The 59265-nt window shown below is 40.3% G+C and overlaps 1 protein-coding gene and 1 pseudogene across 14 annotated transcripts; one reads left to right on the top strand and one right to left on the bottom strand.

The window, feature by feature from the left end:
• The first annotated feature begins 5310 nt into the window (after nucleotides 1–5310).
• On the top strand, nucleotides 5311–37078 carry PON3 (paraoxonase 3). Of its 14 annotated transcripts, none has more exons than XM_005550175.5 (9): nucleotides 5311–5404; nucleotides 6941–7033; nucleotides 13949–14004; nucleotides 23105–23270; nucleotides 28009–28135; nucleotides 31434–31634; nucleotides 32658–32739; nucleotides 33009–33137; nucleotides 35348–37078. In XM_005550175.5, exons 2-9 carry the CDS (start codon nucleotides 6970–6972, stop codon nucleotides 35504–35506), a joined length of 984 nt encoding a protein of 327 aa, XP_005550232.2. In that variant the 5' UTR covers nucleotides 5311–5404; nucleotides 6941–6969; the 3' UTR covers nucleotides 35507–37078. The 14 variants fall into 14 exon arrangements, with proteins under 14 accessions (XP_005550232.2, XP_073891589.1, XP_005550231.2 ...); XM_074035488.1 differs by having other exon boundaries at nucleotides 33061–33137; XM_005550174.5 differs by having other exon boundaries at nucleotides 6963–7033.
• Nucleotides 37079–46088: 9010 nt separating this feature from the next.
• On the bottom strand, nucleotides 46089–46974 carry LOC102129699 (putative zinc finger protein 66; annotated as a pseudogene).
• Between the last annotated feature and the right edge of the window lie 12291 nt (nucleotides 46975–59265).

The following is a 59265-nucleotide window of genomic DNA, read 5'->3' on the forward strand; positions in this document are numbered from 1 at the left end:
TATGAGTCAGGTACACTTTGAGATATTTAAGGAGATCTGTATTTATTTTTTTGTGAACTTTTTTTTTTTCCTTCAAGGATGTTGGCCTTGTTCTATGAATTTCTAGGAGTTCTTCATGTGTAAAGGAGGAAATTATTTTTCCAGTTCATAACTAAATCATCCATTATGCAATTCTTGATAGGGATTGAAAACACCAGGAAAGGATGTTTTCCATTAGAAGAGAAAGCAGTACAGATATTTTCAAACTTTTAAAATCATGGAACCTGGTTCTCCCATCACAGGTAGTATTGAGTGCAGATGACATTATTCAGACCTTTCTTAAGAAAGGGCTAATGTAAAAAATACATTTATTACATGAATTGATTCAAGGCCTGAAAATGATGATTAGAATAAACATGACTTTTGTCACTCCACTTTAGAAAACTCTCCCGAGTTCTCCTATAATATAAAATGGAAACCACAACTTTAAATGGACTCTCTGAAGCTGGGCACAGTGGATCACACTTGTAATCCCAGCATTTTGGGAGACTGAGGCAAGAGGGTCACTTGAACCCAGGAGTTCATGACCAGCCCAGGCAACACAGCAAGACCCCTGTCTTCATGTAAAAAAAAACAAAAAACAAAAAACAAAAAAAAAACTTAAAAAAAATTACTACAGCGTTATATATAAGATATATGGTGATACTTGCTGTAGTCCCAGCTACATGAGAGGCTGAGGTGGGAGGATCACATGAGCCTGGGAAGTAGAGGCTGCAGTGAGCCATGATCACACCACTGCACTCAAGCCTGGGTGGCAGAATGAGGCTATTTCTCTAAATTTTGTTTTTAAAATGAACTCCCTGATTTTCTATTAATATTGCTTCTGTTTCTTGGCCCCCATATCCATATAAACAGCCCTCTTTAAGAGATTCTCCAAGCCTAGACACCTTTCTTCATTTCTCCCTCTCCCTCACCACCTCTTTGCTCATATCCAACCAACTGCCAGTCCCTCCACCTAAGCATTTCTCAAAACTATACAATTATAAGAACTTTGAGAAACAATCTCCTCACCTTCTCCAGTCACCCTCACATATCTCACCCAGAAAGGCCTCCAATTATCTCCCAGCCTCCAGGAAAGGTAAGTGCTCCACCTGCTCCATAATCCACTCTCATCATTGTGGAGCAATGTTTCTAAAACACCTGCCAAAACATGTTACTTCCAGTGGCTTCCCAATGCCCCTTAGAATATAATTCAAGTTTCTTAACTTGGCCTACAATCTCCCTTCCTCTCCAGATTCAATTCTCACCATCTTCCTCCCAATCATTTAAGCTCAGTGATTCTGAAAGCATGGTCCCTGGGCCAGCAGCATCAGCATCACCTGCAAACTTGTTAGACATGCAAATTCTCAAGCCCCACCCCAAATCTAACAAATCTGATACTCTGGGTCTAGGACTCAGCAATCTCTCTTCTCAGGAGCCCTCCAGGTGATTCTTAGGCCTGCTGACGTTTGAGAACCGCTGCTCTATCTGTACTGGACTATTTCTGTTCCAATTCCCCTACTTGCCGATGCCCTGACCTCTTTCTGTGAACCTCACCACCCTGTCTCCACTTAATTAACTCTTCCTGGTCATACAATCTGACAAGTTCATGTTCAATCAAGTAATGTAATATGCTGAATCTACCTTGAGGTGTGTTCCAAACTAGAGTTACTGAGGGACTACCAGATATTGATGAAAAATCCTCTGAAGACACTTAAAGTGGAAGATAAATCTGGAAAGAACCTTCCTGGCAAAGTGTGCCCCTCAAGGATTCCCCCATTCACTTGGTGCTTATATAGTGAAATGTGAGCCTGCTGGTACCCTGGTGCTCCTCCTGCTAAATACACTCAGCTCAGATGACTCCTAGCACACCACAGGCTGCACCTGAAGTCCTGATTGGGGGCACCTTCCCCATGGTGGGTTGCAGGAAGTCACCAAACAAGGTATCAGACTTTCACTACCTGACTTCATTATCAAGTGCATCTTCAGAATGAAATTAAGAATTTTATTTAAATTCAGAGATACCTAAATATTTAATAAATAAGTACAAATTTTAAATAATAAAATTTCTAAATAATAGAAGTCACTTCTTAATACAAATCTCTGGTCCTCTAGCTTTTCTCTCTCCTGAGCAGCACAAGACACATTAATGACATGTAGTTGTACCCAGGTTTTAAACAGTGGTTTCTATGGCTTAGGACAATGTTTTCTAGTGTTCTAAAATCCATATCCTCTTTTTAAAAAACAGCTTTATTGCGATATAATCGTAATCTCTTTTGATTTGTTGCTCTTCTTCTCTATCACCACCACTTTTTCTCGGCAAGATTCACTGATACAAACAATCTTTTTAAATTAAAAATGTAGCGATTGTAAACATGATCAAGATATAAAGTTTGAAAATTTTAAACATCACAGAGGGTCATACAGTAAAAGCAAAGTCTCCTTCCATACTCACTGACCTCCCCACTCTCCATGACCCCAATCTTCTGCTCTCAAAGTAACTACTCTTCAGTTTATGTCTAGATTGTTTACATATATATACACACACACACACACATATATGTGTATAATATGTAATTTCCCTAATTTTATACCTTAGGATTATACCACATGTATATTCTGCATCCCCCTTAATGGCATTTTGATTATCAGTGGTGTTGGGCTCCCTAGATCTACATACAGTATTGTGTTACTTACTGTTTAAACATATAGCATTGAATTTGGTCTACATTAGCTCTTTGAAAGCCCCACTATACATGTAAGGAAAGAAGGGTCCAGAGGTGGTGATGGGTGATTTCAAAAGATTAAAGAGCAACTACAAATGGAATTGGATCTTGAATTGAGGCCTTTTGAATTTATCTGTCCTGCTCTTTGAAAGTCAACAAACCTCTTTTACAATACTGATGTACCTGTGGCCTCTTGACCAAGTCAATTTGCTAATTGGCCTATTGCTAAGAGCAGATTTAGATGGTGATACTTGATACAGTGGCCTCCAAAGTTTGGAATTCTTTAATGCTAATTTACCATGCTGGGGATTTGAATTACTGATTATGGTATTCAAATAAAAACTAACCACCTCTAGGGTTTAAAGTTAATGTACACACACACACACACACCACACACACACACACACACACACACACACACACACTCCTCTGCTTAAAGTGAAGAATTTTTAAACAACTTACATCTAACACAGAACTTCAATCAATTGCCCAAGAATATGCTTCTTTCTTTAGCCCTGTCTTCATGCTATGCTGCAAACACAGTGATAAGAAACATGAGCTCTAGAGTCACCTGATCTGAGTCCACATGGAGGCACTGACACTTCTTAGTTATGTAACCTTAAGTGAATTATTACTTTACCTCTCTAAGCCTCACTTTCCTTCTTTTTAGTCCCATCAAACTTGCAGCAAGCAATTCACTTTACTTCTTTGAAGGTAAGGTTAATAAGAAGTAATGTGACAAGGCATGCATGTGCTGAGTGAAATAATAATGTGACTATTATTATTTCATTATCCACTCCATTTATTTTTTATTCTTCTAATTTTTCTTTCTCCCAAGTCCATATTTTACATCCATCCATCTAATCATATCTGTTGAGCCATTATTAAGCACAAAGTTCTATGGATGGCACAGGAAAACCCAGCTATCAATGGGATGGAGTCCTTCCCACAGGAGCCTACAATCTCAAGCAAAGTTCAGAATTAATTAGTGGTTAATCTTTACTGACTTCATAAAACGTATCAAGCACAGTGCAGAGCACTTGACACTCATTATCACATTTAATTTTAAGCTACCTGTGAGGTGGACGCTCTTTTACAGAAGAGGAATCTGTAGCTTAATAAAGCTGAGTACCTTATCTAAGCTGGATCCAAACTCAGGCAGCCTGACTCCCAAACCCTGCATGCACGTCTACACCACAGCCCAGGCCCCTCAGCTCTGTGTGCCTTCCTAACTTCGATTCCTCCTCTGCTTGCACTCTTTTAACATTAGTCATCTTAACAAGAACTCTTATCTATACAATTCAAGACGTTACACTGTGCTTTTAATACAACCCTTCTTCCATAGCTTTTCTAGAGGCAGCATGGTAGAGGCAGCTCAGTTAAGGGCCCAGATTTTGGAGTCTGCTGCTTGATAGCTGTGTGACCTACAGCAAGCCACATAAGCACTCTGTGCTGCAGGTCTCACCTGTAAAATTGGGTTAAGGCTACCCACACCCCAGAGATTGTGTTGATAATTAAATGTGTTAACACAGGTAAAGGTGTCAGCACAGGCAAAGCACACAGTCAGTACTGCACAAGTGGTGGGCTTCATTATTCATCCTGTAATTATGTATTCACAGTAGAATCATGTATCCCGTAGGTCAGGGACCACCTTTTCTTTTTTTAATACCCCCAGGATGGGCAAATCTTGCTCTCTCAACAAATAGTGTACTCAGTGGAACCCAACGGAACTAATGTTTCTTTCTGTCCGTAAATAAAAATAGATCATGCTTGAAGATGCTACTTTGCCCGAAATGCTTCTTGTCTTCCCCCATCTTCAGTTCCTCCTCCTCCAACCTGGTCTTCATCAGGAGAGGGGAAAGAGCATTTCTTGCCTGGCAGGAACTCAAGACCTAGAAGAAAGAGGTCCTACCCTGCCAAGGAAACCACCTTCCCCTTCATCGCCTCTGCTCCTCTTCCCGTTTCCTGTGTCTTTTCCTTCTTTTCTCCTGGTGTTTCCTTCTCCGGTTAACTCTGGGGGCAGACACAGATATTCACAAGTCCGTCTGGGCAGCACACTCCGAGGTAGGGCACGAAGGTCAGGAGACAGGTTCCCGTGCCCCAAATCTTGGAGAAGATGAGTTAAAGCTCTTCGCTTCGATTACCTTCGCCCTTCCCGTGTCTCGGGAGCAATTCAGCACCACCTCACGTCTTGCCTTGCAGAAGTCCGGAATTCCAGTCCTGAACTGGAGCTCCCCCTTCCCGGCCCCTCCGGTTTCCCTCTCAGGCCATCTGAGGAACTGAGGTAGGATTTAGCGGGTTTTAGGAGCAAACCCCCTCCACAACTTGGTCCTGGGCTTCCTCTCCGTTGAGCCTTGACCTTCGCCCAAAAAACAAGGACTCGTGCACGTGAAGCTGGCCTTGAACCCCGGCTGCGGGGCTGGACGGGACTCGTCGGCGCCCTGCTGCCGCACCTGGGCCGCTTACCAGAGTGGGAGGCGCGGGCGGGAGGGGCCGAGCCGGCCCCAATCCGTAGGCGAGGCGGAACCGCCCGCCGCGCCTCCGGAAGCTCTCGGCGCTGCGCGTCGCCTCTGAGCACCCGAGACCATGGGGAAGCTGGTGGCGCTGGTCCTGCTGGGGGTCGGCCTGTCCTTAGTCGGGGAGATGTTCCTGGCGTTTAGGTGAGTGGCATCTTGACAGGGCGTCCTTGACTCTCTTTCTCTCCTCTTCCAAGTGAGGTCAGGGGCTGCCTGGCGCCCCCTTCCTAGCGAGTAGGAAAGAGCAGCTTTGGAACCTCACTCCTCCATCGCACCCAGCAAACTGCCCCTTGAGACTCGCTTATGGGGAAAGTGAGCTACTTGCGTTTTCAAAGACTGCCGAGCCGACTTACTCCCATTTATTTTTTGAAGGTTATGACCCCCCTTTACTTTCTGAAGATCATGACCCCGTTTTACTTTCTGAACGTCATGACCCTTTTCCCAGCTCACCCTCAACATTCCGCTTGGGAAAAAAGGATGTCCATTGGAAACGCTGGACTGGGGAGAGGATCAGGCTACCAGTTGGATGTTTATGGCTGACTGAGACATTGCCCGGGTCTAGCTAACCACACAGAAGTACTGAGTTATGGAACCTATCCTAGATTTAAAGAACTGGCCAGATAGCAGGGCAAACCAGCTGAAACCTGCAGTTGGTAACTGGCATTTTGTAGGCATTTGACTTTTTGAAGTGGAAGATACAATGGTGGTAGCCAGCCTAGAAATGTCTCAGGAAAAGTCAATACTGGGCTAGAAAGAAGAATCTTTAAGTGGTAATGTACATTCATGAGTGGATCGAAAGCCTCTGCTTGCTTTCAGTTGTCTTTGAGTGTTTATGTATTTCTCTTAGTAGAAGCTGGCCTTCTCAGAGGATTATGTCTAGAATCTGTTGAGGTGCCTGATGCCTATTAGTAATACTTCCAGTTTGAGAGTTTTATTGTTACATTTGTTCGCAGTGCAACCGCATGGAGAATCATAAAATAATAGTAATAATAATAAAGTAGATCTAAGGGGTATTTTTTAAATAAATGACTGTAAGGTAAGTATCAAGTCTTCCTGAATATACTTTAATACAAATTTTAAATTATCCCTGATATTAGAAGAATGTGGAAACATTCCATTTCACTCTGGAAACAAGAAAATTGTATTGAAAAATAAATTGGCCAATTGTTTAAATTGTGGTTGGTTTAATGAATTTACATACTTGAAAAGTAAGTCAGCATAAAATTTAAAAATTAAAGCAAAAGTGACAGAGTTTGACTATTAGCACACCCTGTTGAATTTTGGGAAAGCAGTTTGGAAGGAGAAGTTCAAAGGGCAAGACTGTAGGGGATTAAGTGCAGATTTATAACAGACGATACTTTAGAAAATTAAGTAGGACTATTTTGTGCATTTAAATTAGTGATATTGTTCAATTACTCATACTATTAAATAGTGTCTTTTATTTGGGCAGCAGAATGTTTTCCATGTAGAATCATATTATAGTTTTTCAGCAATAACTGAGTAAGGTTAGCTGATATAGGTAAAATACCCATATAATGTCTACATTATGTAAATAAACATAAAAGGGGGTACCTACTTGTTATATCATTCATAAATTATGATAAAGATAGTTAACCAACACGAAGATGATTGAAGTCCACATTTAAACGTACATTTTGAACGCTGTGCCTTGATTTCCAGGATTGGGTTTTATCTTCTACAGAGAAAGGATGAGTGCCTCTCGAGAAGTGCAGCCAGTAGAACCTGAAAACTGCCGCCTTATTGAGGAACTTGGTATGTATGTGACAGTACCAAGAGGAGCCAGCACAGCTTCTTTGTCTCCATCCACCTGACTGAGCCCCACTAGCTCATTTAATTACCTGTCACTACTTAAGCCCTCCCAGTGGGACATCTGCCCCATCCACTCTGCCTCATGCAAGGTCTTTAGGGGTGTCCTAAATGACATCCTTTGTGGCTTTTTCTCAGCACATTTCCTTACTGACATCTCTCCACATTACCTAAAGAATGTCATTGACCACACCCTGGTTTTCCCCTCACTGAATGCTTCTCCTTTCCTGTCTGTGATATTTCACTCTTCTCCTTGTCCTCTGTTACCTTCTTTTTTTTTCTTCCTTCCTTCTTTCCTTCCTCCCTCCCTTTCCTTGTTGTCATTCCTGGCTTCAAGTGTTATTTTTTTCAAAATTTATCTACAAGTACCAAGAGTAATATGACTTAGCCCCTCCCCTCAAGAACCTCAGACCCGGCTGGCACAGTGGCTCACACCTATAATCCCAGCACTTAGGAGTCCGAGGGGGGCGGATCATGAGGTCAGGAGATTGAGACCATCCTGGCCAACATGGTGAAACCCCATCTCTACTAAAAATACAATTAACCGGGCATGGTGGCGGCGGGTGCGTGTCGTCCCAGCTGCTCGGAAGGCTGAGGCAGGAGAATCACTTGAACCAGGGAGTCATCGGAGGTTGCAGTGAGCCGAGATCGCGCCACTGCACTCCAGCCTGGCGACAGAGCGAGACTTTGTCTTTAAAAAAAAAAAAAAGAAGGAACCTCACAGCCTACCTACCTTCTTTTAAAAAAATTCACCAAAATTCCACGGCCCAGTCCCTAACCTTACAAACTGCAGCCCTTCTTTTTTAGTCAGTTAAAGGGTAGCTCCATCTCAAACTCTCCCTAAGCTGAAATCTATTTTACATTTCTGTCCTTTTCTCTCTCATCCTCCCACCCACAACCAGCTCTGCCTCTAGACATTTTCTGTGTATGGTACCCTCATTCTCAAAAGATTCAGTTCAAAATCCAGGAACCATTGTTCCCCGCTTGTCCCTCATGCTTCTACGTGAGACATGGGCTAATCTCACCTACTAGCTAATGCCACAGCTGCTTATTTGGGCTCCACACCTCCAATTCTTCCTGACATTGCTAACAGAAAAATAAAATAAAACCAGGCTAGATTGTGTTCCCTGTTCTGAGAATATGTTCTTTCACTTTCTCACCTTTGCTTATGAAATTCTCTCCAAACTTACTTGTTCCTCCGTCTCTGCTTGCTGAAATCAGCTGCTGAATTCTCACTGCACTCTGAAGCTCCGATTCACTTATGACACCTGCCACATGCCTTATATTATAGCTGGCAGTGTTCTCTCTTTCACTATCAGATTGTAAACTCCCTAGGGCCAAGGACTGTGACTTATTTATTAGAATGTGATGGGATAGCTTATTTTGGGATATGATTTTCTATTTTATTGCTATATTAAAAAATACAGAAAAAGTGCCCTTTTAATTTGAGTTTTCTGCCTTTTTTGCCTCTCAATTTCTAAAAAATAAAGTAATCTGAACCTTGCACTCCCTAGTCTTAGAGGTGGTTTGTGCTAGCAGCTGGAAAGCAGAAGAAACCAAAGAAACTCCCTTTCCTGAATTGTTTTTAAGAACCTGAGCCCCTTCAAGGGATTCTGATGGAGAAGGGATATGAATATGTGGATATCTTTGAATAATAGGGACCCTTACCCCACTGGCTGACAGCATTCTGGGAGAGGAGCAGGACCTCAGAAGGAATGGTTGCAAGGTATCTTTAGGGATGCTGGACCCTGTGTTCCAGCTAAGGTAAAGACCTTGTGTCAATGTATGACATGGAAGTAGCAGAATTGTCTAAATAAAAGGGACCAGTAACTGGCAATGAATAATTTGATGATACATAGTATAGAATGAATGCCAGATGGCCTTTCCAAAACATTCTGCTTAGGTTTAGAACCTACCACCTAAAATGATTTCATAACCCTAACAGAGAAACCCAGTAATGACTCAGATTGGATTTTCCATCAACTTAGCGGAATGGGGTATCAGAGTGATTTATTTAATTTTAAAAATAAGAAAATGTGACGTTTACTCATTTGTTTACTGTTTTGTGGTGTAGTAGTATTCATATTCACTATACAAATAACTCTCAAAATATATAAGCCTGCAAATAATTAAGAGGTGTAATTAGATTAGATGATTGGTAAGGTCTAGTCTGACTCTTGAATTGTATCACTCAACTAGATTTGAGAAGGTAAAATTAGAGTTAATATTGTAGGTCTTAGGTCAATGTTCTGATTTTCCAAATATTTTGAAGAAAATGACTTAGTTGGAAGCAGGCTGGGAGCAGAAGAAAAAAATGCCATGTTACTTCTCATGTCTATTGGCATATGTTTGGTGAACTAAACAAGTTAGAATGATGATGGGTCATGCGTCAGTAGGACAATACTGGTATATATCTTTTGAAAAAGCTGCTTTATCAAAGGCTTGGTGACTATGAGCAGCCTGTTGAGTCCTTTACAAACATCTACATCATCCTCATAACCAATTTGTAAAGTGGGTGCTGCTATCTATGCTTTGCAGATTAGGAAATTGACATACAGAAGAATTAAGTTGTTGTTTGCTCAATGGTCTGGAACTAGGGGGTGATGGGCTTAGCTTATGAGCCAAGACCATTTCCTTCTATGCCTTTGTACTCTCTGTTGTGTAACACCACCTTTCTTATCTACTGACAACACATTTTTTATTATGGAAGCTTCAGGAAAGTATTACAACAGCAGGAAAACAGAAAATCTGAGATGCGAACAGCTGAAATATTACTAGGTATAGGTTAATCAAAACAAGGCGGGCTAGATATTTAAATTAAGATAACTGATAAGATAATACTTACAAGTCACAACTAGTTGAAGAGTAGAGGCTTTATAAAGCCATGAAAAGCTGCTGAAGGATTTTAGGTAGGGTATAGTAGGTTGTAACAGAGCTGGAGAAAAATTCTTATTTGTATTTTCAAGACCCAGATTTTTGAGGTTTATTTTATTGGCGGAAGAAACTCTTATTTTGTTTTTCTTCCCCAGTATTTTTTTCTGGGCAGAAAAGTTGAAAGATGAAATATCTTTCTCCAGAAATCATATCTCATAGATCTTTTTGTATTACGTTCATCTTTTTCTCCAAGGCTTTGAGGGTCAAGGATTGTTTTAACCAGGATGTTATCTGGCTGCCCTTGGCATCTAATCAAAGCTGCACTTGAAATATGAATACTTCAGTAGGGCTTTCACTGGGCAGGATTATTGAGTAGATGGCCTGTGTATTTAATACCTACCTGCCTTCCCTTCCACTCCTTTCCATTCTATAGCTTCCCATGTCTCCAAGATATGCTTCTACACCATAGTAGGTTCCATGTGTTTTCTTAACTGACTATCAGAAACTTCTCTCCAAGATGTGAAGTGACGATAATAAAATTAACTGATAGTAATGTTTTGATGTGACCCTTTATCAGAGTGCCTGTAGGGGATGACTGGAGAAATGAAGAAAAGAGTAAAGAAATGAAGTTATGCCAAGTAGTAGTAGGGTTGACAGGCTAAGAAGCAGTAGGCACCTATTCATAAGTCTGATTTTAGACTTAGCACTGGGGTTTTAATGATAGTTGTGCATAGACTAATAAGTGTGTGGGAAAGTCTCAGAGGAAGGTATCCTGGAGGCTTTTGCTCCCACAGGTGCCATTGTTGCTGAGATGCATGGGGCCTGTCATGCAGGCACAGTGTAGGTGGGAAGAAGAGGTGGTGACACTGTGCAATCTTGTGTGGTAATTCTTCTCCAGTGCTGAGTGCAAAGCACCAGCTTTCCCATGCTCTGGATGGAGCAAGTAAATTAAGACAGGCACAACACGTCTGAAAAATGCCCACTCTGTTTTAGGTGAGTTATTGAAGTAGGTTTATGCTGTCAGAGGAGACATGTAAAATTGTATTTGGAAGAGAAGAGGAGCCAAACACAATTCAGGATATCTTGGACTCAGAAATCATCACCCACTTTTCAATAGTTGAGCCTCAATACAAGACAAAGTTCAAAAAACAAAAAGTGTTTATTTCTTTTTTGAACCAGCCAGCTTTATTAAGAGCTTCTGCAGTGAAAAGGCAAGTATTATGTTGAGTATAAGGATACAACACTGAATAAAACCCAGTTCTTGCCTTCAGAAAGCAGACCATCTAGTAGGAAATTAACAAGTAAACAGAGGGGTGCAGCCTAGTATGAAAAAGATCATGGTAGACATAGTCACAGATGACCATATTAATACATAAAATGGATGCTGAAACCAGGAAAGTTTGCATAGGTTGAGAAGGTGGCCCCAAACCTCCAGGAGCCTGTGGCCTTGGCCAAGTAGAGGTAAGGTTAGGATGGGAAAGGTCTGAGTGTTGCAAGGAGAAAGCAACATATGCACAGACATGCTGGTGAATGAGTCTGGCCCATTTCACAAATTACTCACAGGACAGTAGTAAGTACCACAGCACAGCTGCAATGTAGAGTAGAGAGTGGGGCCACAGTAACTGAGACTGGAGCCAAGATGTTTGGGATCTAGACCAAAGAGCTTGGTATTTATACTGTCAGCCCTAGTGGGCCTCTGGGAGGTTTTAAGCAGGGGATAACAAGGTCAACTTTAAATTTTAAAATATGACTCTCAGCAGTGCAGAGAATGGGTTCAGGGAAGCAAAGCTGAGTTATTGGGAAACTATTGTAGAAATCCAAGAGGAAGTCCTGGAGCTTGAATGACTGGTGATCAGTTGGATTTGGAAATTAAGGAAAAGGAACGCATCAAAGGTAACTCCAAGCTTCCTGCTCTAGGTGTTTGTGGAATGGAGGCACCATTCATTGAAGTAGAAATATAGAAAATAGAGCAGATTCGAAGCAGAAACTTTCAGATCAGTTTGGGACCTGTGGAATATGAAAAATAAAAGACCCAGGTAGAAATGTCCAACATGCAGGTTCATACAAAGGTCTGGAACTTGGAAGAAAGCTTTGAGCTTGATTTAGAGATTGGGGATTAAAGAGCATCCGGGTGGAAACTGAAGCCATCTGCCACGACCCATGTGGGAGTAGAGTGCATCATGTGGGGAAAATGGATGCTTTGCCATGAGAAAGAGCCATGGTCAGACAGAGCCTGGAAAATATCCACCTATAGGACAGAGAGGGGAATGAGATTAAGGTACAGGGAAACCAATAGGGGAGTGCAGAGAAGAAGGAGAAACACTTGAAAATAACCAACAAATATTCAATGCAATTTTTTAAATGACTTTATTCAGTTTGCTGGATTCTTCTGATGTCTATGTCATTTTGTGTGGAAATAGCTATCAAGGTACCATATATAGGTAAATCTTGATTAACTGGAATACTTAGGAAATGGGAAGTTCTGGTTAATTTGATTTTCATATTTCTAGGTGGGGATTACTTTCAACCTTCAGTATACTGAATAAAATAAAATCTTTCTCAACTTCTAAGTGCCTATTGTTCACCATTTTATTGATTTCAGTTTGCATCTTCTTTGACTTTTCTGCAATTTTCTTTTTCATATTTTCCCCTATACTTCCCCCATTGCCTTTTGACACTCTAGTAACCCACTACTCTAGGTAACCATTTCCCTGCATGTTCCAATAACTATGACTGTGTAGCAAACCACCCCAAAACTTAGTGACTTAAAACAACCACCACTATTTTGCTCAATAATATGCAATGTTGACAGGGCACAGTGTAGGCAGTCCACTCTGTTTCATTTACATCAGCTAGAATGACTCAAAGGCTGGGAACTAGAGTCATTTCTAGCTCCTATGGCCTGAGCTAAAGATAATGCTGACTCTCTTTCCACTTTGGGTGATCCCTTTGTACTCTTTCCTCTGTAGTTTTACAATAGCCAGACTTTTTACATTTTGATCCAGAGTTGCCAAGGTGCATATCTTAAGAAATAGAGAGAGAGAGAGCCAGTGGCAGCTATGACTATGACTTAGCCTAGGATGTTATGTGGCATTGCGTTCATCTTATTCTATTTGTCAAGGCAGTTACAAAGTTCTACCCAGCTTCAACAGGAGAGAATATAGACTTTACCTCTTGCTGGAAGAGTCTGAACATCACATTTTAAGAACAAGTGGCGATGATACATATTGGTTCTGACATATTTGTAGACTATAGTTTGCCACACTAGATAATCTCACTTCTGTCTACTTGGAACCACATCATATGCAGATCTCTATTCCTACTAGAAGCCATGACAGCTCCTTTTTCATCTTGTTCTCAGTCAAAACTTACTTATTATATGTCTCTTTCCATAGAAAAAAATGCTGGAAACTAGCTCTTAATGAGAAAAAAGATCTGACTAAACTTTCATATTAATTCTCACTAATCTTTCATATTCATTTATACTCAATATTTTATTACTCAATAATTTCCCAATATAATTGTATAATGATAGTGTTTTAGGCTTCACGTTGGAAGAGAAGGAATGCTTGGCAGAGAGGCCTGTAATAAAAGACCTTCACGATTATGACTTTCTAGATTTTATTATTGAGTCTATAGACCAGCCTTCTATGGGGAATAAAGCTGAATCTCTCAGGACATGCCCTGGAAATTGTTACTTAAAGAGTAAATCTAGGATATGAGTTTATTTTCTAGATATTTGCCTTTTTCTCCTGAAAATGGGATTCTAAAAAATGATTTAGTATTTGAGGAGTCTGATTCAAGTTTTACTGTAGAGTAGCATGCCTGTGAGATTCCCAAAAGTTAATATAGTTTCCCAAGTAAATGGTTGAACAAGTCGACAGTTTCCAAAAGAAGTTTCCAAAAGATATTTGTAGTTTGGACTGTGAGATGTATTTTTTTGAGCATTCATATATGCATTTTTCTGATTCTACCCTTCTTTTGCAGAAAATGGCTCTGAAGATATTGATATACTTCCTAGTGGGCTGGCTTTTATCTCCAGTGTGAGTATTTTCCATGCTGCTCTGATGCTCACGTCAATAGCTGTATAGACAGTACATTAATGTTGTCCACTGGAGCTGCCAGATGGATCCCTACACTCTCATCCCACCTATGGGTAAACCAGTCAACTAAAAAAACCAAAACAGGATTCTGGAGGGCTAATTAGAACACCACAGGAATGCCCAGCTTTGACTGCCTCATGGTGGGCAACTCCCTGTGGGTAGTGGCATACTCAGTAGGGTCTTGATAAATGTGTATTGATTTCCATTCGATTCCTACACTGGTCTCCAGATGGGTCCTATTGCTATCCATTCTCATCATTGCCCTATTTGACTGGGCTTCCGCTTCTAATTGTGAATGGTAGTTCACTCATGATTGGCTCTCTGTTTGTTTGTTAATGGTGTATAGGAATGCTTGTGATTTTTGCACATTGATTTTGTATCCTGAGACTTTGCTGAAGTTGCTTATCAGTTTAAGGAGATTTTGGACCCGGATGATGGGGTTTTCTAAATATACAATCATGTCATATGCAAACAGAGACAATTTGACATCCTCTTTTCCTAATTGAATACACTTTATTTCTTTCTCTTGCCTGATTGCCCTGGCCAGAATTTCCAACACTATGTTGAATAGGAGTGCTGAGAGAAGGTATCCTTGTTTTGTGCCAATTTTCAAAGGGAATGCTTCCAGTTTTTGCCTATTTAGTATGATATTGGCTGTGGGTTTGTCATAAATAGCTCTTATTATTTTGAGCTATGTACTATCAATACCTAGTTTATTGAGAATTTTTAGCATGAAGGGCTGTTGAATTTTGTTGAAGGCCTTTTCTGCATCTATTGAGATAATCATGTGGTTTTTGTTGTTGGTTCTGTTTATGTGATGGATTACATTTATTGATTTGCGTATGTTGAACCAGCCTTGCATCCCAGGGATGAAGCTGACTTGATTGTGGTGGATAAGCTTTTCGATGTGTTGCTGGATTCGGTTTGCCAGTATTTTTTTGAGGATTTTCTCAGCGCTGTTCATCAGGGATATTGGCCTAAAATTATCTTTTTTTGGTGTGTCTCTGTCATGCTTTGGTATCAGGATGATGCTAGCCTTATAAAATGAATTAGGGAGGATTCCCTCTATTTCTATTGATTGGAATAGTTTCAGAAGGAATCGTACCAGCCCCTCTTTGTACCTCTGGTAGAATTCGGCTGTGAATCCATCTGGTCCTGGACTTTTTCTGGTTGGTAGGCTATTAATTATTGCCTCAATTTCAGAACCTGTTATTGGTCTATTCAGAGATTCAACTTTTTCCTGCTTTAATCTTGGGAGGGTGGATGTGTCCAGGAATTTATCCACTTCTTCTAGATTTTCTAGTTTATTTGTGTAGAGGTGGTTTTAGTATTCTCTGATGGTAGTTTGTATTTCTGTGGGATCAGTGGTGATATCCCCTTTATCATTTTTTACTGCATCTATTTGATTCATCTCTCGTTTCTTCTTTATTAGTCTTGCTAGTGGTCTATTTTGTTGATTTTTTTTTTTTTTTTTTCAAAAAAGCAGCTCTTGGATTCACTGATTTTTTGAAGGGTGGATTCATTGATTTTTTGAAGGGTTTTTCATGTCTCTATCTCCTTCAGTTCTACTCTAATCTTAGTTATTTCTTGCCTTCTGGTAGCTTTTGAATTTGTTTGCTCTTGCTTCTGTAGTTCTTTTAGTTGCGATGTTAGGGTGTCGATTTTAGATCTTTCCTGCTTCCTCTTGTGGGCATTTAGTGCTATACATTTCCCTCTACACACTGCTTTAAATGTGTTCCAGAGATTCTGGTACATTGTGTCTTTGTTGTCATTGGTGTCAAAGAAAATCTTTATTTCTGCCTTCATTTTGTTATTTAACCAATAGTCATTCAGGAACAGGTTGTTCAGTTTACATGTAGTTGTGTGGTTTTGACTGAGTTTCTTAATCTGGAGTTCTAATTTGGTTGCACTGTGGTCTGAGAGACAGTTCGTGATTTCTGTTATTTTGCGTTTGCTAAGGGATGTTTTACTTCCAATTATGAGGTCAATTTTAGAATAAGTGTGATATGGTGCTGAGAAGAATGTATATTCTGTTGATTTGGGGTGGAGAGTTCTATAGATATCTGTTAGGTCCACTTGGTCCTGAGCTGAGTTCAAGTCCTGGATATCCTTATTAACTTTCTGTCTCATTCATCTGTCTAATATTGACTGTGGGGTGTTAAAGTCTCCCATTATTATTGTATGGGAGTATAATTCTCTTGGCAGGTCTCTAAGGACTTGCTTTATGAATCTGGGTGCTCCTGTATTGGATGCATGTATATTTAGGATAGTTGGCTCTTCTTGTTGAATTGATCCCTTTACCATTATGTAATGGCCTTCTTTGTCTCTTTTGAGCTTTGTTAGTTTAAAGTCTGTTTTATCAGAGACTAGGATCACAACTCCTGTTTTTGTTTGTTTGTTTGTTTTGTTTTTGCTTTTTATTTCCTTGGTAGATCTTCCTCCATCCCTTTATTTTGAGCCTATATGTGTCTTTGCACATGAGATGGGTCTCCTGAATACAGCACACCGATGAGTCTTGACTCTATCCAATTTACCAGTCTATGTCTTTTAATTGGAGCATTCAGCCCATTTACATTTAAGGTTAATTTTGTTATGTGTGAATTTGGTCCTGTCATTATGATGTTAGCTGGTTATTTTGCTCATTAATTGATGCAGTTTCTTCATAGCATCAGTAATCTTTACAATTTGGTATATTTTTGCAGTGGCTGGTACCGGTTGTTCCTTTCCATGTTTAGTGCTTCCTTCAGGAGCTCTTGTAAGGCAGGACTGGTGGTGACAAAAATCTCTCAGCATTTGCTTGTCTGCAAAATATTTTATTTCTCCTTCACTTATGAAGCTTAGCTTGGCTGGATATGAAATTCTGGGTTGAAAATTCTTTTCTTTAAGAATGTTGAATATTGGCCCTCACTCAATTCTGGCTTGCAGGATTTCTGCCGAGAGATCTGCTGCTAGTCTGAATGGGTTTCCCTTTGTGGGTAACCCGACCTTTCTCTCTGGTTGCCCTTAACATTTTTTCCTTCATTTCAACCTTGGTGAATCTGACAATTATATGTCTTGGGGTTGCTCTTCTCGAGGAGTATCTTTGTGGTATTCTCTGTATTTCCTGAATTTGAATGTTGGCCTGACTTGCTAGATTGGGGAAGTTCTCCTGGATAATATCCTGAAGAGTGTTTTCTAACTTGGACCCATTCTCCCCGTCACTTTCAGGAATACCAATCAAATGTAGATTTGATCTTTTCACATAGTCCCATATTTCTTAGAGGCTTTGTTCTTTTCTTTTCACTCTTTCGTCTCTAATCTTGTCATCTTACTTTATTTCATTAATTTGATCTTCAATCACTGATATCCTTTCTTCCACTTGATCAAATTGGCTATTGAAGCTTGTGCATGCATCAGAAAGTTCTCATGCCATGGTTTTCAGCTCCATCAGGTCATTTAAGATCTTCCCTACACTGTTTATTCTAGTTATCCACTTGTCTAACCTTTTTCAAGGGTTTTAGCTTCCTTGCAATGGGTTAGAACATGCTCCTTTAGCTTGGAGAAGTTTGTTATTACTGACCTTCTGAAGCCTACTTCTGTTAACTCATCAAACTCATTCTTCATCCAGTTTTGTTCCTTTGCTGGCGAGGAGCTGTGATTCTTTGGAGGTGAAGAGGCACTCTGGGTTTTGGAATTTTCAGCTTTTTTGCTCTGGTTTCTCCCCATATTTGTGGTTTTATCTACCTTTGGTCTTTGATGTTGCTGACCTACAGATGGGGTTTTTGGTGTAGATGTGCTTTTTGTTGATGTTGATACTATTCCTTTCTGTTTGTTAGTTTTCCATCTAACAGTCGGGCCCCTCAGCTGCAGGTCTGTTGGAGTTTGCTGGATGTCCACTCCAGACCCTGTTTGCCTGGAAATCACCAGCGGAGGCTGCAGAACAGCAAATATTGATGCCTGGTTTTTCTTCTGGAAGCTTCGTCCCAGAGGGGCACCCACCTGTATGAGGTGTCTGTCAGTCCCTAGTGGAAGGTGTCTCCCAGTCAGGCTACACAGGTGTCAGGGACCCACTTGAGGAGGCAGTCTGTCTGTTCTCAGAGCTCAAATGCTGTGCTGGGAGAACCACTACTCTCTTCAGAGTTGTCAGTCAGGGACGTTTAGGTCTGCTGAAGCTGTCTGCTGCCTTTTGTTCTGATATGCCCTGCTCACAGAGGTGGAATCTATAGCAAGGCAGTAGGCCTTGTTGAGCTGTGGTGGAATCTGCCCAGTTCAAGCTTCCTGGCCTCTTTGTTTACACTGTGAGCACAGAACCACCTACTCAAGCCTCAGCAATGGTGGACGCCCCTCCCCTTGCCAAGCTGCAGCATCACAGCTTGATCTCAGACTGCTGCGCTAGCAGTGAGCAAGGCTCCGTGGGTGTAGGACCCACCAAGCCAGGCATGGGAGGGAAGTTCCAGGTCTGCTAGTTGCGAAGACTGTGGGAAAAGCACAGTATTTGGGAAGGAGCATACCGTTCCTCCAGGTACAGACTGTCACGGCTTCCCTTGGCTAGGAAAGGGAAATCTGCTGGCCCCTTGTGCTTCCCAGGTGAGGCGACGCCCTGCCCTGCTTTGGCTTGCCCTCCATGGGCTGCACCCACTGTCCAACCAGTCCCAATGAGATGGACCAGGTACCTCAGCTGGAAATGCAGAAATCACCCGTCTTCTATGTTGATCTTGCTGGGAGCTGCAGACCGGAGGTGTTCCTATTTAGCTATCTTGGGAGCCTCCTTCCAGTTTAAATTTTCAATGTTATGCTAAATACACCACTAAAAGTGATGATTCTATAGCTAGGAGATTTCTTTGCTGTTGTGAAATAATGTTTGTCCTTCGTACTGTATATTTTCTTCTTTTTTTTTTTTTAATTTTCACTGGAACTAAAAGTTCTGAATCATTACTATACAGGAAGTATATATTTTGATCACAAGTTTATGAGAAATGTTAACATGAAGTTTTTAATAATGAATCTCCTTTTGTAAATGAACAACTTATAGGATAAGGATTATGTTATTTGCTTGTTTCTAATCCTTCTGCACTATAATAAATTCGGGACCTTGTTCTTTTGGTTTCTCCTTTTACCCTTTCTTGCCATCCTAGAAGATGTTTGAAAGTTGCTGATTTGGACAATAATTCTGTGCAATAGATATTTCTAGTCTATTTAGGGATGGCAAACAGGGTATTTTTCTCCCCTGTCTTGGGACTTGACACGCTTATCTTTGACTCCAAGATTACTCCCTTCGTCACACTTTGCCAGCTAACTCCTACTTCTTTGTGAGGGTTCATTGCGGTGGCACTTTACTTCCTCAGCAGAGTCTTCCCTGGCACACTCTTGTGGAGTGAGGTGCCTCTTCAATGTTCCCTCTTGAATATTCGCCTGAGTTAAGCTGTTATAGACCACACCATACTTATGTACTTGCTCTAGATTTCAAGATCCTTGAACTCAAGACTTTGGAGCATGCATTGACATGCCCAACACCTAACATACTACCAGGCGTGTGCAAGTCCTCGAATATTTACTGAGTGCATGTGGTGATGGATGAGGATAGTGGAAGAGTTCATTGATTGTCCACATATACCTGTAGTTTGTTGGGAAAAATAAGATTCCTGCATGTCTCGATGATGATTTTCACCATTTTCACCAGTGAATGGTATGAAAAGAATTGCTTACAGTCATTAGCACATAGTTGGTTTGCTGCCACAAATTCCTACCTAACTGCTTTACACAGAAAACTAGGTGAATGTGAAGCCATTTATCAGAAGCGTTTCTTTGATCATCACACTTAATCCAGACCAAGCTTGTTTGCAGTGCCCCACCCTTATCTCTTTATCAGATTATTTTATTTCTGTAACATCCAGTCTTTGCATTAGCTGTCTATGCTCTACCTTCCCCCAAGCTACCAAGGTACTTGCCAGTGTGTTCTGTCTTGAGCTGCCTTCCTGAGCAATATTGTTTACTTCCAAACCTTTCTGTATGTGTGGGAGAGAAGCTGAACAATAAATGATCTGAGTGATTTAGGCAAATCACTCATCTAGGCCTCATTTCCCTCATGTGAAAGGGAAGATGTGAGATTAAATGCCCCTAATATATTTATATATATAATTATTATATATATTTGATTTTTAACGTATATATATAATTTTTTTCTCCAGTGCTACTATTATCTGAGCCATTGAGTTTGGTGACAAATTGGTTATGTGGGAAAGAGTGGATTGAAAATTGAATTTTATGGTCCAATGTTGGGGAGCATAGTGATGTCCTTAGCTGAGAAGAATAGATAGAAATGAGAGGATGGATTCGAGGGGAGAATGTTGATTTTGTTTTTGACTATTTGATTTTGAGCTGCCCTTTGGGAGGAAGTTGGGAGTGCAAGCTAGAGTTACAGAGTTACAAATAAATGTGCAGACTTGAAAGTCCTTGTTATAAAGGAAATACCTGAATCTTTATGTATAAGATCTGCAAGGAAAGAGTATAGAGTGAGAAGGGAGGAGGGATGGATTTAAAACAGAAAGAGGCAGAAATCTAAGAGTCAGGAAGAGGAGCAGGATTTCTATCTAGGAACTCTACTTTTGACTTTTTGATAAGAAAGAAGAAGGTATATTGTAGTGTCGAATGCCACAGAGAAACAGATAAGAAGTAGAAAAGTTATCAAAATAAAGTAATTTGGAGACCATTATGTGATCTTTATAATGGTAGTTCTACAAACTGGTGGGTGTAGAATGCTAACTTCAGGGAATTGAGAGTTGGAGCAGTTCACAATAGGCAACAAGATCAGGTGATGTTTCTAAGAAATTTGATGGTGAGGGGAAGAGAGAGAAATGCATATATGAAGAGGCAGTAAAGTTAGAAAAATATTGATTTCAGGGAAGGAAACCTTGTAATTTTTCAGGCCAAAGAAGAAGCTGTTAGTGAAAAATGAGTGGTAAAGCAAGAGAGAGAAGGTGTAATCTCTAGAGACAGACCCTAGAGAACAGGGAACCAAGAAAGCAGGTAAAGGATGTAACCTAAGAACAGAGGAGGGACACTCCTTCCTTGAGAAAAGAGGGAGAAAGGAAGAGAATGAATAAAACTAAGAAGAATTACTGGGACAGAAAGGAAAGAATTATAGGAAATTCATGTTAAATGACATGATATCTTCAGAGAAGTAGTAAGTAAAGTCATCCACTCATAATAAAGAGGAAGAAAGTATGGGCTCTAGAACAGTGGTCCCAATCTTTTGGGCACCAGGGACCAGTTTCATGGAAGACAATTTTTTCCACAGTTCATGGATGGGGAGCAGGGCATGGTCAAGACAAAACTGTTCTACCTCAGATCATCAGGCATTAGATTCTCATAAGGAGCATCCAACCTAGATCCCTCGCAGGCTCAGTTCACAATAGAGTTTGCACTCCTATGAGAATCTAATGCCACTGCTGATCTTACAGAAGGTGGAGCTCAGGCGGTAATGCTTACTCATCCACAGCTTACCTCCTGTTGTGTGGCCCAGTTCCTTACAGACTACGGACTGGTACCAGTCTGTGGCACAGGGGTTGGGGACCCCTACTCTAGAAGATAATGAAATAAATTTAGAAGGGAGACATGAGGAAATCGAATAGATTGCCTATCATAATGAGCCAAAAAAAATCAATAAACAGTACTAAACGTCTGGCTGAAGTTGGGGTGGTGACTTTGTAGTGGAGTTTTTCAACCTGATTTTAAACTTGCCCTATATAAGAACTAGACCAAAGCAAAGGGAGTTGGAACATAATGTGATAAGGAAGCAAAGGGTGTGGCTATTGATGACAGAATTATGGTCTGGAAGCAGAAGTTTGTGGCTAGGGACATGCCAATCCCTTCTCCAGATGTGCTGACTTAAGGAGAATAAAGAGGGAACATTGCCTCCTCTGATGAGCTTCAGTAGTGCCAGTGTTGTCTGGGAAAAGCCAGGTTTCCTCCAGACAACATTGGGCATATGATTTGGGCATACAAGGACTGTTCTAAAAAAAAGTTTGAAGATGTAACTGGGGTTGTTCAGAAAAGGTTGACTACCTCAAGAGGGAGCAGTGGAAGAGCCGGTAATAGTATTATAAGTGTATGTGTATGTGTGTGTAGAAAGGACAGGGAGAGGGAAAGAGGCAGAAAGACAAGGTGAAATAGGAAAGACAGAATTGCAATAGACTGTAAAAGAAGATAAAGGTAGCAGAGAAGATATAAAGTTATTGATATTGATATATATCCGATCCAGTGATAGATGGGGAACATGGAGAAGAAGTGGACTGTTTTGTAACTGGTGTAGAATAAACCAACCCCAAGGTTTGTCACAGTGGACTCAGATGCAGCAAAGGCTTCATGCATTCAGGATGCCTATTGTTGATTGATAGCTACCTGATCCTAACAGTAGAAAGGACCACTGCCCAAGTTACTGGAATAAACTTTTTGTGATATATGAGTAAAGCATTCATGTCAGAATTTTCAGACATACCTACAGGAACAAAATAGGTCAAAAATAGTCAACTCTATAAGACTGGTATCCTTATGTTGATTCTTGGCCAGCTCTACTGTTTGCCACTACATGATATAATCAATGTAGGAATGGGAATGATACAATTAAACTATACACCCCTTCTCTCTGCTTTGAGGAAGGTTAGTTATAGAATACCAGTACTGGAAATAATCTTATAATCATGTATTTGAACTTCTTCATTTTATAGATGAGGAATGTGAGGTACAGGCATGTGAAGGAATTCACACAAAGTAACAGCCTAGTCTCTTCCGTTATATTTTTTGGCTTAATTCCTTTTCTCTAAATTAAAAACTCTTCCTTATCTTGAATATGGTTCTTTCTGTGTTTATAGCCAATGTTTAGATGACATCAGTAACACCCCAGATCAGATCATGGAAACAGCTGACAGAGTGAAAAAGCCCAGAAATCTAAATGAAATTTAGAACTTTGAACATTTTTATTTGGCTTTGAGATTTTAAATTCCATATGAAAATATTGTTTTGATATGTATATGTGTGCACACTTGTTCTTTATTTTTAAAAGGGATTAAAATATCCAGGCCTGCCAAACTTTGCACCAGATGAGCCAGGAAAAATCTTCTTGATGGATCTGAATGAACAAAATCCAAGGGCACAAGCACTAGAAATCAGTGGTGGATTTGACAAAGAATTATTTAATCCACATGGGATCAGTATTTTCATCGACAAAGGTAAAGCCTGTATGCTTAGGGATAAGGGGGAAATGAGGGAAATAGAAACCATTTATCTCCAGCCCCTCAATATTTATGTAATAGAAAGAGAGAGGACGGTATTTTACCATACACATATGTTTTTGTAAAATGATAGATAGGTATAAAACATTGTAACCATTGCATTAAAGAAGGAACATTAGTATTTTTGGCCCTATGTGGTCTCCTCCTCTTCCTTCTATTCACTTGTCTTCTTGTTTGACTGTCACAACCTGTTTGAATAGTATTCTCAGAAATCTAACATATAAACTAAAGACCCTTTAGTTTAGTTGTCACTAAAGACAACTGTGAGACATTAAAAAACATAACATAAAGGGAAAAAAAAAAAAACAAATTAGACTCATCAAAGTTGAAAGCTTTTGTGCTTCAAAAGACACCATCAAGAAAGTGAAAAACAACCCAAAGAATGAGAGATATTTGTAAATCATATATTAGATGAGAGACTTGTATTCAGACAATATAAATAATTCTTACAACTTAACAACAAAACACAAATCATATAATTTTAAAATGGACAAAGTATCTACCTAGATAGACATTTCTCCTAAGATACACAAAGGCCTGTAAGCACATGAAAGATGTTCATCATCCTTAGTCATTAGGAAAATACAGATCAAAACCAGAATGAGATACTATTTCAGATAGTATCTGAATGAGATACTATTCAGTATCAGAATGAGATACTATTTCAATTATGGTGCTAATTAAAAAGACAGACAATAACAAATGTTGGCAAGGATGTATAAAAATTGGAACCCTCTTACTTTGCCAGTGGGATTGTGAAATAATGTAACCACTTTGGGAAGCAGTTTTGCATTTCCTCAACATTTTAAACGTAGAGTTACCATACAATCCAGCAACTCTGCACCTTGGTGCATGCTCAAGAGAATTGAAAACATATCCATGCAAAACCTGTACACAAATGTTCATAGCAGCATTACTGCTAATACAAAAGGTGGAAATAACCCAAATGTCTATCAACTGATGAATTCACAAATAAGATGTGATAGGCATTTATACAATAGAACACTATTTGGCAATAAAAAGAAATGAACTACTCATGCATTGCTATAATATGGATGAAGCTTGTAAATATAATGCCAACTGAAAGCATTTAGTCACTAAAAGCCACATATTATGTAATTCCATATATATGAAGTGTTCAGAATAGGTGAATTCGCAGACAGAAAAATTGTTGACAGGAGCCAGAGGAGTGGGGAAGAAGGAATGACAGCTAATGAGTAGGTGATTTCTTTTTGGGTGATGGAAATGTTCTGAAACTAGATAGTGGTTATGGTTGCACAACCCTGTGAATATACTAAAACATACTGAAGTTTACATTTTAAAAGTCTGAATTCAATGGTGTGTGAATTATATCTCAAAAATATATTATAAAAAACATAACAGTTATTAACATGCCATATATGCTTTAAAAACAACAGTTTCCAATATTATTTTTGACTTCTTCACAGTTCATAGTTTCAAACATCTAATTTTAAAATATTTGTGGGTCTATACAGCATGAAGAAAAGTAAGAACAGGGAAACCTCACTAACAGTGACCACATGAAAGGAGGGCCAAATTGAAATGCTAGAATTCCATGAAATCTTATATACACTTTTTATTTGCTTAGCAAGCTCTGCTTTAAAAGATAATTGAATCTAACAATTTTTCATTGGTTTATAATATATAAACTATTTTCATTTATAATGGTGTCTTTACTTCCCAAAATAAAATCCTGAGCCCAACCTTGACACTTCCTCTCCCTGGCCCTTTCGATCAACTCATTATAATGTTTTGTTTGATGTATCTCTCCAATATCTCTCCCGTCTGAAATATCTGTCCACCTCTCCCCATCCTCACTGCCACCAGCAGTCCAAGGGCCCAGCATGTCTTCCCTGATTCTGCATGGGCCCCCAACTGTACCTTCCTTCTCATACCACTTCAATTCATTGTCATAGTAAGGATTGCTTTTTATGCAAATCTGATTCTGTCCCTCTTTTCATCAAATTTTCCATGTTGTTCCATCACTCTGAGGATAAACCCCAAATCTCCAGAATGGCCTGTGTTCCTGGGTGCTTCCCCTGTACATTCTGGCATCTGTATGCTCTCCAGTTTCACTGGAAACCATTCTCCCCCAGACTCTCTGGACCAGCCACACTGGATTTCTTTTCATTCGATGAAGTGTCTCATGCCTCGGGATCTTTACATCTGCTGTTCCCTCTGCCTGGAATGTCCTTGTGCCACTTCTGGCTCACTCTTTGTCATCATTGAAGCCTCAGCTTAAATATCATCTTCTCAGGGAAGCCTTCCCACCATCTTGTTCCAGGTTGTGTACCTTTCTATATTTCTTCTCAATGTACCTCTTTTTAAAAATCATTCATTACAGGGGTAACTAACTTTTTTTATTTTTTGAGATGAAGTTTTGCTTGTCACCCAAGCTGGAGTGCAGTGGCACAATCTCAGCTCACTGCAACCTCCGCCTCCCGGGTTCAAGCTTTTCTCCTGCCTCAGCCTCCCAAGTAGCTGGGATTACAGGCATGCGCCACCGTGCCGGCTAATTTTTTGTATTTTTAGTAGAGGCAGGGTTTCACCATGTTGACCAGGCTAGTCTCAAACTCCTGATCTCAGGGGATCCACCTGCCTTGGCCTCCCAAAGTGTTAGGATTATAGGCGTGAGCCACCACTCCCAGCCTACAGAGATAACTATTTTTTTTTTTAATGTTAAAGGATACCAATTTTCTTTCCCTCTCCTGCTCTTGCTCTATAGCAAGTTCCTAAACTTAACTGTTACTCTTCAAATGAATGACACTCTATGAAGAACATGTCTCCCAACTGTAGTATTCTTTGTTTTAATTTATTTAATAATTTTTCCTCCTTGTTTTCCTCTCTCAAATATAATCACCATAAAAGCATATGTGATTTGTCCATTGCTGGACTCTGAGAGTCTAGAATGTATCTGATGCACAGTAGGTACTCTCTGAATGCATATTAGATGAATAAATAAATGAACCCTATAGGACAGGCAGAGCACATAATAATATTCAACTTTATAGATGCATACAATGAAGTTTAGAGGAATACAGTAAAGTGTGACTTCACTTCTGCAGTTAGTAAATGGCTGATCCAGAACTCAGACAGAAGAGGTCTCACTTCTAATCCTGTGTCTTACTAAGGTGAGATTAGGGCTCTATTTAAATAATTTTAAAACCACAACTGTTTTGCCTCACACTGTATAAGACATAAGATTCTTCATTGGAGATGGTATAATAAGTGATTAGATTTACCTGAAACGATTTCATTGCATGGGGTAGTATTAGAGGTAGAGGTAGAGGTGGAGTTGGGGCTTTTTTTTCTTTTTTTGTTGCTGTTGTGTTTTTTTTTTTTTTTTTTTTGAGATGGGACACGTTTACACAATAACATTCAGTTATATAATCAGGCTTCCATAAGTTGAGTATATTATGATTCACAGCTTATCTTATTTGTTTTGTCATCTCCCTTAATTGTGTGTTTAATTCATAAGGCCAAAATATTACACATAGAAATAGAGATGGAATGAGGAGATGAAGAAGAAAAGTATTCTCACTAAGTATATCTTATTTGGAAAGAGGGATTCAGTAGATGCACTAGAAGAAATGAAACCAGGGCAGCACATATGATTGTTCACTACTGTGTCTAGCAAAAGACTGAAGGTCCGTGTTGGGGCTGAAATCCAACCCATGTTCTGTTTGCCAAGCCCTGAGCCTTGGAACAGAGCTGGATCAGACCAGAAGGAAGATTTCATCTGTGAGCAAGCACCTTTCCTTAATGTGCATCAAAGTGCCCAGTGTGTTTCAGAGGTCCTGGTTATGAATTTTGCATCTCAGGGTTTGGGCTTGTTCCATCACGTGCTTAAAAACTCCATCTGGGAAAGGAATAGGGAAGATGAATACAGATCAAGTCCTACAGTGGGAGGATGGGGCCAGACCCTTTAAAACTCCAGAGCTCGTCAAACCTAGAACTCCTGATAAGTCAGAAGACAGCACTCTCAGAGGCCAAATTACTACCCTCAATCCTGTTCACAGCAGTTCACATTCCAGTTGAAATGGGTAGGTGACATTTCTGAGGTGGGTACTACCTGGAATTAGTTTGTTTTATCTTGCATTCGTATTTACATGCCGTGTCCATTGGGCTCACTAAATATTGTTATGTTGGCTTGTGTCAGAAATTCATTGTCTAGCTGGGAAATGTTGCTTATTTTAAGGTATTTACACTGCCCTGACATTTACTCAGCTTCTGTTGCAATGCAGATAATTATTGCACACACACAACGTCTCAGCAAAGTTTTGTTTGCTTGCACTCACTTTTCTTGCTGAAGGGCCGTCTGGGGAACCACATTCCTGTTTATGCATCATTATAGTTCTGTAGGCTCCTGTTAGGCAGGATATGCATATAAGAGTGAAGTGACTATGGCAAAACATCTTGGCTCTGCCACTTTGTGGTGATGACATTGCTGATGGGTCATTCGCCTCCTGAGCTTCAATTTCCTCAATTAAATCTGGATTCTGGTATTTGTCTGACTTACCTATCAGATAGACTGTGAGAGTCAAATGCAAGATGTATGAAGAAAACTTTTGGAAGTGACCAAGTTTTAAAACAAGTCTAATATTAGTTGTGATAGAGGTAACTTACTTGGAAATTATGCCTTTTTTCCATGTAGACCATACAGTGTATCTTTATGTTGTGAATCATCCCCACATGAAGTCCACCGTGGAGATATTTAAATTTGAGGAACAACAACTTTCTCTGGTATACCTGAAAACTATAAAACACGAACTTCTCAAAAGGTATGGAATGAAAGTGTTATGCAGTTCTATTTTTTTTGCACCTCTGCTGTGTGCTTTGTTTTCTTTGGTTCAGCAGGCTTTCTTAAACTTTTGTTTTGAAGTTGTTTTAGATTTTTTTCTAAAGCTTTCTAATGATTCCCATGGTGACTCTTCCCAGCACCTCACTAGAAATTGCCTGTTAGGTATTGAATATGCCTTTATTTTCCAGCATTTTGAAAGCATTTTAATCCTATAAAGGTGCTCAATTAGATTCGCAGCTCTAATTCCATCCCCTTTACCACAGCAACTCAATACCTACTATCGGTCTCTGTTTAAACACCTACACCCTTTTTTGGTTGTCCTGGTAGGCTGTGTTCCGTGAGCCTCGCCCACCGGGTGTTATAACCAACCTCCAGAGGAGCCACTTCTTTGTTTAATTACAGCTTTAAAGTAGAATTTTTTAAAAGCCCGTGGGCACTTATAAAAAATACATTTGTTAAGCATCAACTATGTGCCAGGCACTATGCTAGAATACTTAATTTAACTTAATTCTCACAAAGCCTTTAATAATAGGCATGGGTAAACTAAGACTTAGAGAAGGTTTGGGTTAGGTAACTTGCCCAAGTTACACAGTTTGTAAGTGGCAGAAACAGGATGTAAACCTATATCCATCTGAATTCAAAGCTGAGCTCTCAGTTGCAATGAACATCTTTCTTCCTGCATTCATTAAAATAACAGGCTTTTCAGTGGACAGGCTGCCTGTTTAAAGGCTGTAGCAAACAATAAAGAATTCATCTTTTATCAAATGGGCTTAACACTAAAAAAACTGACTCCAAAACAGTAAACTATTTCATGGGATGGAAGAATAGGAAAAGAAAAGAAAGTTCATCTTCTCTCCTTTGCTCTCTTTCTCAACATCATGTGTTAATTTCTCCCCATAGAATATGAGGGAAACAAATGCAGAGGGTAGAAGTAAGAGTGGTTGAAGTTATTGAACTCTGCTCCTAATGCACTGTGCTGGGTTCTGAGGCCATAGTGGAGAACAGGACTTCCACAGGGTTGCTGGGAAACTGTGTCAAGTCACTTAATTGGTGCCTCAATTTATTGAGCAAAATGGGGGTTCTCATTTGCCTGACTTACATAACTGGTGGATTGTGAGGATCAACTGCATTAGCATAGGATCTCACAGGAACAGTCTCCCAGAAAGTGCAGCCTGAGGGCACACCTGATATGTGGCCACTTCATTAGGGAGTACAATCCCAGGAAGCAGACTTAAGAAACCAGTGTGAGGCAAGGAAGGGAGAATGTTATGGGTTGAATTTTGTGTCCCCCTGCCCTCCCTGCTCTGCTCCCCCGCCAAAAAATATGTTAAAATCCCAGCCACCACTTCCTCAGAAGGTGACACTATTTGGAAATGGAGTCATTGCAGATGTAATTAGTAAAGATAAAATCATGCTGAAATAGAGTACCCTTAATACAGTAGAACTGGTGTCCTTGCAAGAAGACAGGCAGATATACAGGGAGAATGTAATGTGAAGATGGATACTGACATTGGAGTGATGTATCTACAAGCCAAGGAATGCCTGGGACTACTGGAATGTCTTGCTGGAAGAGGCAAGGAAGGATCCTTCCCTAGAACCTTCAGAGATAACATGGCCCTACCAACAATGTGGTTTTGGATTTCTAGCCTCCAAAACTGTGAGGCAATACATTTCTGGTGTTTAAGCCACTGAGTTTGTGGTTCTTTGCTGTGCCAGCCCTAGGAAACACACAGTGAGGGAGGTACAGCAAAGGCGTCATTAAGCCAACCACTGCTAAGTGCAACTGACTGCTTGAAATCATGGGCTTATCCTCTAGTAATCAACGCAAGCTGCATCTCAGGACAATCTGGTCGAGGAGAAAAAGGGAGAAGGGTTTATCCACTGGCCCCATCTCCTGTTAGTCAAAGGTTTGCCTCAAGAGGCCTTCATTCTCCCACATTCTTGGTTGTTGTGCACATGCAAGTCTAGTTTTGTGGTATCCTATGACTCGATGTCAACATGAAGTCTGGAAGTGGGAGGCAAGAGGGCCACAGCAGACATGAGCTGAGACACTGCTAGGCTGCCCCTGTGGGAAGTATGTCAGACCTGTGCAGAACTGGTTGAAATAATAGCAGCTGGAACAAGGCAGGTGAGGCTATGAGGATCTAAAGAGGAGCCTGAGGGTACGTACACTGGCACAGGCATTGATAAGCACTTACAAGGGGGCAGAACAGAGAGCTACAGAAACAAATTATGAGGCACTTTAACCTAATTTATGGTGTCAGGCAATACTTTTTGGAGTAAGGAATGCTTAAGCTGAGATGCGAAAGGTGAGTAGCCCGGTGACTTCGGGAAAGTCATTATATATCAAAACCTCAAAGTATTTCCTGATTCACCCAAATTTTCCTCCCTAAAATTTAATCTAAAAATGTTTAAGCATTATTTTTTCAAGTCACTTTTTTCCTTTCAAAAATAAAAATGACTTTATTGTTCTTACTGATTGTAAGAACAAGACTTGCTCCATTTTAAAATGTCAATGATATTGAAGAACGTAAGAAAGAATATCACTCATAATTCCATCTACTCAGAGAAAATATAAAGGTCAAGATGAACTGGGTTATGCTCTGATAACAGGACAGCAAAACCCTAACATCCTGATGGCTCAAAACTGCCAAGGTTTGTTTTGTTTGCTCATACATGCTATGTATCCAGTGTAGGTTATTTAGGAACTCAGTTTCATATTATCCTCATTCAGGGCCCTAGGAGGACCACAGTCTCTATCATTACTGTGGGAACATGGGGGAAACATGGTGAAGCAAGCACTGGTTCTTAAAATCTTCCATCTACAAGCCACTCACCTCATTTCATTTCATTTCATTTCATTTCACTGGCCAAAGCAAGTCACATGGCTGTGCCTAACTGCAAGGGGATGGGGAAGTGTAATTCCTGAAGGAGGATAACCATAGCTATCAGTGAACTGCACTACAACTGTCACAGATAACCATGATCAACATGTACAAGTCAACAGATTTTGGAGTTTGAGATTTATTTGTGAATTTATTTCTTTTCACTGACTTCTGTGAAAGGGAAGAGTGAGAAAATAATAAATGGCTAAAGAAAACCCATGAGGGCAATGCAGAATCATGACTTTCTATGGAATTCCTTAATCCATACTAGTTCATGTATCCTTTTTCAAATTGATGAACATATTGGTCTATGTAGAGATGAGTGATTTTGACAAGGATAAAGGATATTTAAATAACTTATGGGTCTCTTTTTCCACCTCTCTTTCACTTTAGTGTGAATGACATTGTGGTACTTGGACCAGAACAGTTCTATGCCACCAGAGACCACTATTTTACCAACCCCTTCCTGTCATTATTTGAGATGATCTTGGATCTTCGCTGGACTTATGTTCTTTTCTACAGCCCAAGAGAGGTTAAAGTGGTGGCCAAAGGATTTTGTAGTGCCAATGGGATCGCAGTCTCAGCAGACCAGAAGTAAGCTCTTGTATGTATTTTTCTATCCTTTGCCCTTGACTTTTTGGTGGACTCCTTTCCTTACGAGGTAGTTACTTCCTTACTTAGGCTTACATAGTGAATATATGTGTGGAGGGATCAGTTGTGGCCAGGATTTGCACTAAATCTGTGATCCTAAGCAATCCATTTGTTTCCTTGGACTTCAGGTTCTTCCTAGTTAAAGGAGGGACGTGGACTTAAGCATAAAAGGACCTCATTCCAAATTTTTACATAACTCTTGAAACACACTTTCCTAACCCACTAAAAAGGAAGATAAATGAGCAATACTTCTGCCCCTTATGAGACTAGAAAGTATTTGACCACTTATGCTAAGTTCAGTTACACAAAAGCTCTTAGGAGAGAGGGAAGGCTACCTTAGATTGGGCATAGGGATTGTAGAAGTTTCAGACTTACTGACTTACAACAGCAGACTATTCAATGAGAAAACACTATTTTAAACAGCATGAAATTTTATGAGAAAACACTTTTTAAAAGTGTTTAAAAATTGAAGGTTTTTTAAAATAAAGAGAAGTACCTTGAATATTAACATGTGTATTTGAGATAATGAACAGAGATGATCCCTGTAGAAAACACCTTTCAGTGTCCTTCCTCTTTTCAAATATTGTGATTGAATTTTATGGTCATTTGATACTTCTTTTCAAGCACTAGTTTTTAGAAGTATATATACTTTTGGCCTTATAGGAGATTCACTTACTTTCATTCAATTTAAGGAAAAAGTTGTGACTTTGAAGTAATAAGATTGAGCCTATATATGTAATGTAGAAACACCAGTTTCATTATGGTCATAACTCATATTCAAAGCCTGTTTAAAGCACTTCAAGAATATTAAAAATACTACTCCATTATCTTATTTAACTGTGGTTTAGAAAAGGATTGCAGTTGTACTTTGAAGGAGTGTGAATTTTTATACCTCTTCTCCAAAATAAAAGTGAGTGTTGTCTCTCATTACCACTTGCTTAAATGTAAATGTCATTTACTTCAAAGGTATGTCTATGTAGCTGATGTAGCAGCTAAGAACATTCACATAATGGAAAAACATGATAACTGGGATTTAACTCAACTGAAGGTAAGAGTACCCTGTCTGGCCCACACAATCTGACTTCTTACCTTAGTCCCATACTTGACCCAGGAATGTGCCCCTTGAATGAGGAAAACACGGCTGTTTGAGAGCAATGCCAGTGAGATTATGCATGCGTTTCTAAAATACAGAAGCAAAGCCCCCTAAAAATACCCATTTTAGGTGCCAGAAGGAGCTGTAGGGGTTGTGGGGATGAATAGGGAAGAAAGCAGAGAATTGTTGAGACAATGTCTTCACTGCTCCCTCTTTGTTGTAAGGTGATACAGTTGGGCACCTTAGTAGATAACCTGACTGTCGATCCTGCCACAGGAGACATTTTGGCAGGATGCCATCCTAATCCTATGAAGCTGCTGATCTATAACCCTGAGGACCCTCCAGGATCAGAAGTAAGTTCCTATGCCTCTCTGAGCTCACAGGCAAAGCTGCAAGAACAAATTTGTTGGGGTGACTAGAATTTAAGCCAGTTGTATGTGGTGTTATAGAACTAAAGAAATTCTACATATGAGAAAACTAAAGCTTTTGACAGGTAGGGAGATAAGGTTCGTTAACTCTTTTAGACCACCATTAACTCTTCAGTAACTCTTGCTATTGGGAATAATGGAAAAACATAAGCTCAATTATTCATATTGACCCAGATTGCCATATCATGTTTCCAATCAGGAGATAGTCTCTGAGCAGGTCTTGCAGTTAGACAGAGAGTTATATATGGTACCATCTTCTTTCACACAGTTCAACATGATGCTCAGATAAAAGGATTTAAATAACTGTCATCTCAAAATAAAATGAGTTTTTGCCTGCAAGTTCTAACCTGTATGATGGTGTTGAAAATTGTCTTATTTTCAAGATATCATTTATGTTATTTTAAAATATCTCTTCTAAAACAATAGCATAATCCATTGAATTTTCTACATTAAAAACAACATTATAAGATAGTACATTTTCTATGGCATTAAGGTTAACAATTTAAAAATCTTTAATGAATTTATATATAGTTATAAATTCTAGGCACACATACTCAGAAATTTATTCACAAAAATTTATTGAGTACCTATGTTGTGTCACACATTGTTCTTATGCTTAGGATATATCAGAAAAAGTATACAGAGATCCCTGATCTGAAGAAAGGGGGACAAACAATGAACAATAAGCATAAGAAATAAGTAAATTACATAGTAACTTTGAAGATGGCAAATTCTATGGGAAAAAAGGCTCAGCAGAGTAAAGGGGATCAGGATTACTATATTCAGGAGGATGGGCAAGTCCTACTACTAAAGTCAGAGATCAGGGTAGGCCTCATTGAGAAAGTACAGTTTGAAAAAAATTAAAATGTGTGAATCCATATTTGGGGATTTGGGAAAATGAAATTCAAATTCAAACCCGGTAATTGGTCTAGTGGGTAAATTAGCACATACAGTTATTTCTACTTCCAATATTGCTGTTTTTCAGTTAAAAATATGATTTTTTCTTTTTTTATTAATGTATTAGTCACAGCTTCTTAAAAAGAACACAAGAAATGTAAAAAGAAACACAAGTCCAGCCTAAGCCTAGAACCAGAATTGTTACCTTAAACTAGGAAGCAATCCTTGCCTCAGATATATACCCCTAAGAGTGATAGACAAAACTTTCCTTCAAAAGCTCAACCACAATGTCTGCCTTAAGGAAATGAAATATGATACATAGGATTATTGGAAAATTATTTAGGATCTTTTTCATATCTCTATTTTCAAGTTGAATTATTTTTAAAATTTTAGATAAGACTTTTTTGTCACAATTATGACACCCTTTACTTTCGGTTGAATCTCATGTTTTCTACATGAAATCAAAGCTTAAGTATTTTTGTGTAACAAACCTGAGATGAAGGATCTCCCTTAAGACAAAAAAAAAAAAGAACAAACTCAATTCTAATAAGAGATATCAATATAGACTCATACCTCATAAATTTCTAATTGTTTTCCTTTAATTCCTATCGTATTTTGTTTGAGTGAACTTCATCCAGGCTATTTGGAAGCCTGAGTGCTTAAATATATACTGATTAGCAAAGTTAAGTGTATTAATCCTGGGATCAATAACAGTACTAGGCAGTGATGTGTCAGATGGAATTCCAAAGTAGTATCCATTATTTATGCTTTCTAGCCACTTTGCAGATGTGAAGGGGCTCCAGTTGTGATGATTGCCATCCCATCAGGTTGGGTTGACTGGATAACTGGTTGTTTCTTCATTATTTTGTCTTGTTTCTCTCCCCATACTGTCAAAGGTAAGATTCTTCCCACAGAGGGATGACCGCTATCCACTTGAGAACTAAATAAGAGCATCCACTGGGTCTTACCTCCTTCTGTAAGGGATGCCTGCACTATAAATATTGTGTAAGTCATCCCTGAGGAATTTGGCTAATGTCAGAAAGCCAGTTCACTTTGGTGCATAGATATCTTTATGACATTAGTACTTTCATCAGAAGAAGAACAAGTTATTGAAGATATACAGATTTTAGCTTCTGATTTCTGAAAAATAGATTCATCCTGGAATGTTTGGGAAGGACAACATCATGAAACAGCTGTTTACTCACATAATATACTAATAAGTGATTTTTTCTTAACAGGTACTTCGCATCCAGAATGTTTTGTCTGAGAAACCCAGGGTGAGCACCGTGTATGCCAACAATGGCTCTGTGCTTCAGGGCACCTCTGTGGCTTCCGTGTACCATGGGAAAATTCTCATAGGCACTGTATTTCACAAAACTCTGTATTGTGAGCTCTAGACGCTAGATGGTAAAAAAAAAAAAAAAAAAAAGTCTACATATTTGGTAAAAGTAAGCTGATAATTGTATAAGTGGAACTGCAAGTAAATAGCAAACAACAACCAGTGAGTGTGGCTTTTCTTATGGATAGAAGTAAAGGAGCAGACAGAGATTCCATGATAGCCATCAAATTGCAAGTCAGGTTAATGACAGTCCAACAAGAAGCCAAACTTTACAGCTCTTTGTTAGCAGCCCCAGTATTCTTTCTACAATAAAACATGTGGACGATGTCCAGTGAGGTCTCCAACTCACCTAGAGGTCCTTGGTAACTGGGTCCAAGTTTCTTCCTACAGTTTTGATGTTCTGGGTCTCCTACAGTCCAGACCAAGAGAAAAGCTAATGTTCACGTATTTACAACCCCTGTTCTCTCCCACAAGTTGTGCTGGGCATAGACTGTTAATTAAGTGTTCCAGTCTGCAGATAAAGCAAGAATTAGCATCATGAGAACTTGCATTCTCCCCGGGTACTGACACATAGGAAATCGGGTTCTGAGAAATCTGACAGATGGGCCTCAGAGGCTACCTTAGGGCAGACGGGGCTTATCTGTAATAGGCTGTTATTTGTATTGATGCTTGTATCTAAAGTACAGTTGGCCCTCTGTAACTGTGAGTTCTACATCCGTGGATTCGACCAACCAGAGATTAAAAATATTTGGAAAAAAAATGGATGGTTGCATCTGTACTGAACATGTACAAACTTTTTTTGGTAATTAATCCCTAAACAACACAGTACAACACATATTTCCATCATATTTACACAATATTAGGTATTATAAGTTATCTAGATATTACCTACATAGGCGAATGTACATAGATCATATGCAAATACTATGCCATTTTATATTAGGAACTTGAGCATTCATGGATGTTGGTATCCATCAGAGTCCTGGAATCAATCCTCCTCCTCCTGGAATCAATCCTATTGAGGGACAACTGTTTTGCTAACCTACTGGGCTCTGAATCTTAGATGAAGCCTTAAGGCAGTTGTCTTTGACTGCTTTTAGCCTGCTCTTCTGGTTAATTCAATAAACACTTATTAAGCAATCTCCAGTAAATTTGGCCCTAAGGAATCTGAAATGAGTAGAATGGTTCTGGCCTAATGTACTATTGTAAAGACCAACCTTAAACTTAGTTTGACGAGAATGAATAGAAGTGTCCTTTTTTGGTCCAAAACCAGTACAACTTTTAGCAAACAAACCATTAATGAAAGTAAGAGCACCCAAGCACCTCCCTTCCCTGTTTGTGACTTTTATTCGGGAGTGGTTTGTTGATGCTTTTTCTCTTTTGGGGATAGAGATTTGGGGAGACCAGTTTACATCCTTACCTTGCTCAGTTATATGTAAGTTTGCTGAAAAGTTTTGCAGGGTAAAATTCTCCCTTTTTCCCCTTGTAACCCATTGTGATTTTGACTATAAGACTTTATAGTTTTCATTGCTTCAAAGAGGAATAAACATTCAGCAGAATGCTATAGTCAATTATCAGATTTTAAATTTCAAAAGCCTAGCTATCAAGAGAACACAGAAAAAAAAATAAAGACATAATTTAAGAAAATAAGTAGAATCAGTTTTGAAGAATATAATAGTCTTTGTTTTAGTCCCTAACCCTCATATTTACTATATTAGATAATGTTTACCAGACTAGGGGAGAATAAAGAGAGATAGGAAAAGACAAAGATAATTTAGATGCTGGTGAATTCCTGAGAATTGATCCTGCTCTGCCTTCTCCTCAGGCCAAGTTAGAAAGGCTGGGGGATAAAACCCCTCAGGAAATTTGGGTGATCTGATTGCTGAGGGACTAATGTGTCCTTTCCCTGGGAGGGCCTGGGAAAGTCACAAAGCCCTAGGGATTCTCTGCGCTCAGCCTGATGAAAAAACAGAGAAGAAATGCTAGTGTGATTTACTGGGGATGGCATCACACCTGCACTTGAACTTGGCGCAGAAGCAAATTCCCATGTGCACAGAGGGTAATGGGGGTTAGAAGAGAAAGAACTGATAGACTTAAAAAGGTTTCGCTGTCTGGAAAAAGAAAATAAGTAGTCATTTGATTCAAATGGAGACCGAAGTTTAGACGGTAACATCAAAGACCAGCTGTCTCCCATGATGCTTTAGCTCTCCCTCCTGGATTTTAGACTCCCGGGATTAGGAGGGGGCCTTGGAATTGCTTTATATATTGATTTGTGCTTCCAAACAATGTGTGGGGACTCAAAAATACAATTACATGAGGCTTTGGAAAATAATAAGTTCTGATACACTTTATGGTTTTAGCTTTATCAGAATTGGAACAGGATAGAGTGGAAAGGACTTAAAGTCTTTTGCTAATGGACATGTGATTACTATCTTTTATTGCTTGTTCTATGGCTAAGACCAATGGGTTATTAAGTTGGCCCTCTCCTGGAAATGCCAGTGGAAGATCCAGCATAATCTCTTTTACATTTCACCCCTGCTCTTGCTCCAAGTAGGTCACTCTCAACCTTCAGCTACTGGGATCCCCTTACTCAGTGTGTCCTCTCTTTGGGAGAGGCCCTGGCAAGATGGTTGAAGCTTGGATTCCTCCTGGAGTAGGCAATTTACCCATTCTTTCCAAAGGATAGGGTTGCTGATTGTCCCACTATCATCCTCTCTTTGCCTTGTTATCTCCCTTCAATAAGTTTTTTCTCCCCTTCATAGGGAGGCACAGGTTTACCAACAGGCCTGCAGCCTAGACAGTTATCTCAACCAACTTTCCGTTTGTGTAAGCACTCCCAATCTTTATGTGATTATGTTGAGCCTCTTCCTTCATTTAGCTTGGGAAGGAGAAGAATCACTCCTCACAATAAATGCTGTATTTTGATAATTAATTCTCTTCTCTTCCCCAGTCTTTCTGCTTAATTATCAGAGACATGAATTGGGAATACAAGGGTGAGGGTTAGGGGTAGGTGAACTCTTCCAGGAGCCACAAACAAGCTTTGGTTGTGATATTTGACTTCAAGTATTTTCAGCTATTTTTAGAATGTGGGGTACTTCATGCTTTGTTGTTTTTATCTTTGAGCCCTTCGATGCTGATTCTATAATCACAGAAAAATTCTCATTCTATATTCCTTTGGCATCAAACAGGTTTTAGTTTCAGGTAGCAGAAACCACTCTATCTAGTTTTTGGGGAAAGTGATCAAATGCAGGAACTAATGCTTCACAAAATGCTGGGGTATTTCCTTTGGGTTTGGAAATAAGACAAAGATTCTCTATTTTACCATGACTGTTGTTTAACATAGGATTGGAAGTCCTGACCAATGCTATAAGATAAGAAAAAGAAATAGGCTCTGCACAGTGGCTGACACTTGTAATCCCAGCACTTTGGGAAGCTAAAGAGGGCAGATTGCTTAAGTCTAGGAGTTCCACACCAGTCTGGGCAACATGGCAAAATCCCATCTCTACTAAAAATACAGAAAATTAACCAGCATGGTGGCACATTCTTGTAGTCCCAGCCACTTGGGAGACTGAGGTGGGAGGATCAATTGATCCCAGAAGGTCAAGGCTACAGTGAGCTGTGATCACTCCACTGCACTCTAGTCTGGGCAACAGAGAGAGACCCTGTCTCAAAAAACAAAAGAAAAAGAAATAAGGACTGTAAGAATTGTAAGGGAAGAAATAGAACTATTATTATTTGTAGATTACATAATCACCTACTTGAAAGTAAAACAATAGAACCAAGAGATGTACCATTAGGATACTCAACAGTGTTGCCTGATACAAGCTAAATAATAATATTTAATAGCAATGAAAACTATGAATTTGAATCAAAGAGAAGATAGCACTCACAATAGCAAGAAAAGCTATACAGCATTTAATAAAGAAATATGTTAACCAAGAGTACACAAGACCTCTATGGAGAAAACGTTCAAACTCTAATAAAAGATCTAGAAAATATGTTGGATATATGAATACATATTCTAGGCTCCTGGATAAGGTGAACTTATAAGGATATAAATTCTCTCCAAATTAATCAATAAATTCAAAGTCTAGTAGAACTTTTAAAAATAAATGACATAAACTTTTTTATATCTTAAAGGGACATCTTTGATTTCTGGCAATACAGCAGGCTAAATAATTCAGAACAAAACAGCCTAATATAAACAACAAGAGATAATAGATAAAATATTTTTGAAAGCATCAAATATCTCACAAGATAATATGGAATCAGCAAATCATAATTTAAAGGAAACCAGAAATCCAGAAAGGTAAGCCAGATGAATTTGCTCTTGCCCTGAGGGCATCTTAACTGATTGATCTTGTGCTTTGGGTATTAATGTCTCAGAGGGCAAGGGGAACAGAAGCCAAATCCCAATTCATCCTAAAGTGAGGAGTCTAATAAGGGACCAATGCCTATAAAACCAAAACCCTCTGACCCCAAAGGGCTCAATATTCATCTAAGGTTGAAATAAATATAAACCCGTTCAATATTTCCACTCCCAGAAACCTAAAATGAAAATTGTCTCAGGACTGAAAAAAGTAGAAGAAATAAAGTTAATATTGCTGATTAGTTTAATATTGCTGAAATAAATTCAAGATTGTTGATGATATCCATCTGCTTATCATCACTCAGATTTTGAGTCAAATTCTCACTAATTGAATGGAAAAAAAAAAACTCAAGCTATAAATTTAGTATAAAGTCATACCATATTTGTAGTATATTTACTCACCTGGCAGAAACAAACACATATCCTCTCTGGATTTTATCCTAGATCTTAAGAAACCTAACAAATAATTATCTAAGCAATGAGCAACAAATCACAGTAAATAAATAAATAAATAAATAAGTAACCAAAGAAATAGAGCAGGAGAAACAAAAGCCAGCAGAAACAAGTGATGGCAGAAACAGACTTGCAGAGACCCCAAATACAGAAATGATCAAATAGAGGCTCAATAACTATACCTACAGAGTTTAAAGAAATAGAAGACAATTTTAAACCCAGGATACAGTAAACTGTATTAAAAAATTGCAGCAGATTTGAAAAATATAAAATTGAACTTTTAGAAATGAAAATCTAGTAATTGAAATTTAAAACTTAATGAGTAGCCAGGAAACATTTTATTATTGAGGTACAGCAGCTTAAAAATTGTTCAAATATACATTTGTAAAGGCTCTCACAATCTGAGGGAAACATTTTCCACTTTTTAATTTCAAAGCACACCAAAAGAGTTACTCCATTGGAAAGGCTATGAGGATGATTTCTAATCTTCAGGACTCAAATGCCTTGGGATAGTTACTCAAAGCCTTTTTTTTTTTTTTTTTTTTTTTTGAGACAGGATTTCTCTCTTTCACCCAGGCTGGAGTGCAATGGTGTGATCATGGCTCACTGCAGCCTTGACCTCCTGGGCTTAAGCAATCCCCGCACCTGAGTAGCTGGGACTGCAGGCGTGCACCACCACACCCAGCTTATATATATATATATAAATAGGGTTTCCCCACATTACCCAGACTGGTCTCAAATCCCTGGGCTCAAGCAATCTACTTGCCTCAGCCTCCGAAAGTGCTGGGATTACAGGCATGAGCCACTGCACCTGGCCCCACACAAAGCCTCTAAATATACCCTCTAAAGGTGGATGACTAGTGAGGCCATGTAGGTTGCAAATAAAGACAGGCCAAAACATGCTTAGGCTCAAATAAAGTCATGGATTATGTGATGCATTTGGCTAATTATTGGCAAGGGACCTGAATTCATTCTTAAGTTTTTGAGGTCAGTTTTTAGGAAGCAATGTGGGGTTGTGTCAAGGACATTAGAGACCAAAAGAAAAAAAGAAAAGAAAAGAAAATGAAAGAGAGAAACAAAAATCTTTAATGGATGGATTTAACAGGAAATGAAGCAGATCTGAAAAGATAATTAGTGAAATGAAAAATAGTTCATGGGAGATTATACTCAGTGTAACACAGAGAAACTGAGAGATGGAAACTAAAAAAGACATGGAGGCCAAAAGTGAGAAGATCTAGCGTAGGACAAATTGGATCCCCAGAAGGAAAGGAAAAAAAGAAAAGAGGAGGGTAGAGAAAATATTTTAATCATACTGAGACTTAGTAATGCATACCTAGCCATATGTTGGTGACATTGCAGAATATCAAACTCAAAGACCTTAAAAGGAGTCAAGGGTGGGAAGAACTATACTGTTATCAATCAAAATAGATTTTGAGAGTAAAAGTTTTAACACGGATAGAAGGGACCACCCAGAAGATATAGTGATTTTCTTTTTATGTTATTTATTTATTTATTTATTTATTTATTTATTTTTGAGATGGAGTCTTACTCTGTCGCCCAGGCTGGAATGCAATGGCGCGATCTCTGCTCACTACAAGCTTCGCCTCCTGGGTTCACGACATTCTTCTACCTCAGCCTCCCAAGTAGCTGGGACTACAGGCGCCCACCACCACGCCTGGCTAATTTTTTGTGTTTTTAGTAGAGATGGGGTAGAGTGATTTTAAGTGTACATTTTCCTTCTAATACAACCTTAAAATATACAAAGCAAAAATTTGCTGAACTACTACAAGAAAAATACAAAGAGTCATACTGTCATCATAGTTGATTTTAACTTGCATTCATTGTTTATTGGTAGAACTAGAAAAGTTTTTTTAAAAGATTAGTGAGAATAGAGAGCACCTAAAACACACAATTAGCAAACTTAACCTAACAGAATTATATAGAACCTTTTGCCAAGTAATTCAGTAATGCAGATAACACATTCTTTCAAGCTCACAAGGAGCATCTACAAAAATTGACTATATACCTGGCTATCAAGCGAGTCTTGATAATAGTATATATTGTCTGACTACAATGCAATCAAGCTTAGATTCAATTTTTTACAAACCTAGAAAATTTGCATGTTGAAAAATTATGTAACATTTCTAAATAATCCGTGAGTCAAAAAAGAGAAAGAAGTAAAATGGAAATAAGAAAGTGGTGTTAATTGAATGAAAGTTTTCCAACAGATAAAGTCTTATAGGAAACAACCAAAATTAAATTTAAGTAAAATTTATACTCTTAAATGAATATATTAGAAAAGAAGAAAGACTGATATTAAAGAGGTAATATCATCCTTTTGTTGATAGAAAAAAACAGCAAAGTAAGATCAAAGAAAGTTCAAGAAGGGAAATAGTAAACATCAGAGCAAAAACTAACATGGTAGTTAGCTCTAGGATTGTTAGCAGTGGTGGATCCATATGGGTCTGCAGCAAGTTGATTCTTGCCTCCTTAAAGGAAATAATTTACCTAAGGGGTATAAGGTACAGTGAGAGACCAAGGCAAGTTTTTGAACAGGAATGAGAGTTTATTTTAAGCAGTTTTAGAGCAGGAGTGAAGGAAAGAAAGTATACTTGGAAGAGGGTCAAGCGGGCAATTTAAGAGACCCAAGTGCCTCATCCCATCCTTCACTTGGGGTTTTTATACATTGGAGTAGTTCTGAGGTTTGCAGCTCTCCTTCCTTGATTTTTCCTTAAGGTGGGATATCCACCTTTGCAGTGGCCTGCCAGCACTTGAGAGGGGCTGCATATGCAATGTGTTTACTGAAGTTTTGTGTGTGCTCACTTGAGGCATTTTTCCCTTACCAGTTGAGCATTCCTAGAGGAAGCTCGTATACCAGTTAAACTCCACCATTTTGCCTCTTAGTGTGCATGCTCGGGCCCACTCACCCAACTCCTGAGACCTTATCGGGAAGCTGCTGATCATGTTTCAGGTGTTTTCAATCTACTGGGAACCTGCCTGTCCCTGGCATCAGCTGCCACCAATTACTATTTTAGTGAGTCAGCTTAACAACCACCTGGCCATAACCTGATCGCCTGATCATCTGATGGTCGCCTGAGATTCATGGAAGCAGCGGCGGGATAGGTGCCTCTTTTGCCCTGTTCGTATCTGCCAAACTACCTACTCTAACATTCCTAACCCAGTTCTTTGGGAAAATGGACAAAGAAAGGTCAGTCTTCGTAACTACTTCCTGCTGACAGAAGGATAGTGATGATTGTTCTGTGGGTCTTGGCCTCTTGCTGTCAGGGCAGGGTGGCTTTGTGGGTTGTTGAAAGTGGTATCCAGCAAGGTCCAGGGGAGACAGGGGCAGGATTTCGCTTCTTTCGTGTCTCACTGATGGACAGTCTAGTGGTCCTCTGTAGAAGTGTGACTCTTGGCCGGGCGCGGTGGCTCACGCCTGTAATCCCAGCACTTTGGGAGGCCGAGGCGGGCGGATCACAAGGTCAGGAGATCGAGACCACGGTGAAACCCCGTCTCTACTAAAAATACAAAAAATTAGCCGGGCGCGGTTGTGGGCGCCTGTAGTCCCAGCTACTCGGGAGGCTGAGGCAGGAGAATGGCGTGAACCCGGGAGGCGGAGCTTGCAGTGAGCCGAGATCGCGCCACTGCACTCCAGCCTGGGCGACAGAGCGAGACTCCGTCTCAAAAAAAAAAAAAAAAAAAGAAGTGTGACTCTTTTTTTTTTTTTTTTTGCAGTTTTAAAAAAATTTTGTTCAAGGAAACAAGTATACTTTCAATGTAATTACAATGCTTCCAAAAATCCACTCCTTTTAAAGTTACATGCAAATCATGTATCTAAAAACTGTAGTTGTGGATTCGTTTTTATACCCAACACTCTGATTTAGTGTAATGTCTGAAGTGTCAGTGGCTTAGTTATTCTACTGTAAATTCTCTGATATTTAAATACATTCTATTTTGAATTAATTTTTTTTATATTTACCGCATTTGCAAATTTATATTTTAGTATAAACTCTCTGGTGTTTTCTAGGCTGTAGTTTCTGGGAAAAAATCAGTGTTTCTAAACTTATTACATTTGCAGGACTCATCTCCAATATAAATTCCCTGATGTTGAATAAAGCTTGAGCAACTGCTACAGGGTTTTCCTCTAGTAAAAATGTGTGCAATAGGATCTGTGATACAAGCAAATGTACTATAACCCCCTTTATATTTGTAATAGTTGTCTTCCCAATACTCTTCTTCACTTTAAAGGCTTATACTATCTGAAAGATTTCTTGACTGTAATTGCACTGTTAATGCTTTTATTAAAAGGAACTTTTTATGTCGAGTAAAATGTGAGTACGAATTAATGGGTTTTCCATATTCTTTATAGTTGTACAATTTTTCTCAAGGATACTAGCTTTCCTGTGAAATAAGGTATAAGAACTGATGAAAAGTTTTGCCACATTTTTCACACTTGTAGGAGTTTTGCCAGTATGAATTATCTTACCTACAATCAAGTGTGGCAACCATATAAAGGCTTTGTCACCTTTTATATATCTCTAGGGTTTCACACTAGTATAATTATTTTTATGTATAGAGAAGTTGGAGGTGTTGGTAAAAACACTGTCAGTCACATTTCTTAGGTTTGTAGAGTTCCTCTTCAGCATGAATTATCACCAAGTCTCTTAAGAATTGAGAACTTGTGGCTGGGCATCGTGGCTCACGCCTATAATCCCAGCACTATAGGAGGTCAAAGCAGGTGGATCACCTGAGGTCAGGAGTTCAAGGCCAGCCTGGCAAACATGGCAAAATCGCGTGTCTCTACTAAAAATAAAAAAATTAGCTGTGCATGGTGGTAGGCAGTTGTAATCTCAGCTACTAGGAAAGCTGAGGGAAGAGAATGGCTTAAACCTAGGAGGCAGAGTTTGCAGTGAGCTAAGATTGTTGCATTGGTGACAAGAGTGAAACAATCTCAAAAACAAAACAAAACAAAACAAAACAAAAGAATTGAAAACCTGTTATAGGCCGGGCGCGGTGGCTCAAGCCTGTAATCCCAGCACTTTGGGAGGCCGAGACAGGTGGATCACTAGGTCAGGAGATCGAGACCATCCTGGCTAACACGGTGAAACCCCGTCTCTACTAAAAAATACAAAAAACTAGCTGGGCGTGGTGGCGGGCGCCTGTAGTCCCAGCTACTCGGGAGGCTGAGGCAGGAGAATGGCATAAACCCAGGAGGCAGAGCTTGCAGTGAGCTGAGATCCGGCCACTGCACTCCAGTCTGGGCGACAGAGCGAGACTCCGTCTCAAAAAAAAAAAAAAAAAAAGAAAAGAAAACCTGTTATAGGCTTTGCCACATCCTACACACTTGTAGGATTTCTGTCCAGTATGAATTATGTATAATAAGGGTTGAGAACTTCCTAAAAGCTTTGTTACATTCTTTATATTTGTAGAGTTTATGTGCCATATAAATTCTCATATTTAGTAAAAGTTGATAGCTGGTTAAAGGCTTTCCCACATTCATCAAACTCATAGGGTCTCTCTCCAGTATGAATGATCTTATGTCTCGTAAGCGTAGAGGAGTGCTTAAAGGCTTTGCACATGTTCCCACTTGTAGGGTTTCTCTCCCATATGAATTATGTCTATTAAGGTTTGAGGAGGAAATAAAGGCTTTGCCACATTTATCGCACTTGTATGGTTTCCCTCCAATATGAATTTTCTTATATGAAGAAAAAGTTGTGGGACTGGTTAAAAGCTTTGCCACATCCTTCACACTTGTACAGTTTCTCTCCAGTATGAATTATTTTATGTGTAGTAAGCATAGAGGACCAACTGAAGATTTTGCCACATTCTTCACATTTGTAGGGTTTCTCTCCAGTATGAATTTTTTTATGTGTAATAAGGTTAGAGGAGCAGTTAAAGGCTTTGCCACAGCCTTCATTCACATTTGTAGGGTTTCTCTCCAGTATGAATTATCTTATGTGTAGTAAGGGAAGAGAAGTACTTAAAGGCCCTGCCACATCCTTCACATTTGTAGGGTTTCTCTTCAGTATGAATTTTCTTATGTGGAGCAAGGTTAGAGCAGCAGTTAAAGGCTTTACCACAGTCTTCACATTTGTAGGGTTTCTCTCCAGTATGAATCATCTTATGTGTAGAAAGATGTGAGGACCATTCGAAGGCTTTGCCACATTCTTCACATTTGTAGGGCTTCTCTCCAGTATGAGTTTTCTTATGTCTAGTAAGGTTTGAGGACTGGTTGAAAACTTTGCCACATTCTATACATTTGACAAGTTTTTTTCCAGTATGTCTTATCTTATGTCTGTTTGAATTTGAAAATTGATGAAAGACTTTCACATATTTATCACATTGAAATATTTTGCTCTGGGTAGTTGTCAAACATTGGTTAAGTCCATTATAGCCTCTTTTGTGCACCTTACACACATCTACACTTTCACAGCCTTTTTTTAACTATAAGTTGTCATGTCCACATTTTTCATATCTTCTCAGTATCAGTTTTTGGAAAGAATCTTTTATGCTCTGCTCTGGCTAAAGATCTTGGGTGAAATGAGAACACAAAACTGAGGAGTTGGCTACCATCTCATGTCTCTTCATAGTCAAAGGTTTTTTTCCTTGCTCCAGACAGGTGATGAGGTCTGGCCTTAAGACAACAATATCAAGGAAGACCAGGTTTCTGTAGTTCTCTAACATCACATCCCTATATAAATTCCGCTGTGCAGTGTCCAAGCAATGCCACTCCTCCAGAGACTATTCTATGGCCACAATGGCCACGTCTCTGAATTGCAATGGCCCCTTGTTATACAGGGTTTTTTTCCCAGAAGATCTGGAATAAAGTCTAATTTTTTGAATTTCTAACAAGCTTATCAATAATGTCAATGTTTTTGGCCAAAGAAGGAAGATATTTTGTCAAAATATCCAGTAAGTGGAAGAGCCTGTGTTTTTCCCAGTTTTTCTGACCCAGGTGTGGTGGTGCACACTTGTAATCCCAGCTATTCAGGAGGCTAAAACAGGAGAATCGCTTGAACCCGGGAGACAGCAGTTGCAGTGAGCCAATATCACACCACTACACTCCAGCCTGGGCAACAGAGTGAGACTCATTTTTGGCTTCCAGGGAGTCCTGGCCTCTTAATTGTGGATCTTCCAATACATGAAGGTAACAGGGCCACAGAGGCTGGGCCTCTAGGAGCTGAGGACACGGAGCAGTGGAGACAGAGTGTGACTCTTGAATATTGAGAGGATGGTATCTCTCACTGAGGATCATCTGGAGCTTGATGGCCTGAAGGTGTGAGGAGACAAATCAGGTTGCTAGATTTAGAAGACATGGCCCAAAACGGAGCAAAACTAGGAGACTAACAAGTGGCCCTAAAAGGGGAATAACTCAGGAGAACCATTTCCAGGTTCCTTCCAAATCTAACCAACCCTGAGAGGCTTGTTCCAGTAAACGGGAGGCTCCATTTAGGAGTTGTCTGATATTGTACTTTTCCTGACTGATTTACCCATAAGCAACATTTTTCATCTAAGGCTAAACAAATTCCTCTCTGTGCTGCCGTTAACTTATCTAATTCCTGATCATTTTGGAGGACTATAGCTGCTAAAGAGTCAATTTGCTCTTGCACAGTTGTTAAGGTTTTAGCCATGGCATCAATGTTCTTGGCTATTTCCCTTGAGGGCTGGCTATGGGTCAAGGAGGCTTTTGTGATTCTAGCAATTCTGGTTCCCATACTGGCTATAAAACAAGTCCTGTGAGAAGGAGAATTAATTGGAATGCCTGTAGATAGAATGCCTGTAGATTGGTGCTGGAAGAGAGAGATTGTCAGGGACTATGAAGATGTCTAGGGATACATAGCCTATAGTACAAGTTCCAGTCTAGTTAGTGGGGAGGCACTGGTGAACTGACTGGCCACAAACATAGAAGGCTCCTTGGGTTTTAAGATAAGTAGAGATGTAAAAATGAAACAAGGGGGTGAGGACAGCTCCAAGACATGCCAAGGCTGCCAACACACGCAGGTAGTTGGTGGCTATAGTCATGCCTGCTAAGACTTATGTGCGTGGGCTTTGATTCTGTTTAGTTCCCTTGGTTTTATTTTCCTAAGAAAGAGAATTTTGAGTTTGGTCCAATAGAACCCATTCTTCTGTAGAGCTGAGGTTGGTAATTTGCAGGCATTGGTTGTATCAGCAGGCCGGAATGAGAAATTTTGACTACTGAAGGAGCTTGGGTGTCCCTGGCAAAACTGGGTGGATTTATCTAGCAAAGTTCCCAGAGGAAAGTTAATATTTGAAGGTTTGGGGAATCTTGTGTGATGGTAGAATTGGTTGTGGATATATGTTTGGTAAGTTTGTTGCTTAGGATTTACGGTCAGAGTAACATTGCAAACTGTACTGGGAAGAGCCCCAACATCCATTTCATTTTTCTTGGCCATAACGCAAATAGGGGCTAGTCCCATTAAAGTGATATTAGAAAAGATGGATCAAAAATTGGGAGGTTCCTTGCAGATACCAGGGAAATCTTGCTTTACTTTTGCAAGAAGGCTATTTGCAGGCCCGAACATCTCCCATTAGCCTCCCATTGATAGAAAATATGCAGTTCTCCCTCTATACTTGTCCAATCTCTTGGTGAGGCTGGATAAGCTCTCCCTGGTGTTTTAGCAGAAGAGCTGGTACATAACCAGCAATTGGTGGAGTAAGGGGATCCTGTGCTTTGGAACAATTACTGAGGTTTTTCCAATAATGGGAAATCAGGATGGTAGTGTGCTGCCAGTAAAGGGGTGAGATTGAGAACCAGCAGGAGCATGCCCATGGCAACCTAAGGCGACTGTGAAGAGAGAAACTGGTCACAAAGAAAGCTGCCCCTGGAATGCCTAGTGGTGTACAAGTTAGGGTTAAAATAGTGATAATAATCAGAGCAATTGCGAGTAAGATTTCTAATATTAAGATCATCTTACTCTGAGGAGAAAGGACGTTGAGGGTCATTACTTATCTTTCACTTAAAGAGGAATTACAGATTTTCCAGTGCCTCACAAGTGTGTTCTGGAGCTGAGGGCATTGCTTCCCGATCTGGTGTTTCGGGGCCTTTCCATGGCTTCACTAAGGTGTGATGTATCCAACTGACAATCTCTGGTACTTTAATGGCTCTGGGGGTGAAGAGGCCTCTTCACACTGGAGTTAGTTGGGAATTCAGAGCTTCATCCCTCCAAGCTTTAATGAGAACTAGTGAGCCTGGAGGATACAGAGGCTGGTATTTTTTCCCCTTCTGATTTTGGGTTTCTTTGTAGCCAAAATTGCTGGAAAGCCTGTTGGAAGCCTGCTAAAGAAGAGACACTGTGGGTGATTTTGGCAATTTTTTCATCTAGTAATAAGTCCGAATATAGGAAGGCCTACCATATAAGGCCTCAAAGGGGCTTAATTGCAAGGGAGTCTGAGGGACAATATGCTTCCGAAGGAGGGCTAACGGTAAGAGGTTCACCCGTGGCTGTGCTGTTTTCTGACACAGTTTATTGAGGATGTGTTTGAGGGTTTGTTTAGTTCTTTCCACTTTTCCTGAAGATTGCGATTGCCAGGCAAAGCGATGCCTACTTTATGCCTTTATACCTACTAAGGGCCTACTAAGGGCCCTACTAACCTGTTGAGTTACTTGGGAAATAAAGAATGAACCATTGTCACTTTGCAATGAGCTGGGTATCTCAAACCAGGGAATGCGTTCCTTTAGGATGAATTTAGCTACCTCCTGTGCCTTCTCAGTCCCTTTGTGGCAGGCTTCCACCCATTTTGTGAAGATATTTACACAGACCAAGGGGTACTTATACCTGAAGCCTGCAGGGAGATGAGTGAAGTCCATTTGCCAGTCCTCCCCAGGGTATGTACCTCTCCTCTGGATTGGACTTATTAATGGAGGGGGCTTCCCTCTGTGGGAATTATTTATGGTACACAGGGTATAGGCTTGACAAACCTGTTGAATGGTTTTGTTTAGTCCCTACCCACTGAACACTTATTTACAAATTTGCCCTAGACTGTCCTTTGCAAGGTGGCAGAAGTTGTAAAAACTCTTAATGACTTTCTATTGGGAGGTTCCATTTTTGGACCCATCTTTTCTAATATCACTTTAATGGGAATAGCCCCTATTTGCATTATGGCTGAGAAGAAAATGGAATAGATGTAGGGGCTCTTCTCAGTACAGTTTGCAGTGTGACTCTCACTGTAGACTGTAACCAATAAACTTACCAAACATATACCCACAATCAATTCTCCCATCAACCAAGATTCCCCACACTTTTCTCCACCTACCTGCCAATTTCTTATCTCTCTTTCAATTTCTCCATCTACCTCCCAATGGAAAGATTTCACTGGGAGGCTTTCCATTGGGAGGTAGATGGAAAAATTCTTCCAATCTGTACCATCCATTGGTTTCTTCTTTATACCCATGTTGGGTGGCCCAGTCTATTTCTTCCTTAGTGTACTGGAGAAAGGGAAGTTCACTGGGGAGAGAGGGTTACAAGTCTCCCATGAAGGTATCATTTGATATGGCTGCATCTTCAGCGTTTTTGTCAGCTAACCTATTTCCCTGTGTAGTTTCATAGGAGCCCCTGTGGTATCCTTCACAATGCACTACTGCTACTTCCTGGGGCAAATGAACAGCCTCCAGTATCTCTAAGATTTGAGGCCCATACTTAATAGGAGCATCCTGAACTGTTAGGTAGCCTCTTTCCTTCCAGATAGCCATGTGGGCATGAAATACCAAGATGGCATGTTTGGAATCTGCATAGATGGTTATTCTTTTTCTTTCCCCTAGTTTTAGGGCTCTGGTTAGTGTGATGAATTCAGCTAGTTACACTGAGGTCCCTGGGAACAGAGCTTTGGCCTCTACAACTTGGTGATGGGCCTCTATAGCATACCCTGCATATCTAGTTCCATCCCTGACAAAGCTGCTGCCATCTGAAAACCATATTTTGTCTGGATTATCTATGGGCTGATCTTTTAAATCTTCCCAGCTGGCAAAAATTTTATTAAGAATCTCACAGCATGAATATGTTGAGTTATCATCTCCTGGTAGTGGCAGTAAGGGGCCTAGGTTAAGGGTGGAACGCTGCTCATCTGTTACCTGTGGGTTTTCCAACAACAAGACTTGGTACTTTAGCAATGTGTTGTCAGTGAGCCATTATGATCCTTTTAGATCAAATAAAGGGTCTATTTGGTGGGACATTAGGAGCCAGATTGATTGTCCCATTGTGATATTGAAGGCCCCCTTGAGGAGAAGGGCTGCTGCACCCACTACCTTGAGGCAATGTGGCCACTGTTGTGCTGTTGGGTCTAGGTTCTTTGAAAAGTAACCTACAACATGTTTGGCCTAAAGGTTTGAGTTAGAACTCCTAGTGCTATACCTTGCCTTTTCAGTGACGAAAAACTGAAATGGTTTGGTTAGTATGGGTAGCTCAAGGGGTGGGGCTTTTGAGAGGGCAGTTTTTAGCTACCTAAAGGTTTGCTCCTGATTCTTTTCCCAGAGATTGACTCCCTATTAGTCCCTTCTTTTAAAGCCTGATATAAGGATTTAATAATTCCACCACATTCCAGTGTCCAAAGTCTGCAATATCTTGTGATTCCCAGAAAAGCTCAAATTTGCTTTTGGGTGGTTGGAGTAAGGATTCTAAGGATGGCCTATATCTATTCTGCAGAAAGCTTGTGTTCTTTGGGGGTCAGGATTATCCCCAAGTACTGGACTGCTTGTCTTAGTAGCTGTGTCTTGGCCTTGGACACCTTGTACCTTCTGTCTGCAAGGAAATTTAGATGTTGGATTCCTAACTCTCTTGTTAGGGACCAGATTAACAGGTCATCCACGTACTGTAGGAGATGCTCTCCCACATCAAGACTTAGGTCTTGCAAATATCTAGCCAAGGTTTGCCCAAACAAATGGGGACTATCTCTGAAACCTTGTGGAAGCACTGTCCAGGTGAGCTGTTAACTTCTTCCTTTTTCATTCTCCCACTCAAATGCAAATATAAATTGGGAGGATGGGTCTAGGTGGATACAGAAGAAATTTTTGAAGTCTAAGACTGAAAACCACTGAGCATCTGGAGGTACTTCTAGAATTACGTAAGGGTTGGAGACCATTGGGTGTATTCAGACTACTGCCTCATTTATGACTCACAGGTTCTGGACTAACCTATATTCTCCATAGACTACTGCCTCATTTATGACTCACAGGTTCTGGACTAACCTATATTCTCCATTAGTCTTTTTAACAGTTAAGATAGGGGTGTTATAGGGTGAGTTACAGCATATTAGTCCATGTTTTAGAAATTTTTAAATCAGGGGCCGAAGTCCTTCTTTGGCCTCCAACTGAAGAGGAAACTGTCCTCTGCAAGGATAACTAGAAGGAGCCTTGAGCTGAATTACTATAGGCGTGGCCATTACGGCCTTTCCTGGTATTCCTGGGGCCCAGACCTCTGGATTAATTGGAAGGTCTGTGGGCAGTTCATCCTTGTGTGTGGTTTCCTTGAGGAATAAGATTGCATTTGGGAAAGGGGGTGTTGGCCCTGGAGGAAAGGTTAACTGAATCCCTAGTCTAAACAAAATATCTCTACCCAAAAGGAGCATAGGACATTCTGACATCACTGAAAATGAATGAGAAAATACTATTTATTCCCACAGACGGCACCAAGAAGGAGCAAACCTCTATATTATGGGCATCCCATTTACCCCCATTGCCTGGAAGGATTTGAGGATAATTGCCCAGAAAAAGAGGTAAACACTAAGCAGGCAGTTCCTATGTCCAAAAGAAATCTTACAGTCCTACCTGCCACATCTGAAGCAGCCCTTAGCTCCATCCCCTCAATAGTGATGTTCAATCCAGAAGCTGGCCAGAGCATAGAGCCCCTTCAGCTCAAGGTCATCAGGGGTTGGGATTCTGTCCCAGAGGCCCTTTGGCCCTCAGGGAAGTATCAGATCCAGTGGCTGGGCTTGTGGCAGAGGGGCACACCATGCGGGGCTTTTTCCCATCAGTTCCATTGGGGCTGTTGACCTTCCAGTGGTCTGGCTTCCTGCACCAATGGCAGTTACCTGGGATAGTTGTCTGAGGCAACCTGGAGGGGGCTAATGGACCCGTAGAGCAGCCAATAGTTGGAGCTGCCTCTTTTCCTTTCACCTCTCCTTTTCCTGAACCCTTTCCTCTTCTCCTGGTCCTGGTTGTAAAAGACTGAGGAAGCTGTTTTGAGGGTGTCAGGCATAGGGGTATTGGGACACAGTGCTCGTTTCTGGAGTTTCTTCCAAATCATCTGGGGCTGCCTGAGTTAGGAAATGGTCCTTTAGGACCAGTTGCCCTTCTGGTGTCTCTGGGTCTAGGTTAGTATATCTCATTAGGGCCTCTTGTAGCCTCCTGAGGAAAGCAATGGAGGTTTCAAGAAGGCCTTGATCTATTAAGGCTGATTCATTGTAGTTCACACGTTTTGTTCTGCTAGCTTTCATTCCTTCTACCAGATAGAGGAATATATGGCTTCTTGTCCACATGCCCCACTGGGTATTGTAATCCCAAATGAGGTCCACCTGAGAAACTATTGTGCCCCCACTCCCACCCCCCACCCCCAGAGTAGCCACCAGGGTCAGTCATATGCATTGCATTTGCAAATTATTGGGCCACTTCCTTAATGGAGTCACGTTCTCCCTTAGAGTTTGCCTAGTATGACCGAGAGGTCCCTCCAGGTGAGTTTAAATGTTAAGCCTGCCTTGTGGAACCCTTTCATGTATTTGTCAGGGTCTTCCATAAACTTCCCTAGTTCCATTTTAATTTGGCTCAGGTCTTGCATAGTGAATGGAGTTTGGACTCTAGTGGCTCCACTGGGGCTGCTAACCTCTTGAAGGGGCATAACTTAAGCGGGTGGTGTCCAGAGGATGGTCCTGGTTAGGGAAGGGAATGGTCTGGGCTGGGAAACTTGGATATAATAGGGTAGAAGGAGCAGTGGAGTTTGAGCTAAGCTCTGCCCTTGGTTCCTCTGGGGCTTGCACCCTGGATAAACACAATAATGGTCTCCCAAGCCAACCAGATGGGGCTGCCTGACTGGCTGCTATCATCGCTGGATCCGTTTTACAAGGCTGACAAAGGTCAGGGTTGTTTCTTAGGACTATGAAGCCCTGACATAGGGGATTTTTGCCCAGTTTCCCTGCTGCCAATAAAACAAATCCAGTGAATAGATCATATTAAAATTTATAATCCCATTTTCTGGCCAAGATTCCTGGTCCCTGAGCTTGTATTCAACCCAGGCTGTATTACAGAAAAATGTTAGCCTTTTCTTTTTTAGGGTTTGGGGGTCAAACTTTTCCCAGTTCTTGAGGATGCATCTAGGGGTATGTCCTGTCATATGGAGATGCAATTACCCATCTGTGAAGAGAGAACAGAGGAGAGAAAAAGAAAAGAGAAGGCATTCCCTCTTATTTCTTTATTATCCTTTCCTAAACAGGGCATCCCCCAATTCGTTCTTAGGGTTCCAGAATAAACCAGTCTCACCAAGTACCCCTAACCTTGGTCCCATCTCATCATGATTACCCACTTGAGAAGAGGAGATACTGGAGTAAACAGGGGGCCCCTTCTTAATCCTTGGAGTCCAGAATGAACTGGTCTTACTGGGAACCCCTAACCTTGCTTTCCTTCATCTCTGTTCTAATGGTAATCTGTGCCTATAGCCTGGGACCAGCCTTCATCTCTGTCCTATGAGTACTTTTGTCTGTTGGGCCTGTAGCCTTGGACTGGCCTATGTGTGTCTCCATGACCTTATGGTGACTCTCACTTGGAGCATTCTAGCAACAAAATGATTATTTCTTTTCTGATATTCCTATTTTGGGGGGCATAAAATTTGAATAAACTTTAATGAAAAAGGCAAATTAAATGTAAAAACATTGAAATTATTCTTCAGGCTTTCAAAGAAGGTCTTGGTTATTTTTTTAAATTATGCTTTAAGTTCTGGAGTACATGTGCAGAACATACAGGTTTGTTACATAGGTATACATGTGTCATGGTGGTTTGGTGCACCCATCAACCCGTCATCTACATTAGGTATTTTTCCTAATGCTATCCCTCCCCTAGCCCCCCCACCACCTGACAGGCCCCAGTGTGTGATGTTCCCTTCCCTGTGTCCATGTGTTCTCATTATTCAACTCTCACTTATGAGTGAGAACATGCAGTGTTTGATTTTCTGTCCCTGTGTTAGTTTGCTGAGAATGATGTGTTTTAAGTAGATGAGAAGACTGGTTTTCAGCCAACTGCTGCAAGGGGTTGGACTTCCATCCCTTCAAATATGGCCTTGAAGGTCCTTATACCTATTGAGAAGAGTCTGGAAGTGATTGGAGGAATGGGGACAAATTTGTATTTGGGGTTCCTTATTCTCCCAGGGTAACATGGAGAACAAATGCTTCAACAGACAAGATAATCCCTCTGCTACAGGAGAAAATGGGAAGAAGGAAGAAGAATTCCTATGGAAAACCTTCATGTGCTTGCAAAACGGCATCCCTTGGATTCAAAAGGACAGCATTTTTTTTGTCCTTTTGACATAAAGGAGGAAACTCCAGAGGACTTGGGGCTTGGAATAAGGGTTTGCAAATGGCAAAGGTAGAATTTTTCTTCCTCCCAAAGGGTTGCTTACTCAAAAAAAAAAAAAAAAAAAAAAAAAAAGGAAGTAGGTGGAGTCCTTTAAAAGCCACAGAATAAGATTCTATGCAGTGGATGAACAGCATCAAAAGACACCAAAAAACTTGGCCCTGAAGCACAACATAAACAAAATGCATATGGTAAGTCATAAGGAGCTGGCAGAGTCAGGGTTCTGGTGTCTGTCCCAGAAACGAGCCAACAGACATCCACAAGGAAGCCCATCTCTTTGCTGCTGTGCGAACACAGCAAGAGCTTCATGCATATAAATAACAAATCGGGAGTGTGTGTTTAAGGCAGAGAAGGAAGTCGTGTGGCATGCAAAGTGAAAGCGGGGAGGGTGGGGGGGAGGCAGACTTGCCCCGCCCCCTGGTGGGTATGCAAGACCATTTCAGGGTTCACAGAGAGAAAACAGAATAGAGAATAGATGGTGTTGGTTTTAGGGAAAGAGCCAATTTTAGTAGGAAAAACAGAGGAAACCCCAGACATTGCACAGTCTTAGGCTTTAGTCCTACCCATCTCATGAGCCTCCTATCCAGGAGAACCGTTAGTGTCTCAGGTCTACTCGGTACAGTCTCCAAGGTTTTATTCACCCCTGTGAGCCACCATCAGGGCCAGCTGAGAGATCAGCTATGGGGACCAGAGCCACTGTGACTGAAAGGAACCATTCTGGGGGTTAATTAATAAGCAGGAGAGTGAAAGGGGAGAAGGAAACCATGTATGGGGGTTGGATGCCTCCAGCCTAAGAAGGCGAGGCATAGATAAGTGTCTTACCAGTAGGGAACGTATCCAAGTCATGGTAGCAAAGTATTTTTGCACTGGTGAATCTGTACAGCTCTACAACAGCTCAATTCTTGCCCCCTCAAAGGAAAGAATTCATCTTACGTGTATAAGGCAGAGTGAGAGACGAGGCCTAAATTTTTAAGCAGGAGTGAGTGTTTAAGTTTTAGAGCAGGAATGAAAGGAAATAAGGTACACTTGGAAGAGGGTCAAGTGGGTGACTTAAGAGATCCAAGTGCCTCATCTGACTTTTGACTTGGGGGTTTTGTACATTGGTGTGATTCTGGGGTTTGCATTTCTTCTCCCCTGATTCTTCCCTTGGGGTAGGCTGTACACATGCACAGTGGCCTGCCAGCACTTGGGAGGGGCCGCATGTGCAGTGTGTTTACTGAAGTTGTTCATATGCTCATTGAGATGATTTTCCCTTACCAACCGAGTGTTCCTAGTGGCAGTTATATACCAATTAAACTCTGCCATTTTACCTCTTAGTGCGCATGCTTGGACCCACTCACCGAAGCCAAGATCCTGAGATCTTATCAGGAAGCTGCTGATCACCAGCTTCAGGTAGTTTCTATCTATTGGGAGACTGGCTTTATCTGGTGCCAGCTGCATCCAATTATTATTTTAGTGAGACAGTTTGATAACTACCTGACCATCACCTGATAGTCACCTGATATTCCTGGTGGTGGGCAGTGGGAGGGGGAAGCCCTCCTTCCCTGCACATGTCTGCCTAACTACCTACTCTAACCCCAATACCAGAACCCCAACATGAACCCCAACATCCTCACTTCCTGGTATTCATGCCCTTGCATATCCCCCTCCAACATCAAATAGGGCTGACCTGTGTAACCAATAGGATACTCTAGAAATGATGATGTGTGACTGCCAAGGTCACCATTTCCACCTTGCTCCCAGAAAGAATGTGTTATGATAAACATTTCTGATTATTTTTAGCTGCTAAGTTCCAAAGTAATTTGCTATGATAACTAGTACAGTTAATGAAATAGAAAATGAACATATAATGGAGTGATTCAACAAACCTTAACATTTCATTCTTTAAAAAGATTGATAAAAACTAATACCCATGTGATGAGACAATCAAGAAAATAATGGCTCAAATATCCAATTTTAGAAATGAAAAAACATGCAGATGCTATAGACATTAGAGAGGGAAAGAGGAGTCAATGAATCATTTTATGCCAACAAATTTGAAAATTTAATGAAATGGACAAACTTTTAGAAAAAAATATATCATACTCTATTAATTAGGGTAAGATGAAATTACTATAACACATAGAACAAAAATATAGTGACTTAAAAAACATGGATGTTTATTTCTCTCTCATCTAACAGTTCTTGTGAGAGTTATTAGTAGGGGAGTTTCTCTTGAGGGGGTCATTCAGAGACCTCACTCATCAGATCCTTCAGGAAAAAGAAGGTACACTCAAAAGGGCTATTGAGGGAAGTTCTTTAAGGGGACTATTGACATAAGGATGGGAAAACTAAGGGAAATTAACAAGACACAATATAATACTCCAGTGCTAGCAATGGGATAGAAGAGGAGAGGTGAGGGGAAGGCCAAGAGCTCTTTCCATCTCTAGGTTTGAAGGAATAAGGAGTGGAAGCAGATACTGGCACAAGAAGAGGGTAGCCAAAGTGGAGACTCTCCCAGTAGATGCTGTGGCTGTTGGTAGAAAGATGAAGCCAACCTGTGACAGCTCAGCACAGAGGGCATGGAGGGAATAAATATCCTGACTTAACTTATTCCACCCTCTGAACTAGAAGCCCGAAGGCAAGGGAGCTGTTGGTGGAGTTCATAATGCCTCCAGGGACGGAGCATTGAGGGACTGCATAGAGAGTGAATCTTGAGCAGTGAGTGGCTCTTTCATGTTTCTAACCATTCCTAGGTGACTGCGGTTATCTGCATGGTTGGATTTAGGTCACTACTGTGTCTGTGTTCCATCAAACTGGAAGAAGAAACACTAGAGAGAATGTAAAGGAGAAGTACCCAATGTCTTAAAGCCCAGGACCAGCAATGGTACTCAGCACTTCAAATTCCCTTCTAATGGTAAAATCTAGCCACCTGGCCATACCTAACTCATTGCAAAAAAGAAATGGGTAATGTCAAATGACTGGAGAGACATATGTTCAAGGCAAAAGAGAAAATAAATCTTAGTGAGCCATTAGCAATCTGTGCCTGCCATTTGACCACCAAATAGCCATCTGCACCCTTCTCTCACACATTGACTCCCTCATCCCTCACCAAGGGATAAAATCCCAACCCCCATCCAATTTCTGCACCCACTTCAAAGTACAGTATCTCTGGGTGATGTTCTGACCTCCACATTAGGTCCACTAGGGCTGCATGTGGAAACCTAGAAAACAAAATTATTATCCACCAGCACATCTAGATTACCGTCTAGAGTGTGATCAGAATAACTATAATAAGCAGTCTTAGGAAAAGAAAGGAAGAAGGGAATAGACTTGATAGTCAGTGAAAAGTTATTTCTTTTCTTTTCACATTGCATAGCAATGAGATTATTCCACCAGAGAGGAACTGAGATGGTTCCCTGTCCTGACCATGGTGTACTTCCCC

This window comes from Macaca fascicularis, chromosome 3 (genome assembly GCF_037993035.2).
Source record: "Macaca fascicularis isolate 582-1 chromosome 3, T2T-MFA8v1.1".
In the NCBI taxonomy this organism is placed as follows: Eukaryota; Metazoa; Chordata; class Mammalia; order Primates; family Cercopithecidae; genus Macaca; species Macaca fascicularis.

Coding starts and splice junctions, on each gene's coding strand:
- PON3 (XM_005550174.5), top strand. CDS start 5,331: ATGGGGAAGCTGGTGGCGCTGGTCCTGCTGGGGGTCGGCCTGTCCTTA. Junction 14,005..23,104: donor GGCTGGCTTTTATCTCCAGT/GTGAGTATTTTC, acceptor TATTTTTAAAAG/GGATTAAAATATCCAGGCCT. Junction 28,136..31,433: donor AAACACGAACTTCTCAAAAG/GTATGGAATGAA, acceptor CTTTCACTTTAG/TGTGAATGACATTGTGGTAC.